The following is a 72,089-nucleotide window of genomic DNA, read 5'->3' as shown; positions in this document are numbered from 1 at the left end:
CATCCATTTTCCCAAGGAGTCCTGATCTTCTTTAGTGGAGAACGGTATTTATAAACCAAGATCAGGATGCTAGGTGTGCTCATTGCTCCTGGGCTTCTAGAACTTCTCAGCAGGCAGAACTAGGAATATATATACACACACGCATATGTATATGCTCACTTGGATCTGTATCTCTTTCTATACCCATCCATCTATTTATATATTAAAAACCATGAGTTCACAATTCCAATCCAACACTTCAGGATTTATTCTCACCTTCCCCATTTCTATTTTTGCATTTTTTTCAAGCAGTGAGAAATCTGGTTTCCGTAATTCTCAATATATTCACTTAGTTTTTATATGCCTGTGTATAACTAATTTTTTAACCACATGAGTCATCTCTTTTGCCTCAACACCTCTATGCATGGAGGTTCCCTCAGACCAATCAAGGCCATAGTCCAAGCATCAGTTTCTCTGACTATATGTTATTCTAACATGGTTAAAGTCTTCCTTTCCCATGGTACTCTGTCATATTAAAGGAAACAGTAAAATAAGTTATTCTTCTTCTGTTCAGTATGATACCTGACTGGCATTATGTTCCTATTCAGGGTCAGCTACAAAATTTGCAGCCCCGCTACTAAATGAAAATCTGGGGCCCCAGTAGGGGCAGGAAGTAAATCTTCCTTTCCTATTGGTAACCATCATAACCATGGCTGACTGGGTGACCCCGCCCCCAAGGGACTGCATCCTGTAAGTTGATACACACTTGGATCTGGATCAGGTGTGCAAGAGAAGCTTGCCCCCATCAAACATGCTATGACACTGCCTGCCCAGGGATGGGACAACCATCACCATGTGGCTCCTCTAGACACCACAGGGCATACACGTGACCCTGACCTTCCCCATGACCCCTGCCCAAGCTCTCGTGGGAGTGAAGGACAACAAGAAGAACGTAGACCTCTTCCTCCCAACATGGCCCTGTTGCTACCCTGGGTGGAAGATGGCAGGGGTCAGGGAGTGGAGGCAACCAGGGGAAGCAGGACGGGACCCAGGGTGTCAGAGGGTAGGAAGAGGCTGCTCAGAGCTTCCCCCATGGAGTCCGGGAGGCGGGGGAGGTGTGGCAGTGGCAGTTGTGTGTGGATCCAGGCTCCAAGTTCTGGTGCATTATGCACCGTCCCATTGGACTTTATCTCAAAAAGATATACTTAAAGAAAAAATTATTAAGAATTTCAAGACGGTGAACATAGAGCACTAAACCCCAAGCGCCGGGCCCTTTTTGAAATTCGAGCCCTGTGCCACTGTACTGGTCACACGTTCGTGAAGCTGGCCCGGTACCTGTCACAGAGTTGGGGATGAACACGCATCTCTGCCCTGGCCCCCGAACACAAGATGGTGGTGGCAACACAGTCCGTGGGAACTTTAAGAGGAAGTTCTTGGAAAGAGTAGAAAGTGAAGCCACGTGGTATGGAGTCAGGTCAGGGAGCGAAGGCACAGGCAGTGGAATGGATGGACAAGAGCTATCTCCCACCCTAGGACTCCCTGAGAGTGGACCTGAGGTCCTGCTGGCACACGGTGGGACTCCGTACACCATTTGTAGTATTTGTGTAAATGTGACTGCAATTGTATTCAAAGGATGTTCAAGCTGGAACTCTGGTGAATTTGCACCTCAGTCCTTTCCTCCAGTCTATTGGCTTATCAGCCATGGAGACCATCAGAGTTTCTTCTTTGTTTCTGATATCCTTGATATGTGCTTGTCACATAGAAGGGGCTCAACAAATGTCAGCTGAATGAATCAATGACTGAAGAATGGAAATAAGCACCCACACATGTTCAAACATCACATTCAAGGTAATTCAATCTAGTTAATACTCTACTTGGTTTAATTCCTAGTATTATGAATATACTGTGTTTCCTTTTTTTCCCTTGCTAAATTATGGGTCTCAGTAAAGAAGTAATTCCTTCTGAGAATCAAAAAAAAAAAAAAACAACAATGTGCAAGTCAAATTTTGGAACGTCCATTGTGGTTTGGAGTCTGCATGCGTGTACCAATGAAGTGAGTGCTACGTGAACAAAATAACCAGGCATCAAATCCAACAGTTACTTAGTATCACATCAAGTAATGGTTTGCATTAATTTATCCAGTGCTATAAATCTTTGTGGACAACTTGGTCAATAACTTTGAAGTAATAAGACAGGAGTGAACTGTGAATATGAGTGTGGGTCCTTGGAAGCTGCACATGGTCTCAGAAGTCTAAGTGACAGCAACACCCATGATACTCATTCTTATCTCTAACCCATTTCTTAATTCTCCCTGTTGGGAGAGATTAAGGTAGAGATGTTAAGACAGAATGTTGGGAGAAGAAATTTGCATTCCCTCCTTTTCCTTTGCACCTGCTGGGAATCTGCTTTTGAGATTAATGGCCAGTGACAAAGAGTGCACCTGTCAGGCTTTATCCTCTTCAGATAAAGCTGGTCCTAGGAAAGATTCTCAATTTGGTGATGTTTCCTATCAGTGATCTTAGTCTCCCCTTTCTCTCTTTATCTTGACTTGAGTATCTAGTGTTGTAATGGTTTTTCTACTGTACTTGATCAAAGAATGTTTGCAAGATGTGATGAATAAAGCAGTTAACTAGAGTTAAGAGACTTGAGTTTTCAAGGTCAAGTTCTGTATCTTACTGGTTACACAACCTTGAGAAAATCACATTATCTCTCTGAGTCTCCGCTTCTTCATCTGTAAAATTGCTATATTGATACCATCTTGTGAATTATATATGTTTATAATGTAATATTACGATCTGTTCATATATGAACCCTTTAGACATTTTATAAACATACATACTGAGGGATAAATTTGATGGGTTAGCTTTTCCATGTTCATATTAAATTTAATAGAGAATTATTATCTTTGCCCTTTGGCCAAATAAATAAAATTATCATGGTGGAGTTCAGCAAGTAAAGTGTGTTTATGTGGTTATACATATTGGATAAGAGGAGTTGGGAAAGTGGACATTGAAAAATGTATGTAGCAGCCTACCATTCTCATTTCTGTTTTGACCTTGGTTGATTAAGCAATTATATTCAGGTATGAGGAAAAGGATACTGAGCAATTGGGAGAGGAGTGAATGACAGGGGTGAGAATGTCAAAAATGGATCGAAGATGAACATTCCTGTCATCCCTACAGCTTGCCTGTATTGCTTATGTTTGGGGCTTAGCTGTTGTGGGTCTTAATATCAAAACTCATTCTTTGATACCTATATGAACATTAATACATTGATAATGACTCAAATACAGTAGTATCAGTATGTGATTTTGCCTTTGTTTAAAAGATGGTGTGATAGGTAAATAAATGTTTAAAACTTAGAAAAAAAGGAAAGATACCGTTATTTGATATTTATAATTAGGGCATAACAATCAAAAACATATGAGAAAATTTCATAATTTCTCAATTGAAGTTCCATAAAAATTGCCTGGGTTTTTTTCTCTTGACATAATAATTTACCAAATTGTGAAACACTTTTCTACTCTCATAAGGAAAATATTAAACTTTAGATTAAGCATTAAGTTATCATTAATTACCGGCCTTACCTAGTCCAGAGAAGTTGTCTGTTATCTATGAACCCCAAAAAACATTTAAATTGCTTTAAAGACATTTAAATTGCTTTAATAGCTAAAGAAAGAGATTGAAATTTTAATACTGGGAATGCATTTATTTGCTTCATATATTTGTCGACAGAAAAGATGGCACCCTTAAATGGGGTAGTTAAATGTAGTTTAACAAGGGAACTATTTGTGAAGTTCTGGGCTGGACTGAAAAAAAAGAAAAACAACAAGGGATGACACGCCTCAGGACTAGCAAATGCAGGAAATTCTTAGCATCCTAGACCTCAAGGGCAACACGAATTGGAACCCATGAAAAAACGTCACCGTTGCTTTCACTGTGGCTGTGATTATAGGAGAGGGATGCCAAGCAGGTGCTCTGGCCTTTGTAGTGTGACAAAACCACTGCCAATTTGCAGCCTGGCAAGGGTTAGCGGGGAGATAAATACTAGGACCTCACTCTCCTTCCACGTGCTAATACTTCCCATGGGCCAAATCCAACTGGAAGTCAGAAGGAGCCTGTGCAACTGATGGAGTTCAGCCTCCCAGGGCACAGAGCAGGATGGATAAAAACAGAGTGTGGAAATGAATGGGGAAATAGAAAATCTCTTGCATCTACAACATTCATTTTGTTAAAAATATTTCTCCTTACAGTAAATTTCAATCCTCTCCCAGATGCATATTTCCCTTTGTTCATCTCTAAGAAAAACATACTAAGTAATGGTTGAAGACACATAACTTCTGTTTCTCGTGCTGAATTTTTTCAACTACATTTCAGCCTTTCTTCCCTGTCTCTGTTTACAAATATTTTAATCTTTTCCTGTATAAGGCATAGATACGACTGGACTTGCTCCAATATCTGTAAAAGAAGTTCTCGCTTCTTGAAACAGTAATTATTAAGAAAAGTTTTCAGTGTCACAAACTTGATATTTCATGGCATACAACGCTAGCTGACCATGAATTTGTTTGGGAGTTTTGTATTTTTTTCCCAAAAGTCAGTATTCAGTAGCTTATACAAGTATTAGATTAAGGTACGGTGTTTTTTTATGGAAATGCTTGGTTTTCTCAGAATGATAGGTGGAAATATAAACACATGTACATTGAATACTGAATTTGTTTACAAGAGTTTAATAGATTACCTTTGAGGAGTTGTCATTGTTATTGTTGAACTATATCGTTGAAACAATCCTTGGATACATTGCTTCCATTTCAAGTGTTTATGTTAAGATGATATGAACAGAAAAACGTAACTATCCACTAGCAAATTTGCAGGTAGAAAATATCTTCATTGGATTTTCTAAAAGTTAGGCAATAGAAATGATTAATTACTTGAACTTGAAAAGAGAAAACATATTTATGGCATCCTTATTTCTTCCCTCTGACACTGTAGCTTATTGGATTGCTTTGTAATGAATGCATAGCAGTGCCAAAGAGGATACACATGTAACCTTTCCATCCACGTCTAAACTCATTTCCATTTTCTCCTTGGCCCTTGAGGAGTGAGTAACAGCAGTAATTATTTTTTCTTGCCATCTGAAAATGTGTTTCCATTTTCCTTTAAACTTTGATGTGGAAATCACTGCTTCTGTGCAACTGGGGACTCTAGCTAGAAATACCATTTGACAAAATGCTGAGCTGAAAATTAACCTGAAAATAGCAGATGAAGTCATTTTTATTAAGTCTAAGTTTGGTGAAGATGAAAAATGCAGTGATGGGTTTTGTGTATCCCACATAACTTCATTCGTCTTAAGCCCAAGATGGAGTCTGTTTTTCTGCTCTAAATGTGATGAACTCTTAAGTTTGAGGTACACTTCAATTCCTGAAAAATAATTTTAACGGCTCTTTCCTCTGTCTAAAAGGGCATAAAACAATCTCACTGTCGTCTTAAACCTAATAAAACTATTAGATATAAAGTGATAAACATAATTTTTATAAGATAAAGAATTAGTATAAGGCAGTTTGAAAAAAGCAAATGATATGGTTATGATAGAAAATTGCATATATTATATATTTTAGTGGGCTTTTAAAGTCATGGTTTAGGATATATTCTCCACTGAATCCACCACTAATTGATTAATCAATCATGAATTAACCATTAAATGTCTGTCTTGTGTAGAATACTGTACCTCCCTCACCCTGGAATAATATAACAGGTTGATAATTTGATGTATTTTACAATGTACAGAGAAAAATCTTCACTACTAAAAATGTAAGGTTTGATAAGAATAAAATGAGAATAAAAGATCACATGATGATAATCAGCAATTATCATGATTTTTTGTTAAAAAATATTATTACTTTAAAATTATTTAATAAATTCTGTGTATAATTTAAAGAATATTAATGTTAGAATCAAAGACATGTGGATTTAAATTCAGGCTTAAATATTTATCACCTGTGAGGCATTGGGTTATTCCAATTCTCTGGGTCTCTTTTCTTATCTGTAGCATGCTGTAAATAAAACTTACCTCATGTGGTTTTTGTGAGGATTAAGTGATATAATACCTCCAAGAGTGCCTGGAACTAAGTAGAAATGAAAAAAATTTTAGTTTTCTGCCTGCCTTTTTGTTTTCTTTAAATTCAGAAGCCATAGAAAACTATAAGAGCAAATTAGATAAAAAATAACTATTATAAAAGGGCATGTATTATGAAAATGTTAGAACAGCAAGAGGAATCTAATAAAATCATTTATGTTTGCTTGTTTATTTAATAAATACTTATTTAATATTTACTATGTGACAGGCACCAATCTAAGTACTTTATAAATATTTATTCATTTAACCCATATAACAACTCTATGAGGTAGGTACAATTATTATTTTCCATTTTTAAAATGAGGAAACTGAAACACAGAGAGGTTAAACAACTTGCCCAAGTTTGCACAGCTAAAAAGTGCCATATTAAAATAAAGAACCCAGGTATTTTGTTTCCAGAGTTCATGCTTTTAACTACTACATTGTGCTACGTACTTATGTGAGGAAGATGATAATAACAACAATAATTATGGCTAACATTAACATTTTACTTAACTTGCACTTTCTAAGCACCATATATTACAAGCGTATGAGATAGGCAATAATAATTATTCTGTCTTAAAGGTGAGCAATGTAGAAGCACAGAGATGTTAAGCAACTATTCTTTCTTAGAGTAGAAGGTTTAAGGAGTGTACTTTTACTCAAAACTTGTTTCAGTACCATAAACATTTTGTGTGTGTGTTGTTTTTTTTTTAACTTTTTATTTTATATTGGAGCATAGCCAATTAACAACGTTGTGATAGTTTCAGGTACACAGCAAAGTGACTCAGCCATACATATACATGTATCCATTCTCCCCCAAACTCCCCTCCCATCCAGGCTGCCACATAACATTGAGCAGAGTTTCCTATACAGTAGGTCCTTGTTGTTATGCATTTTAAATGCATAGCAGTGAGTACATGTCAGTTCCAAACTCCCTAACTATCCCTTCTTCTCACCCTTGCCCCCTGGTGACCATAAGTGCGTTCTCTAAGTCTGTGAGCTGTCTCTGTTTTGTAAATAAGTTCATTTGTATCATTTCTTTTTAGATTCCGCATATAAGCGATATCATACGCTATTTCTCTTTCTCTGTCTGACTTCACTCGGTATGACAACCTCTAGGTCCACCCATGTTGCTGCAAATGGCATTATTTCATTCTTTTTAATGGCTAATATTCCACTGTGTATATGTACCATATCTTCTTTATCCATTCCTCTGTTGATGGACATTTAGGTTGCTTCCATGTCTTGGCTATTGTAAACAGTGCTGCAATGAACATTGGGGTGCATGTATCCTTTCAGCCCATGTTTTTCTCCAGATATATGCCCAGTAGTGGGATTGCAGGGTCATATGGTAGTTCAATTTTCAGTTTTTTAAGCAACCTCCATACCGTTCCCCGTAGTGGCTGCACCAATTTACGTTCCCACCAACAGTGCAGGAAGGTTCCCTTCTCTCCACACCCTCTCCAGCATTTATTGTTTGTGGATTTTTTGATGATAGACATTTTGATTGGTGTGAGGTGATACCTTATTGTAGCTTTGATTTGCATTTCTCTAATAATTAGCGACGTTGAACATCTTTTCATGTGCCTGTTGGCCATCTGTATGTCTTCTTCGGAGAAATGTCTATTTAGATCTTCTGCCCATTTTTTGATTGGGTTGTTTGTTTTGCTTATATTAAGCCACATGTGCTGTCTGTAAATTTTGGAGACTAATCCCTTGTTGGTCACATCATTTGCAATTATTTTCTCCCAATCTGTGGGTTGTCTTTTTGTTTTGTTTATGGTTTCCTTTGCTGTGCAAAAGCTTTTGAGTTTAATTGTGCCATAAACATTTGATTAGATGAAAAAAATATTGCTTCTGTTCAAGTCTTAACCACATTTATGATATCCACTTGATGATCATTTTTCTGTAAAAAAAAACTAGTTGGTCCAGGATGCTTATACATTTTCAGCCTTCTGAAAACCTCTACTGGTCACCAGCAGAGACAACAGGACTCTATTTACACTTGACATGATACTGTTGCTGTAGCAACCTAATACCCAGAGAAGCCTCTGCCATTCTCTCTTTACAGTAACCCAGAGAGCTCCATTTTTACCCTTAGCAAGCATGTCCAGGACTGCACCACTGGTAGGTATATTTATATATACCTGTCAATTGAATTTGTCTAAAAACAAGTCCCATTCAACCCCTAAAATGCTCTTCAATCTGTTTCTTCTATTTTTCGCACAATCTGTTCATGCCCTAACCATTTATTTTATAAGTAGTCCCTCTGCCTTTAAATGTCTTCCCTTGCCCTCTAATTCATCTTTCTATTGCTACCAACATTATATTTTCAAAACATAGGTGGTGATTTTTTTTTAAGTTTCTTTCTGTTTTCAAATATCTACTATGGGATGGTGTCCAAATCTCTTGATATGGCAAATTAGAGATGCAGAGATGATGTGCCAGTAAATAAACAAAGATGTACAGTGTATTAATGTTGAACTATAACATGATTTTTTGACATTATAGAGATGACTAATTCCAAACAATCTAAAATGATGACCTTGAAAGAAATTGTTTATCTGGGGTAGAAAACAGTAAGTAACCATGAGTTTAACTGTAAATTATATTCATGGATTATTCCTACCTCAAGTGCTTACACGGCATGGTTAGTTTTATAAATGTTTATCTTGAAGTCAATATAGACTGTCCCACTTTGTGGCTAAATTTTTTGGTAGAATAACTATCAGCAAGTAATACAATGTAAATAATGAGTTGATCATAAGTAGATTTGTATTAGGAAAGTAAGTGATTGATGTTTTTCAAATATCGTTCTAGTTAGAAAGGGTAATTATGCAGTGGGGAGGAGTTTTCAAGTCTCTGGAAAAGTGCTTCTGCAACTTTATACAACCCACACTCCAACTCTGACTGTGAAATTGTTGCTCAGTTTGAATTGTCAATCCACAGAACAAGTCATTATGAAAAACTGAAAAAAAAGGAACCCGCACCCCATCATGTCCTTAGCAAAACCACATCGCATGCACTCAGGCTACAGGGCTCCAAATAGTCCAAGCTATTTCAGAACAACAGTGTCTATTTTTCATTTTGAATTACTGCAATTTCAGTAGCAGCTGTTGCACTGAAAATTATAATGGTCAACGTTTAATCCGTGCAATGTTCTCCTCCTTCATCCCTCAATCATTTGCTTCAGCTACCATAAAAATCTCAAACTTTAGTTAACAGTAACTTTAAAAGCCTCATTAGAATCTAGCCCGACCTACTGATCTCCCATGATTTCCCACGGCTTCCTAACATGCAGTCTGGGCTCTGTTTCAGCAGTTCCCTTAACACCAGCCTCCCTTTGCTTTTCCTTACTTCGCACATCTTGAAAACCATCTGTTTTTCCCCTACGCTGTACAAACACTGTCTTTTTTGACATCAAACGCTAGTCTCACCTCCTCAAGAAAGTTATCTTTGCTTATGCTAATTTAGTGTTATATGATTTCCCCATATCTAGACTTCTAAATTTCATCTTGAACAGTACTTCCTGGTCTTGTCTCCCTAACTTGATTGTAAATTTAGAGAAGCAAGAATCATCTCATATTTTTTCTAGCTCCTTTGCTGTATATGACTCCATACAAGTGTCTCTATAAAAGAAATATCTTGGAATATCATTGTGTGTTAATACAACATTCATTTCTCTTTCTTCTGAGTTTCTATAATACTTCACATAAACTTAGGTTTTTATTCTGAGGATCTAGACCTTGTATACTATAGTTATTTTTATACATCTCAGCCTTCCTAAGGAACTTAAGTTCATTCAGTCACGACAATAATTCTTTGAGCACCTACTCTATACTCCAGGCAGTGTGCTAGGCACTGGAGAAAACAAAATGAGCAAACACCTGCCATCAAAGAGCTAATACTCTAGTGACCTTCTGTGAGTGAAAGGCAATTACATGAAGTAGAATGGGGGATGCAGCAAACTTGTGGAAAGGGCTGGGGGACCTCAGAGGAGAGAACCACTGACCTTTTCAGTATGGGAAGGGCAAAATGATTGAGCTGGGTATTAAAACAAGAGCAAGACTTCACCAGTAGAAGAGTTAGTTAAGGGGAAGGATATTTAAGTAAGAACAATAACTAATGCAAACTCCCAGATGTAGGAAACAAGCATGGTGTGTTTAGGGAACAGCAAGCAGTTGGATGAGAAGGGAGGGTAGTGATGAAAGAGAAGGTTGAAATGGCAGATTGGAATCAGAATACTGTTCACGGATCAAGGATTGCTTGAGACTTGTGGAATTTGGCTATTACTGCCCAAGAAATTAAAAATCACATAAATCTAGAGTAACAACTCGGACCTGGTGATCAGAATCATCAAAGGTGGAGTGAAAAGTACTCTGTGCAATAATATCATAACAGTTTTCAAGAGGTTGATTGGGATTTCAATCACTCTCTTTCTCCTTCTTAGTATTTTTGGCCTTGAACAATTCCAATTTCCAATGCCCCTACCCCACTTTCTTCTTAAATGTCATCCTATATGTACACTTGTACTTACATCTATACCAATATAGACTATATCATGATGATACATATTTTTTGAGCACTTGATACATGCAAGGCACTCTACTTATCTGTTTTCATATATCATCCTAATAATCAGACCCACGATAAAAATCACTTGCTGAGCACCAAGAGGTTAATTACCTTGCTCAAGTTCACACAGCTACTAGATAGTAGAGCTAGGATTTGAAACAAATCAACCTGACTCCAGAAACCTTACTCTATCTAAATCACTGTCAGCACCCTGCCAAGTACAGAGAAGACTTTGTCACCACGCCAGGCTATGGATAAACTTTCCAGATTGTAACCACCAAGTGGTGTCTTCATTAGAGACTTACCTAAGCCTGGGAGGTGACCTGAAATAACACAGTGGGACGAAGGACAGAGAGCAAATATATACAAAAAAGTTGTTTCTCTCTCTAACTGCCTTTACACTCGGGCAAGCAGGTCCTGACAATATCTTTGTGCTAAGTGACAATCTGACTTGAAGCTGAGAGTAAATCAAGAGACTCCTCTCTCCAAATAGAAGACTCTGACATCAGACTGGGAATCTCCAAGTTAGGTGTAAGTAGGTGACCATAGAATTCAGCTTCAAGACTTTGAGCAATTTTTAACTGAAGGTTTGCCACTAAAATGCTTCTGGATTCAACTTGTATGTGGGTGCTTCATGTTTGAAGACCTTCTCGTATCACCATATCTTCTACTTATACCTAATTGTTCTCTGTGTTAATCAGAGGGGTGTCAGTTTATGGAATAGCCAGATATAGCAATTCCAGCAAGCTTAGTAGGTACAGCATACTAAGTATGTTCAGCTGAGGAAGTTTCTAATTTGACAAACTCAAAATTAAGGGAGAGAAAGAATTTTAAAATATGTAAACATAATCATCAGAAAGACACTATTTCTTATGGTTAATAATGCCACATTATTCTCAGGCCACTCTGCATTTATCAGTATTTTTTCTCTTCTTTCATAGAAAATAAGATGTTTAGCTGGGCAACTTGGCCATCAGAATGAAGACTACGTTTCCCAATCTGCCTTGCAGGAAGTAATGGCCATGTGACCAAGATCTGGCCGATGGGATGAGAATAGGAATATATTGCAGCTTTTCCTTTCATCTTATCCTGCCCATTTTACATAGCTGCTTGGAACTAGGATGGGATGCTGAAGTTCTATTTCATATTATGAATAGCAAGGTCATAGCCTAAGGTTCATGGTATAAAAAGCTGGAAGAAGCCTGGGTCCCTGAGAACTTTTTGGGCAATACCTTCACATCATTCCTGGATTGCCTGCATCCACATTTTTTTTAATGTGAGAAAAAACAAACTTCTATATTTTTTAGCACACTGTTATTTGTTTCTTTTATTTTACTTGAAGCACAACTTAATCCTAATTGAAACAGATTAAGGACTAACATCCAGAAAACAAAGAATTTTATCGTACCAAGAAAAATATATAAAATAATCTAACACTGCAATTATCAAAGACAAATAGATAAGCTAACAATGGATATACAGGATACCAAAATGTGTTCATTCAGTGATTAAAATCATTTTAATCTTTAATTTTTTATTGTGAACTTTGTCCGACATAAAGAACACATACACACACACGCAGTTTAAAGAATTCAAATAAAATGAGCACCTATAGGCCCATTACTGAAATGAATAAGTAAAGCAAGCACTGTCAGTATCTTTGAAGCCTTGTGTATGCTTCTCCATAATACATTATGCTCCTTCTCTCTATACCCCAGAGGTAACTTCTTCCCTGACTTGTGGTTATCACGGAATTGCATCACCTGCAATGTATTATTCTCCTCAAATAATGTTGGAAAAGATTCTTTAGATTTGTTTTTAGCCTGATGCAAATAAAATCATACCAGTTTTTTATTGTTAGTATTGAAAGAGAAAAGAAAACACATAATTGACTAATTCAGATTTGACATTTCCAATCAATGTTTTGGCATCATGAAGTCACCAAGAGTTTGCCCCAAGGTTGGATGAGTCTTAAGACTTTTCCAGTTTCAAAGTTCTTCAAATAATAGTTATTGATTAGTATGAACAACTCCTGATGTGTATTTTGTACAATAATAAGTGATTTTGATTTGAACCATTTAGATTTCATTTATAGATACCATGTAAAACATGAGAATATGCTCTAAAGACATGTCATTGCCATAGTTCACATGTCATTTTTTTCTTTTTTCAGAATTTAAAGCAAGGATATATAATTATAATTATGTTTATATTTAATTCATGAATATTGTTTTCTCCATCATTATGGAAATACTGGATTCACATATTTATTAATGGTTTTAGGAGACAAAAGACATGACAAAGTGAAATTTCTGCTATTTGGTCAGTCTGAATCCCCTAAGATAGGACATATTTTTTTTCTGATATTTGCCCCTATCTGTACCTTAACATTTGTGCCTAATCAAAGGAGTGTAACACTGGTTTTATAAATCAAATTATTACGAAGATTCTTTATGTACACAATACTATAAATAGTATTGTGTATGAATCTCTCATTTATGTCAAGTCATAATCATTTTGGTTTCAATAAAAAGGGAGTCACAACTGCTTAGGAAACAACTTGCTTTTAGTAAAACTGGCATATTTGCCATTAAATTAAGCACCTCTTTTGCAATTTATTTTATAATGTTAATAATTTCACTATTTTGATGATGGAGTATTTAGTTTTCATATTCAACATTTGGAACTGTTGTGTAAGCAGCTGACTCATCATGGGATTTAATCCGAGCACTCAGTGTGCTTGCAATCTCATGGAAGACTTAAGACAAGGAAGCAAATTAAATGAACATAAGACCTTAACAAATAGGCATTTGAATCAATAATAAATAGAATTTATTACTAAGAATATCAAGGAACCAGAGCATCTCATTCTATATGGATGCTGAATTAAAGTTTGTTCACCTTATGGTAATTACTAAAATACCTTCTCTTTTTTTTGAAACAAGATATATATATATATATATATATATATATATATATATATGTCATATATGTCTGAGGGGCAAGAAACACATATACAGTGTTTTGTACTTGGTCAACGTTGAAGGAAGAAACGTGATTATCATAGACTACGACATATCCATTGTTCATTGCAGTGATGTTGACCTGACATATTGTTAGAGAATCACTTGAATGGCTACAAGTTACGTGCCTATCAGTTTGTGTTATCATAACTAGTCCTTAGCCATAGACAACCACATGCCCTATTTCTGTCTAGATCACTGGTTTTCTAAAGATCTAAAAGCTGCCGCTAAGCAGTCTCTACATTCCCCACATTCTAATAAAATAGGTTAAACACAAAAATACCTGTGATGTAGGATAAAATCGAGAACTCTTGTATCCTGTGTTTCGGTTTGAACCCGGACTCTGTCAAGTATCACAAGCTGTGTGATCTTCCAATAATTGTTTAAGCCCTTTGTGCCTCTGTTTCTTCATGTCTTCAAGGTGGGGAAAAAGTCACGTCTAATAAGATTGTTGTGAGAATTAAATGAGATAACACAGGCTAAGTCCTTAGAGAAGATCTCAGCACATAACAAGCACTAAAAAAAACCCAGCATGGGCTTCCCTGGTGGCGCAGTGGTTGAGCGTCCGCCTGACAATGTGGGGGACACGGGTTCGTGCCCCGGTCCGGGAGGATCTCACATGCCACGGAGCTCCTGGGCCCGTGAGCCATGGCCGCTGAGCCTGTGCGTTCGGAGCCTGTGCTCTGCAGCGGGACAGGCCACAACAGTGAGAGGCCCGTGTACCGCAAACAAACAAACAAACAAACAAAAACCCAGCATTATTTTCATCCCAAGTTACACTTATAATTTATAGGTAAGCAAATGAGTCTAGAAATCTTTTACTTGAGATATCAAAGTAAATCGTGGGCGGATATGGGTAGATACAGTAAGTTCCCAGACTCTGTGGTCTTAATAATATGCTCACTTCTATTTTATTTCTGAGAATTAAATTCCTCACAATACTAGGAATTATGGCACTGGACATTTAAAAATTCAGCTTTATCTATATTTTGCTTCCTTAGTATCAGAAGTACTTCATACACATTTCAACCTTATCAGTTTTTCAGGGTGACAAGGCAGGGCTACCCTAGTCTTCCTTGTTTCCACAGGATTAGCCCCTCTTACAGACAGTACGTATTCAAAAAGTGTTAGTTGAATGAGTACAGTCAGGCCTCTGTATCCTCGGGTTCTGTATCCTGGGATTCAAACAATCTCAGATCAAAAATATTTGGAGAAAAAAAAATTTCAGAAAGTTCCCAAAAGCAAAATTTGAATTTGCTTAGTGCTGGCAACTATTTACATAGTATTTACAACTATTTATGTAGCATTTACATTGCATTAGGTATTATAAGTAATCTAGGGATGATTTAAAGTATACGGGATGTAGGTGGGTGATATGCAGATACTACGTCATTTATATAACGGACTTGAGCATCTTCATATTTTGTGGCAGCTGCGGAGATCCTGGAACTAATGCACCATGGATACCAAGGAATGATTGTAAATTCTTATTCATGGTCTATCTGCTTAGCAATGACAAGTGATGATCTGAAAGCATTTCTTGTTTCCTCATCCCAGTGCCCTTCAGGTGATTAGGTCTACCAGTATATATGCATTAACGGCTTTAATTTTTACATTACTCTCACCTATATAAAAATTCTGGATTTCTCCATGAAAATCATATAACTTCAGATTATTCTATAAAGTAAGTACAAAAAGAATGCCTTGTCATTAAGACAAGCAGCAGAATTTAATGACATCAGAGCACTGATTTGAAGACCACATTCATTATTCTAAGTGTCCAACAGAGTGTGCTGATGCTCTGTATGCAACAGTAACAATTTAGAGCAGTAGTAGTGTATCAGATTTATTTCAACTATTTGGTTTGCTTGAAATAGTTGAAGTAAAAAGTGAGACTATATTCTTTTTTTTTTTTTGCGGTATGTGGGCCTCTCACTGTTGTGGCCTCTCCCATTGTGGAGCACAGGCTCTGGACGCGCAGGCTCATCGGCCATGGCTCATGGGCCCAGCCGCTCCGCGGCACATGGGATCCTCCCGGACCAGGGCACGAACCCGTGTCCCCTGCATCAGCAGGCGGACTCTCAACCACTGCACCACCAGGGAAGCCCTCACATACTGTTTGAAGTAACCTTGTTAATCTTTCCAAAACCCAGTGTCTTTAATCACTTTCTAAAAATCAATAGGTAAATAAATGAAGAGAGAAAGCAAAAGGTAGAGAGGAAAGGAAGGAAAGAAAGAAAGAAAGACAGACAGACAGAAAGAAAGAAAGAAAGAAAGAAGGGAAAAAAAGGGCTGAAAGAAGGAAAGGAAGGAAGGGAAGAAGAGCACCTACATCTTCTGAGGCAGGCAAGCGACAGTGCCCACAGGACTAGCCATGGCTCTCATTGGGACCATCTGTTTGTCCCAGAACCCTTTGCTAGCTCTAGTGTGCAGGATGAATAGTTCTGTTTGAAACAACTACTTATTTAGCTCAGGGCTGAATTCAGAGAAGGTAATAGCTGAATGACACTTAGCATTGCCTTTGACAGAGAATGAAGGAATTAAAAAATAACTAAAAAACAGCAACATCAAAAAATAACAAAGCCTACTGACAGATCTCTAGCATTTGGAGTTTTGAAATTTCTATTTCACACTTAAAAGAACCAAAGTTATGTAGAGCTTTAAAGAAGTTAGTTATCTCTAAATTTGGTACGTTTTTAAATTACCTTGACTTAGAAATATTGTGTTCAGTTAGGTTTATTTCTGAAATCCCGTTTTCCTTCAATATACTGGGTTGGCCCAAAAGTGCATTTGGGAACCTGATCAACACAGTACATCAAAACATAAGGTCCTGGAGGACAAAAGTCTTCTTTATATGTTTGTCTCTATATTCCAACTGTCTAGGATAGGGCTTGATATGGCAGGTGCTTAAAAAATTAGTTAAATGAACTAATAAATGAAGGGAACTTCTCTTTCATCCTCAGTAAGCTGCTATTGCCTATATTTTGATTTTATGACAAGATCTAAAATCACTTGAATGAAGGTGTAAATGGCTGAACAGTAGTTTAAAATAATTCCCTTACTAAGGGTATATTATTTGCCTTGGTAATGTAGTATGTTATTTTGTTTCTAACGAAAATTATAAAATATGATAAAGATGCTAAACTTTTAGTTATAAGCCAACACTATATATGTGTATATGTATTACGTGAAAGCATAAATGTAGAATAGTTCCCAGATGTTAAAAACAGGTAGGGAGTGGGACAAGAAAAGGGAAAGAGAAATTTTGATATGGTAATATTTTTCTTCACTCCATAAAAAGACAATTAGAGTTAGATAAAAATATTTTTGCTAAGTTGTCATCTTAGAATACGTTCACAGAATACAAAAGCATGTTTCAGCCTATTTTATAGGTAAGCTTCTCATGACATTAAAATAAAAATTAAAGCATAACGCATTTGTATTCTGTCTCTGGCATTGTGATGTGTGCTATTAACTTCTTGGGAAAAGCTGCAGAGTGGATTGAGTTAGAGGGAGAGATCTGAGCTCCTCGTTCGACTAATGAGTCATCATCCTCTGGCATATGGAAGGTAGAGGGGACCATTTCTCCCATATCGATACGTATTTTCAAGGAGAATATAGAATGAATCAGTGTTCAGATGTTTGGGGCAAAAGGGAATCTACACTTTTGGCTTCTGTAAAAACATTTTTATAAAGTCAAAATATTCTGCATTTAATTTTTAAAGTTACAGCTGGCTTTTCATGTCACCACAAATCCCCAGTTCCTCTTTATCCTTTCCCCATCATATGTACACAGAGACACCCAGATACACGACAGTCACGGCAAACATATACTGTTTTTTTTATTTTTTTTGCAGTATGTGGGCCTCTCACTGCTGTGGCCCCTCCCGTTGCAGAGCACAGGCTCTGGACCGCAGGCTCAACGGCCATGGCCCATGGGCCCAGCCTCTCCGCGGCACGTGGGATCTTCCCAGACCGGGGCATGAACCCGTGTCCCCTGAATTGGCAGGCGGACTCCCAACCACTGCGCCACCAGGGAAGCCCTCATATACTCTTTGAAGTAACCTTGTTAATCTTTCCAAAACCCGGTGTCTTTAATCACTGTTTCTCCTTTGAGTTTTTGAGTGGCTTTTTATTGCTGCTGATGTTAAACCCTATTAACACTTAATAAGTAAAATGGCCTTTCAAATTTAAGTAATGTCTTTGATTTTTCAAATCATATAGAGAAAATGATGAATAAAGGGGAATTTGGTGAAATTTACTGTAAGTTTCAAAAATTCCTTTTAGAGGTACTCTTAGTACCTGATTGAAATTATTTGTTTAAAAATAGCTTACATAAGTAAATATTGAAATGAAAAAGTGTCAAGCAGCTATTTGACTAAAGTCATATTTCTATGACTTTCAAGTTCGTAAAAGTACATTTCAAGTCCAAATAAATAGCTTCATTTATGTGTTTGGCAGAAAACGCTCAAATTTTCTGATTTGGCTGAGAAATTACAGAAATTCCTCTTTTTGAGCCCATTGCACTCAGATAATATTGCCATTGTCTTTATTTTATTTGTATTTTTTTAAAAACCTGAAACCATTTCTTTTCCCCCTTGGCCACACTGCGTGACATGCAGAACTTCCCAGACCAGGGATCGAACCATGCCCCCTAGAGTGGAAGCGCAGAGTCCTAACCATTGGACCACCAGGGAAGTTCTGCCATTGTCTTTAGAATGGTACACTCACAGCACCCCAGCATTTCACCACTGGGTTACACAACATGACAGTGCCTCTCCTGGACACTCATTTTTTTTTTTTTTTTTTTTATTCTGGGCCTTTGCCTATTCCATGCATTTCTTCAATTTGTTTGTTGACTGTTAACTATTCCCCAGGAATAAGGTGTCATTTAAGATCTGGCCCAATTGTCTCTTTCGTGGTAAAGGTTTACCTGACCTGCTCGAAAGGATTAAAGGAGAAGGAAGAATGGGAACTAGATTTTCTGAGCCTGGATTGATGGTTGCTGGACAACCTGGAGGCGGTGTGCGTTGCGCTGTTCAGCTAGAAATATGTCCTTCCATTGTTTTCCCTCTCAGCCGTGTTTCTTGAGCATAGTATCTTTTTAAGGAAAAAGAGACACATAGCAAAGAGTAGTAGAAAAAAGTTAAGGAATTTAAAAACAGATTTGTGTGGGTTGTCATACGATGAAATGTATTGTGTGTCTGTAAATAAATTAGATATGTTAATGTCAGAAGTCTAACCCTTGTAAGTTTAAAGGTTTTTTAATGTATTTTCTATAGTATTTTATTTTTGTTAGCTCTGTGGTAAATGTCTTTAAAATAGCTCTGCCTATCTCAGTGAGCTGAGAGGAAAAAGAAGAAAATAGATAAAGAAAATGTGATGTGTGTGTGTGTGTGTATATATATATCTGTATACATGTGTATATAGATATATATCTATATATCACATTTTCTTTATCCATATATACATGTATAAATATATATATATGTAAAGGAATATTATTCACCATACAAAAGAAAGAAATCTTGCCATTTGCAAAAACATGGATGGACCTTGAGGGCACTATGCTAAATGAATTAAGTCAGAGAAAGACAAATACTGTATAATCTCACTTATATGTGGAATCTGAAAAGAAAAAATATATGTAAAGAACAGACTGATGGTTGCCAGATGCTGGGGGAAATGGGTACAGTAGTCAAAGAAGTACAAACTTCCAGTTATAAGATAAATAAGTTCCGGGGATGTAAGGTACACCATGGTGACCATAATTAACAATATTGTATTGTATATTTGAAAGTTGCTAAAAGGAGATCTTAAAAGTTCTCATCGCAAGAAAAAAATTCTGTAACTATGTGAGGTGATAGATGTTAATTAAACTTATTGTGCTAATCATTTATCAAATAATTATGCTGTACATCTTAAACTAATGCAGTTATATGTCAATATATTGTAATAAAAATTGAAAAATATTAAATAAATTTGGCATTTTTCACACTCCATCTCCCACTAAAAAAAAAAAGTGCTTTTTTTGTCCCAGTTTACTTGAAAGACAGAGGCTGTCACAATGACCTTTTCTGTGTTACAAACCAACTTAAAGCTTAATGGTGTAAAACAGCCATTTTGTAATGCTGATGGATTCTGTGGGTTGAGAAGTCAAACAAGGCACTGCGGGGATGGCTTGTCTCTGTTCTAGGATGTCTACGGCCTCAGCTGGGAAGACTTGAAGGCTGAGGCTGACTTCACTAGTGTCTAGAGGCTGAAATCCCTGTACGCTGAAATCCTTCACTCGCAGGTATAGTACCTGGGCTGAGATGAGCAAAACGCTGGGCTCAGCTGGGACATAGCCTGGGGCACCTCCACATCTACCCTCCATGTGCCTCGGGCTTCTTACAGCAGGGCTCTGTGTTCTGAGAGGTGGTGTCCCCAGAGACATCTGGAGAAGGTGTTCCAAGGGAAACAGGCAGGAAATACAGGCGTCTGGGTGTCACAGTGCTTTATTGGCTTCAGTCATGATTTCTTTCAGAGGAGTATCAAAGAATTTGAAGACAGTTTTAAAACTGCCTTGAAACAGAATTATTCTATCCCTATAAAAGGGAGGTGGAGGAGAGACTCAAGCTGAAAAGAGAGCCCAAGACAGAAAGGGCAAAAATAAGTGGAAAAAAGGAAGGAGTTACTTGTATAGTTGCTTGTTTCTGGCAAATGAGTCTCCATAGGAAGTGCTGATTGCTTAAACTTGGGTTAGTTTTGTGTTTTCTCTCCCTCTTTCAGTTGATTATTAAAACTGAACTCATTACCTTCTGCTTGTCTCCATTCCTACCGCTTCAAAATGAATTCTTCAAGAATTGGTTTCTATTAACCTTCACAACTTCACTCTGGTACCAGTGCCCACAATCATCTGACTCTCCTTTTTCCTGGTGCCCAAGGCCAGGTTTGTGAGCATGTGACCTGTGCAGTCATACAAGGCCCTCTGCTGAGAAGGGCCCGACAAACACAGGCTGTCCAAGGGTCAACTGTACTTTCTTCCTGCCTTTTGAACAGGGGCCTCCACAGTTTAGACACCATTCATTTGCACTGGGGCCCTGCAAATTTTGCATCTGACCTTGCTTGTGCCCCATGAATCTAATCAGTTTCCAAATTACAGTTCTGGAACACCTAGATCCCCAAATCTCTCCTTTGCTTTCCCTTTCCATTGTACTATCACTCCATCCCATTTTTATGATAGTTGCCTGAGTATTTCCCTGGATTCCAATCTTCTGCCTCTATTACTCACACTTTTTTCTAAACCATATCCTTAATCATCTTATTTCCCTGATCAAAGGTTGTATTACTTTCCCTTTGCCACTGAATCAGAATCCTTTGCATAATTTTCTAAGGTCCTCTATCATCTGACTTCATTTGGCCTTGGAACTCCTTTCTCTATTTCTCTTCAGGAAATCCATGGTCTAGTCAACCAAAGCAGTTGTTCTTTGAACTCACCAGTCTTTTCCCACTTCCAATTCCTGCCACTGAGCTTTGCACATTATATGTGCTCATAAGTCAAAGGAATAAATACATGGATGAATAAGTAATCAAAACCATGTTTTAGTAAGAAAATCCTGTGAAGATCTGGAGAAAGTCTTTTTCACTATGTTTAAATTTTCTCCAAAAGTTGTAAAAAACAGTAAACTTTAAATCAAGGGTTTACCAAGTATGGAATAGGCAGTCTTTTTAATGGGCAATTATCACAAAAATTAACAAGATCGTAGTTACTGGATTGAACTACATTTACTGAGTGATTGGGCTTACTTTCTTTATTATATATTTCAAGCCTGGTATCTTCTATTTTGCAGCCCCTAATATAGACTATGATAGCATACATTAAATATGCTAGTTAAATTGTTTATTGATGAAACCATAATCACTTCTCTCTAGTACTTTCATTTATTGCTTCTATATGGTAAATTCCAAAATCTATATTGTCAATCTTGGTCATCCTGCTGGATTATAGTCTGTGGTTTTCAACTGCCTTTTTAAAAAAACCTATAAGAGTAATAAAGGGAAAGTCCTATGACAATTTAAAGAAAGTTGATGTAATCATGAGTTATTTATGGAGAAATGATGTTTGGTCTGAGACCTAAAGGCTGGGTAAGAGTTTGACAAGGACAGATGAAACAGAAGAACATGAGCTAGCAACTACAATTTGTCATGGTCTTTTATATGGCCAGAGGTCCAGTCTTTTTAGATGGTTAAGTGTGTTAAAAGGAAATAAATGTTTGGAAAAGCAAATAGAAGCCATGCGTCATGGAAGAAATTGACCTCCAAGACCCAACTACGTGTTGTCTATGAGAAATTCACTTTAAATATAAAGACACAGTTTAAAAGTAAAGGGATAGACAAACTATATCATGTTAACATTAATCAAAAGAAAGCTAGAGTAGCTATACTAATTTCAGACAAAACAGAATTCAGAGTTAGTAAAATTATCAGAGATAAAGAAGGGCATTATAGGGCCTCCCTGGTGGTACAGTGGTTGAGAGTCCGCCTGCCGATGCAGGGGACACGGGTTCGTGCCCCGGTCCGGGAAGATCCCACATGCCGCGGAGCAGCTGGGCCCGTGAGCCATGGCCGCTGAGCCTGCGCGTCCGGAGCCTGTGCTCCGCAATGGGAGAGGCCACAACAGTGAGAGGCCCGCGTACCGCAAAAAAAAAAAAAAAAAGAAGGGCATTATATAATGATAAAAGAGTCAATTCTCCAAGAAGACATAAAAATCCTTAACATGTATACACCTAAGAACAAAGCATCAAAACACATGAGGCAAAAACTGATAGAACTGCAAAGAGAAATAGACAACCCTCCTGTTATAGTTGGAGACTTCAACATAATTCTTAGTATTTGATATTTGCAAAGAATTGGTAAGAATATAGTTGAAATAAACAGTACCACCAACTAACTGGATCTACTTAACATTTATAGAATACTTGATCCAGCAGCAGTAGAAAACACATTCTTTCAATCTGATGCGGAATATCCACCATGATGGTACTCATTCTATAACACTTTAACACACTTTAATAGGGAGAATAGAAATCATATGAAGTATGTTCTTAGACCACAATGAATTAAACTAGAAAATATTAACAGAAAGTAGCTGGAAAATCCTCCAATATTGGGAGACTAAAGAGCACACTTCTAAATAACACATTTGTCAATGCAAAAGTCTCAAGAGAAATTTTAAAAATATTTTGAACTAAATGAAAATAAATACATGACAATCAAATTTTGTGGGATGTAGCAAAAGCAGCCCTTTGAGGGAAATTTATATTATTAAAGGCATATATTAGAAAAGAGGAAAGGTCTAAAACCAATAATCTAAGTTTTTACCAAAGAAACTAAAGAAAAAAGAGTAATTTAATCCTAAAGCAAAAGGTTAAAAAAAATTAGAGCATAGATCAATGAAATTTAAGGCAGACAATCAATAAAGGAAATCAATGAAGTAAACAGGTGAAAATACCAATAAAATTGATAAACTGCTAGTCAGGCTAACCAAGACAAAAAGGGAGAAGACACAAATTACTAATATCAAAAACGAAAGAGGAGTCATCAACACTGATGCCTTGAACATTAAAAGGATAGTAAAGAATGTTATGAACAACTTTTTTTTTTTAAATGGACCAATTACTTGAAAACACAAACTACGAAAACTCACATACAGGAGAAATAGAGCATCTGAATAAATTTTATGAAAAGGAAAGCACCAACCCCAGATGCTTTCACTGGTGAATCCCCCATCAATTAAAAGAAGAAATAATAAGAATTTTGTACAATGTCTGCCAGAAAAGAAGACATTTCTTCCTAAGTCATTCAGTGAGGCTGATATTACCCTAATATGAAGATATTATGAAAGAAAACAACAGATCAACATATCTAGTGATCATACATGTAAAGAACCTCAACAAAATATTAGCATATAAAATGTGTCATGCAGAGTACATAAAAATCAATTATCAGTACCTGTGCCCTCAAATATATTTAATATCCTACAAATGTTTACAAGGTTCCTGAGTAAATGAAATGTAAACACTCTGGTTTTACTTACTAACCTCCAGTAGACATCTTGATGAGCAGCTGAAATGCTCTAAACCTAAAATCCCAAACAAGATACAGAAAAAGCTAAAGAAAAGAATAATATACACAAATTGGACAAATTCCCTCTATTAGCTGAGAATTGGTAATACTAATTATAAAATACGTATTTTCAGGTACACATACTAAACTTATCTGTCTCAAAGCAGCAGATTGAAATAAATAACCCCATCTGCTTCTTTGTGCTCCATCCATTTAATTGTTATAGCTATCCCCAAAGCAGAGCAGGTATTATCATGAGGCAGTTCCTATGTAAAAATGGTTAACAGTTTAACAATTGTTAAAATGAATTGTTGTCAGAAATGCAATAAAATATTGGGCAACAAGGACCTGCTTTTCAGATCACTGACTCTTTCAGGTGCCCTCTGCTTCACTCAAACTCCTTGGTGCAGCCGAATTCATAGCTCACATCTTTTCTTCTTTAATTGCTTAAAGTTGCATCTGAGACTATGATGCAAGGAGGTGTCATGCTGACCTTGTCAGCCCCACATAACTTAATGGAGCAAATTATCAGTTTCTTCCCTTGCTATCTAGTCTGTTTACTCGTGGATATATCAGGGAGGCAACGTCTGCTTTTAGGATGCTTGGATTTTAGATGATATATTTGCTTTCATTAGTGAAGCCAGTTGACTGGGAGCACCTCACAAGCACCTTGACCTGATCATATTAAGGCAGCTTTGAAACGAAGAATACATTTTTGAAAAATGTAAACTCAATAGTCCCATGGTTTTTATTAGATATTTTTGATTGCCTTGTGTCATTTTATAAGTATGCCTAAATGTGCTTTCATTTGTCAATGAAACACTAAAATGTGCATGTTCTTTTCTTTAATAAATGATAAAAGACACTGGAACCCACTCAAATAGTTCATGGAAAAAAATATCTTGATGGAAAGAATGAAAATCATGTCTACTTCAGACTAAATTTATTTGAATTTAATGAAAAATAATTAGTAGAAAGAATAGAAATCATAATAACTCTTTCAGATCAAATGTATTTGAATTTACACATGAGAAACAAGTTAAGCCAACCCTTTACAAGCATTAAAATTTGAGGTTTAATGATATTAGTATCTTTGGTTGTAATTGAATACATTTTTCTTTCTCTCTAAATTCTGGGCTAAAGTTTGTGAATGTACTAAGTGTCTTGGGAGGCCATCTGTCTATTTGGGTGGAGAATGGCTGGAACTCTCTATAGAGATTATGTCTTCACTGCATTCTGTGTAATCAGAGTTAAATTTTTCTTTCAGAGTCAAAAACCTCCCAAGTTTTTAATAGATATCTTAGAACTGTCCACAAGCCACTGGGAATGATAACCTTCCTGACATTCTTTAAGGGATCTCCACTGCCTTAAATGCCTTTTGGTTTTTTTCTGCACAGGGACATTATCTGCTGATCCTATACTTACATTTAATTCTTTTAAATTTTATTTTATTCTGTTTAGCCCAAGTTAATAGTCACTAATAATCATTTTCAGAGAAATTCATGTAGATTTATTTTACTTTATCACATTATATATTATATATTATAATTATATATTATATATTATAATTATATATTATATATATTATAATTATATATATATATTATAATTATATATTATATATTATTATATATTATAAAAGATGGCAACATATATCCTACTTGGAGAGAAAACAACACACATAGAGGTGAGCATTGGTCTGATTTTCCTTTGTGACAAAAACAAACAAACAAAAAGGCTCAGAGATAGCACACTTTTAGATTTGGATATTGTACCCAAGTGAATATAGACAGTAGGCAACTTTATTTACAAAACAATTAACAGGATAATCAAAACTAGACTAGTCTGTATGTGGTACAAAAGACACCATAAACATCGTTTGCATCTGTGAGTAAACAGCTGTTCAGCTGTAACAATGATAGAATATTTGCATATGGTCCTTCATTCTTGTGAGGTAATTTGCAGCTCGATTATGAATCAATGAAAACAATATATCCAGTCATTTGACAGAGGCAGTAATATGCTAAATTAATAGAATAAGAGACGTAACCAAAAGACTAAGGTTATGTGTATGGCTGTATCAAATCTAATATAAATTGAATCCAGGGGATAATAGTCATTTCACAGACACATGAATACATTCAAGCCATCAGGATTTACAAAAATAAAATGCTAATTCAGTTATTTCAGTCACACATCTGCATTTTTTTCTTACTGAATTGTATGTCTATATATATGCCACTATCAAGATTTACTAACATTTGAATTTTGTACTTTTGCTGCATAATTTTATGAAATAAATTAAACATTATTTAGAGGGAGTGGATGTCACTTTTGTCCTCTTAGTCCCAGTTCCTTTCTGTTATCCAAAAGTAACCCCATATCATGAATGTAATACCCTTTAACACATTCATATTGATACATACAGACATAGGCACTTCATTTTATCCATTCTCTGTGTAAACACAACTTGTTCTCACTTTTTTATTTCAAGAATTGTTGCAATGAATAGTTCCATAAATGTCTTCTCTTATGCATGGGCAGCCATTCTCAAATATACTAAACATTGACAAGTTGTTCCAAAGTGGTTGTACCTGATTACCTCCCATTTGCAATGTAAATATTAGATTTCCTTTTTCTCCATAACCTCACAAAAATGTTGAGTTGCCAAAGTTTTAAAAACAGGTTTTTTTTCTTTGCTTGTGAATCTGATTATTAAGCAATGGCATTTGACTATTTTTTAGATTTTTTTCTTCAATTACTACAGATGTAAAATCTTTTCATATACAATTAGCCATTGGGTTTCTTTTTTTTCTGAACTGCCTTTTCAAATTCTTTGATTATTTTTATATTACCTCTTTTTTTCCTTGGTTCTTAATCAATGCTTATCTATACTACTTGTTGTAGATATCTTTTCCCAGAATAGAACTTGTCTTTTTGCTTGATTTAGGCCTTTTTATTTTTGGCAAAAGAAGTGCATATATTTTGATATAGTCAAAATTACCTGTTTTTTTTTTTTTTTCTTTTTGTGACTTGTATTTTTGGGTTCTTGTCTAAGGAATCTTTCTCTACTCCTGTATTGTAAATACATCCTTTCTTTTATTCCAACAGTTTCACATTTGGGTCTTTGATTCAGTATGTTTTTTAGGTGTGAAGTAAGGTTCTACTTATATTTTTAAAGGAAAACCAGTCATCTTAGCAAAATAGATTTGATGGCTCAATCTCTGTAATGATTAAAATGTTCTGTTTTTCATATCTCAAGTCCATCACATACTGGCAGCTGTCTCTGGGACCTCTAGCACCTTTCCACTTTTTTTTTTTTTTTTTTTTTTGCGGTACGCGGGCCTCTCACTGCTGTGGCCTCTCCCATTGCGGAGCACAGGCTCCAGATGCGCAGGCTCAGCAGCCATGGCTCACGGGCCCAGCCGCTCTGTGGCATGTGGGATCTTCCCGGAGTGGGGCACGAACCCGTGTCCCCTGCATCGGCAGGCGGACTCTCAACCACTGTGCCACCAGGGAAGCCCTGGTGTCTCTTTTTATAAAGACATTAATTCCATTCTTGAGGGCTCCACCTTCATGACCTAATTGTCTTCCAAAGGCCCCACTTCCTAATACCATTACATTGGATGTTAGGTTTCAACATGAATTTTAGGGGGACACAAACATTTAGTCCATAGCACTCTTTTAATTTGTTTTTATAGTGAATTATATCAATTTCTTTTTCTGATAACAAGCCACCCTTATATTCCTAGGATAAATCTACTTGGTTATGATGCATATTTTTAATACACTGTTGCATTTTATTTTCTAGAATTTTGTTAATATATTTGAATTTAGGTTTATAAGTTAGATTTGGTTATAGTTTTCTTGTATTGTCTTTATTAAATTTTCATGTCAAGTTAATTTCATAATGCTCCATAAAATAAGCATATATGCTTCATGCTTCATAAAATGAATTAGGTTGATTCTTTATATTTTTAATACTTGAAAGCAGTTTCTAAAGAGTAGAAAATGTTTGTTCCTTCAAAGCTTTTACTTCTGAAATAGTCTGGACCAAAGGAAAAGTTGATGATTTTCACTGTACTAGAATGAAGAATTTCTACTCTTCAAAAGCCACAAATGAAGAGAATGAAATAAAAAGCCAAAGATTGAGAGAAGATATTTGAATCATATATAACTGATGACAACCGACATCCAAAAAATACATGAAATACCACTTCAAAATTGATACGAAAAGACAATGTAATACAAGCGTATGCACTTTGCAAAAGAAGAGACCCAAATAGCCATTAAACATATGGACAGTTGTTCAACCAACCTTATTAACAGTCAGGAAAATGCAAACTAACATTGCAATGACATAACCAATCAGGTTGAAAGTATTTAAATGTCTGGTAATACTAAACTTTGGGGAGAAACAGAACTTTTCAAACATTGTTTTATGGAGTGTAAATTGCCTCAACTATTTTGGCAAACAACCTTATGCATCCCGGTCCTAGGTATTAAATTGTGGATATCTGCACCAGGAATAATGTATAAGAATGTTCATTTATAAGAAGTAGCATTGTTCTTAGTATCCTCTAGACTGGAAAACCCCCTGACAACTATCAACAGAAGAACTCAAAAATAAATTTGAGCATATTCCTATAATAAAAATCTATTCAGCAATAAAATAAATGAACTATAGCTACTCACAACAAAATGGCTGAATCTTAAATATGCCATGTTGGGAGAAAGAAGCCAAACACAAAAAAATACATAAATTATAACTCCATTTAAATAAAGTTGAAAATGGTCTTAACTAAACTATTTTGTTTTGTCATTTATTATTACTGTGTATCAAACTACCCCAAAACTTTTTGGTGTAATAAAAAACACTACTATTAAGCTTCTTGATCCTCTGGGATTAGTAATATGACTTCTCTCTGTTCCCAAAGTACATCTGGGGTCTTATTTGGGAAGACTTCAAGACTGGGATGTCTCAAGTATCTTGAGGCTGGGCTCATCTGGAAGGTTCTTTCCCATGTTACCATCTGGGGGTGAGATGACTGGGAGAGTGGGGTTAGCTAGGACTGTTGATCAGAGCACCTCCATGTGATTTCTCTGTGTTGAGTGGTCTTCTGAGACTGAGTTTCTGAGAGGGGGTGTCTGGAGGGTGAGAAATTGAGGAGACTCAGGTGAAGCATGTATGGTCTTGAAAGCCATGCATTATCACTTCTGCCACACTTCATTGGTCAAAGTAGTCATAATCCTGCCCAGGTTTTAGAAGAAGGAATATAGAGAACTCTCAATATGGGAATGTCAAAGAATTTGGAGCAATGTTTTAAAATGGCAACAACTGTTTAGAACACACTTAAATTGCTTGTGTATATCTGGTAGTTCTGTATACCAAGGCTTTTTTCTTTATTTTTTTGTCTTTCTTGCATTTTGCTGGATTAGTAGAATCTCTTTGTTCCATTTGCTTTCCCTGTACCTTGGCTGGTTTTGAGTATGAAGTTACAGCTTCTCTTGCTATTAAGTATTAATAAAAAAAAATAAACTATATAAAGTTTTTAGTGTTTAAATCCTCCCCTCCAGAAGATAAGTAACTTAGCATGTTTTAACTTCCCCTTTATGATTTTACTTCTCAAATTACATATTATTGTCATACAGAAATTTAGTCCCAAGTTTTATAAAAATAAAAATAGTAATAGCATCTATAGTCCATAGTTCACTAGACTTAAACAGAGGTATATCTCACATATTTGTTTTTTCTAAACCATATCTTCTTGATGTTGAGCTCCATGTTTGTATATTTTGGAGATTAATCCTTTATCTGTTGTTTCATTTGCAAATATTTTCTCCCATTCTGAGGGTTGTCTTTTCATCTTGTTTATGGCTTCCTTTGCTGTGCAAAAGCTTTTAAGTTTAATTAGGTCCCACTTGTTTATTTTTGTTTTTATTTCCATTACTCTAGGAGGTGGGACAAAAAAGATCTTGCTGTGGTTTATGTCAAAGAGTGTTTTTCCTGTGTTTTCTTCTCAGAGTTTTATAGTGTCTGGTCTTACATTTAGGTCTTTAATCCATTTGGAGTTTATTTCTGTGTATAGTGTTAGGTAGTATTCTAATTTCTTTTTTTTACATATAGTTGTCCAGTTTCCCCAGTACCACTTATTGAAGAGGCTGTCTTTTCTCCATTGTATGCTCTTGCCTCCTTTGTCCATAAATTAGGTGACCATATGTGTGTGGGTTTATCTCTGGGCTTTCTATCCTGTACCATTGATCTGTATTTCTGTTTTTGTGCCAGTACCATACTGTCTTGATTACTGTAGATTTGTTGTATAGTTTGAAGTCAGGAAGCCTGAATCCTCCAGCTCCGTTTTTCTTTCTCAAAACAAACAATCCAATTAAAAAATGGGCAGGAGACCTAAATAGACATGTCACTAAAGAAGACATACAGATGGCCAAGAGACACATGAAAAGATGCTCAACATCACTAATTATTAGAGAAATGCAAATCAAAACTACAGTGAGGTATCACCTCACACTGGTCAGAATGGCCATTATCAAAAAATCTAGAAACAATCAGTGCTGGAAAGTGTGTGGTGAAAAGGGAACCCTCCTGCACCGTTTGTGGGAACGTAAATTGTTACAACCACTATGGAGAACAGTATGGATGTTCCTTAAAAAATTAAAACTAGAACTACCATATGACCCAGCAATCCCACTACTGGGCATATATCCTGAGAAAACCATAATTCAAAAAGAGTCATGTGGGCTTCCCTGGTGGTGCAGTGGTTGAGAGTCCACCTGCCGATGCAGGGGATGTCAGTTCGTGCCCCGGTCTGGGAGGATCCCGCGTGCCGCGGAGCCGCTGGGCCCGTGAGCCATGGCTGCTGGGCCTGCGCGTCCTGAGCCTGTGCTCCGCGGTGGGGGAGGCCACAGCGGTGAGAGGCCCGCGTACAGCAAAAAAAAAAAAAAAAAGAGTCATGTACCACAATGTTCACTGCAGCACTATTTACAATAGTCAGGACATGGAAACAACCTAAATGTCCATCGACAGATGAATGGATAAAGAAGATGTGGCACATATATACAATGGAATATTACTCAGCCATAAAAAGAAATGAAATTGAGTTATTTGTAGTGAGGTGGATGGACCTAGAGTCTGTCATACAGGGTGAGGTAAGCCGGAAAGAGAAAAACAAATACACTACGCTAACGCACATATATGGAATCTAAAAAAAAAAAAAAAAAGGCACTGATGAACCTAGATGCAGGGCAAGAATAAAGATGTAGACATAGAGAATGGACTTGAGGACATGGGGGCAGAGGAGGGGGAAGCTGGGGCAAAGTGAGAGTGGCATCGACATATATACAGTACCAAATGTAAAATAGTTAGCTGGTGGGAAGCAGCAGCATAGCACAGGGAGATCAGCTCGTTGCTTTGTGATGACCTAGAGGGGTGGGATAGGGAGGGTGGGAGGGAGGCTCAAGAGGGAGTGGCTATGGGGATATATATATGCATTTGGCTGATTCACTTTGTTGTATAACAGAAACTAACACAGTATTGTGAAGCAATTACACTCTAATAAAGATCTATTAAAAAATCAATAAACCGTATCTCCTACTCAGTTCATTTTCCTTTATTCTTAACCAATGATGAGCATATTCTTTGAAGATGCTTTCAGTGATGGTAGGGGCCATACTGATTTGAACTTCCCTTTGGACTTTTTTCTTTTTCTTTGACATTGATTCAAGTTTTAAAAATTTTACTTAAATGTATTTATAAAGAAAGTATTGTATCATATCAGTCTTTCTTGCCATAGATAGTGACTTTAAAACTCATATAGGGACTTCCCTGGTGGTACAGTGGTTAAGAATCTGCCTGCCAATTCAGGGGACATGGGTTTGAGCCCCGGTCCAGGAAGATCCCACATGCAGTGGAGCAATTAAGCCCACGAGCCACAACTACTGAGCCTGCGCTCTAAAGCCCGCGAGCCACAACTACTGAGTCCGTGTGCCACAACTACTGAAGCCCGCTCGCCTAGAGCCCGTGCTCCACAGCAAGAGAAGCCACTGCAATGAGAAGCCCATGCACCACAACGAAGAGTAGCCCCCACTCGCTGCAACTAGAGAAAGCTTGCGCGCAGCAACGAAGACCCAATGCAGCCAAAAAAAAAAAAAAAAAAAACCTAATACAGTGAAAGTAAAGTTTTTATTAAATTTTAGCTTGGTTCTATTAACTGATGAAACACTGAGATCTTTCTGTTTAAAAGGGATATTAGCAAGTGTTTAAGCCCCAAAATAACATTAAAAACAAGGCACAGAAGTATATGATATAACACTATTTAGATAAGAAAAATAATATATATTTGAATAATAGATAATGGAAAAATTATAAACAAAACTTGTAATAATGTTTGCCTCCAGTGAGGGAAGATGGACAGGGGGACAAGGTAGATTAAAACTTTTTATTGAAGTTTTGATTTATGAACAATATACAAATATGTCATGTCTCTTAGGAATTATAGTAAGTTAAAAATAGAAGAAAGAAACTAGCATCAAACTAAAATTGTCTGTTGACCTGATGAGTAAGGAATGGAAAAGAACTGAACACTTAGTAACTTTCTTGCCATGTGATTCAATGCTACTTAGTGCTCTTTGTGTACCACCTAAAATTATCTTGTAGTTAGTGATGGGCATCCCACATTTCAGAAAACACTGTAGTGAGAAAAATCTATTCAGAATTATCATTTTGCTCAAATAATTAATGCCTCTCTGTAAGTGGCTCACTTACTCACAGGAATATTCTCCATTGTCCGGATTTACCCCATTGATTGCAGTTATTCTGAAGACAGATGCATTCAAAACATTTAGAACCCCCTGGCAAGACAAATGCAAGAGAAGTGCTATGAATCTCCCCTAGACTTTTTTGATATAACTTTGTTCTTTTTCTCTTAGAACTTAGGAAGTATATAATAAATACTGAGCATCTTCTCAAGGTTTTTTTGGGTTGAATTCATGTCTAAAGATGAACCGGTTACAATCTAAGGACTGTTAATAAAATATCCTAATCATCTTCTTGAGATAAAATGTTCTCTTTTCTTTTATGTTAAATGGATCCAGCCATTTAATAAAAAAATTGATTAAAAGCACTGGCAGAATATTCCAGCTTGCATTCTTTTAAAAATAAATCTACTTAACTCATTCTTACAGTGTCTGTAATTACTCATATCTACTTTAGCAGCTCTTATTTAAAATATCCAATTTGCCTTCTCTTTCAGATTGACCTTCAGAGAGATTTTGCTACTGATGAACACATTGTATGGTGAGATGTGGTCTGAAATCAGTCTCTTGACATTTGCTTTAAATAGACAAGTAAATGCTAAAAGCTATATATATAAAAAAAGCATCATTTGGGTGAGATTCATAAATCCAAAGGAAGCCACTTTGTACAAAATATGCCATAGACCTAGCTAGGTCTGTTGGCATCTAGTTCATGTCTCAATTTTATGTCTGTTCTTGCATTTATTGTAAACTGTCCACAAATACAAAGAATATTAAAATCTTAGAGATGATCTCTTCTTGCCCTTTCGTGTATAGAGACTCACAATGTTGAAGTCATTTACTCAGAATTACACTGAGTCAGTGGCAGAAATGAGAAAATTTCTCTATTTCCCATTACCTTAAACTATTGGGACAACAGCCATGCCCTGGCAGAAAACACACATCCTTTTGGCATTCTTCCAAATTCAGTGTTGTCAAAGCAGTCCTTTCCAACATTTTTCACATTGTGGCACACAAAGAAAATGGTAATATTTGTAGAATACCCTGAAGTCTAGATAAGAGGCTATTTTTAGAGGCAACTAGCCTGGGGGGCTCAAAGGAGGTGGTCACTGTCCCACACACTTGTAACCGATTTACCAGAGCACACAGTTGCTTTCCACAGCTGTGTTCCCCCATTCAGCCTCCTGAGGATGAGTACCTTGAGATCAGTGCCCAAGGGGTTTGGAAGGGAGTCTTACCAACCAAAGGCTTACTGCCCAACACACATAGAAGCCAACACTATTGCACCAGCTTTTGAGAAAAGAAAAGGGCTTTATTGAGAAATCCACTGGCAAGGAGACAGGAGGCAAGTCTCAAATCTGCCCCCTGGATCTGGGGCTTGGGTCAATCTTTTATGAGTTAGGAAAAACAGGCTGGTATGCGGAAGTGCTGGCAGGGCAGGTTTCCATTGGAGGGCTTTAAACTATTTATTTCTTTTTTTAAACACTTTGCATTGGAGAGCCATGTATGGAATGGTGGATTTCAGCACCAGATCTTCCTGCACAAGAGACCCCTCCTTTCTGAAAAGGTTCCGGCTTTCAGGTTCCAGTAATGTTCTAGCTTTCTTGGCTCTGGGGAGGAAACACATGTTCCAAGTGTTATTTGAAGAGGGCGTTCCTCCTCTGTGTGTGCCCTGGTTACAAGACTTGCAGTTTTGGTTTTGCTGTATCTGCAAGGCAACTAGACATCCTGTTATCGACAGAGTGAGACCAGTTTGAGCTTGTCCTGTGGTTACAGGAGCAGAGGAAAAAAGAGGGCCTATTTAGTTAGACATACCAAGGAGTTCTTAGGTTGGTAAATATCAAGCCATAAACATTTTTCCTTTTGTCATCTGTTCCTCCTCACTTCCAAAAACTTCATCAGACAAAGAAGAATGGTAGGAATACTTAGGTGGTAATTTCGATGAATTGCTGGAGGCAAAGTGTGGGCTAGCATGAGAGTGAAACCCCCCCAGGAGCTGTTTTAGTGAGACCTCTCCACACTTTCATAAGCTTTCCCTTTAGGAATCCTACTAGGTTCTCATAGTGAAGCTCTCAGAAAGATACCCACATGTCTCTGCCAGGAAGAGGATTGAGAAACACTCTCAGAGACTTCATGAAAAAAGCTCACTCTTGGGAGAAAGGACGTTGCCAGGGCATGATTCTGAAACTTTACTCCAGGCAGGGGAAAGGAATCTCCCCAACTTTGCTCCCTTCTAGCTTTCTATTTCACTCCAGGAGGGGAAGAAATGACCAAACAACCAACTATATAAACAAACAAAGTATATTTAACAGAGCCAGAGCTTTAAGAAAACAGATAGAAAATTGTGTAGCCAAGGACAGAGCAGGGCTCAGTGGAGAGAAAGTCTACACCATGGGGGGAAGGACAGAAACACCACACCCTTGAGGTAGAGGCTCACTAATAGACTGAGAATAAAAGGAAGGTTATAGAATGCTTCTCCTTCCCACAACTTCCTACATCACTGATGGGAATCCAGTATAATAACAGTGGATTGCAGCTAAGAGATGAAAGCACAGATTCTCTCTGAGGAGCAATATATAAGGAAGCCCTAAAGCAAGAGGGAGACAAAAATTCTGACAACAGAGGACTTAGAATATCTATAGCTACAACTAACCTTAAACACAGCCTAACTCCTAGCCAGTTTACAGTAAATTCTCATACTAGATACCTACTTATCTCAGTTCCTATTATCCAGTACATGTCAGTTCTCAACAGAAAAAGCAAGAAAAAACATAGTCTGAAGAGACAAAGCAATCATGAGAACCAGACTCAAATACAATAGCTATTGGAATGATCAGACAGAATTAAATTAATAATGGCTGTGATTAAAATGTTAAGGGCATTAGTGAGAAAAGTAAACAACATGTTAGGACTGATGGCTAATGTATGCAGAGAGATGAAAATTATTTGATAGAATCAGAATGAAATGCTAGAAAAAAATGTAAAAGTAGCAAAAAAGAAGAATGCTTTCAATGGGCAAATAAGTACACATGACATGGTTGAGGAAAGAATCAGTGAACTTGAAGAATCTTCCCAAATAACATGCAAAGAGAAAAAAAGAATTTAAACAATTCCCCCCCAGATCCAAACATCCACTGATGGATGAATGGATAAAGAAAATTTGGTATATATACACACACTGGAATGTTATTCAGCCTTAAAAAAGAATGAAATTCTGCAAAATGCAACAACATGGATGAACTTTGAGGATATTATTGTAAGTGAAATATGCTAGTAAAAAAAAAGATAGATACTACTTGATTCCATTTATATAAGGTATTTAAAACAGTCAAGTTCATAGAATCAAAGAACAGAATTGTGATTGCCAGGGGCTGGAAGTAGGGGAAATGTGGAAGTTATTAATCAATGGGCATAAAGTTTTAGTTAAGCCAGATGAATATATTCTAGAGGTCTTCTTTACAAGGTTGTACCTATAGTCAACAATACTGTACTGTACACTTAAAAATTGGCTAAGAGGGCATATTTTGTGTTACGGGTTCTTACCACAATAAAAACAAACAAATGAAAAATGGTTAAGAATCACTTTTAAAAAAATAGAACTTTATAGCACAAAGAGTAAATCTTAACTTAAAAAAAAAGACATTTAGGAGGTCAGAAATCTCAGGATGGAATGCAGACATTGACAAAAGAAATAACTATGTTACAGATATATATGAAACAAGCTCTTTGAAGACTGTGAGAGGAAGAGATGCTTACTTAAGTAACCTTGGAAATGAATGGTGATTCCAAGACTAAAAGCAAGAGGAAAGGAACATAAACTCTGTACTCTAATTGGTAAAGTTGTTTCCCAAGGTAACCATTCTCAAACCACTATACATATATAGTGGAAGGGAACAATTAAGTGAATGGATAAAGGATGCTGAGAACTAGGTTTCTCACTGTTGAAATGGAAGGTTATAGACAAGCAAGGTGGAAGGCTAGAATAATCCATGTGGTACTGGGTTATAAATGGAGACATCAGTTTGAGTTAATGTTTAGCTTAATATAGATACAGAAGGATATATATGTAGAAATATTTATAAATATGTGCATAGACATGGGTTAGTATACCCACATACATTCCTTGCTCTTTCAGCTAAGAAGGTTTAGAAGTAATGCCTCTCCTAATAGCAGTTGCAGATCTCATTTTTTAATACCATTTTCCAATAAAAGGAACCAGAGTTACTTGGAGAAATGGCTGATTCTAAGGTTGGAGTAGGGAATACACAAGATGAGTATGGAGCATTTTATAGCAAAAGAAAATAAGAAAGTGCTCCAAAAACACTTGACGATGGGAATACGTCAAGGGGCACGGGAGCCATCTGAAAGAGCCCTTGTTGGCCAAAGCTGGAACAAATTGAGCAACAATTTGCTTATCCCCAGAATCTACCCCAGATTAATTAGGTCATCATCTATTGGAGCAAGACCCAGACCTTGGTAATTTTTTTATACACACAGCATTGAGAATCTCTATTCAGAAAGCCAGCAGGGTGTCATTCTGGTGAGCACTAGCCATAAAGCTAATCACTCAGATATTTTCTACCTCTTCCCTCTCTCCAGCTGCAAAGTTAGTTTTAATAGCATTGTCTCTATGTATTGGACATTAGAAGCCATCCATCAATATTTCTTATTACTGAATATCAGGATGTCTTTCCTAAAAAGCCAGTAAGAGAAACTATCTTTATAATTCTCATCTTAAAAATTACAATTATCTTTGTTTCTAAAAGGATACAGACAAGCCATCCCGTATATATTATATTCATAACATGAAAGTGTCTTCTAAAAACTGGTATACTCAGAAGTTAAAAGCTCTTACTACCACAGACTCATTAAACTTAAGCCATCCTTTAGGGAGAGAGCTGGCTTATTTCTTTGGGTTTCTTGTTTACAAACATAATGGAGATTCTGAAATACGGTTCTGGGCTGGAGCATGGAGACCCATGGATATGGCTGTTTTGATAAACGCTTTTACTTTAGTGGTGCTCCAGAGACTGAGATTTGAACCCATAACTTTTTTCTCTCTCACAGGTTCTCTCACAGGTGAAAGGAACTATTTTTCTCTGGTACAACCTGTCACTTCTGGACACAAGCCAGATTAAATTAAAGAGGGCAATTAAATGCAGGTTGAATCTTACATCCACTCTCCCCTTTTCCTTGGTCGAGCATAAAGCAAAAGGAATAATACTGTACACTGAATTTTCAGTGAGAAGGAAAGAAATGAACTTTTTTATAGCCTAATGTTCACTGCTCTTTTCTTCATCTACAATTACCTCAGTTTTGAGTTAAAATCAATGCTGTAGATGTCTAAATTCTATCAGGGTGCTAATCCTCTTTTCTATGAGATTCTCTAAAGAAAAAATGTCTCCTCTAAATAATAATTATAATTCTATATAGTATTAATGAAAGGTAACATTGGTTTAGCATCTCCTACATGTTGTGTACATACATCATCTCAGTTAATTCTCACTTCAACCCTCTGATATAATTATTATTCCACATCCTAGTCACTATCAGATATTGCCATCTTCAGTTTTCAAACTATATAAAAAATCTGACTCCTTTCTCATCATTATCACAGTAGTCCAAGCTCTCATCATTTATTTCCTGCACCACTGAACAAACCTCCTGATCTTTTCACTGCCTCTATTCTTGTAGCCCTTCAGTAAATTCTCCCCAGAGCAGCAAGGGTAATCCTTTAAAATTTTTAACTTAATCATGCTGCTGTCCTGCAAATCATCTCTGATTCTAATGACTTTCCGTCCCTTTAATATAAAATCTAAGGTCTGTACCTTGATATGGTAAACTAAATACCAGGATGGCTATCAAGACACAGGCTCCTCGGGCTTCCCTGGTGGCGCAGTGGTTGAGAGTCCGCCTGCCGATGCAGGGGACACGGGTTCGTGCCCCGGTCCGGGAAGATCCCACATGCCGCGGAGCGGCTGGGCCCGTGAGCCATGGCCGCTGAGCCTGCGCGTCCGGAGCCTGTGCTCCGCAACGGGAGAGGCCACAACAGTGAGAGGCCCGTGTACCGCAAAAAATAAAAAATAAAAATAAAAAGCATACAAGTATGATTTATTCCTTTACTCTCATTCCTTAATATATTGGCTGTTAGATTGTAAGAGTTTCCAATATAATGAAAGACAGTGGAACATTTTCTTCTATCGAACAAATTTTCTTTCTTCAGATGTTTGTTTTGCCACAAATATTGTACTCCTATACAAGCTGGATTTATGCTCAAAATCTTTTAAAACTAAAAGCATTCTGCAGCTTTCATCTATACAATATCAACTTCTCTCCTGCTGATTTTTTTCAAGTTACACTGATTTTCCCCCATTCATTGTCATTGTCAAACTCATCATATTTCAATCTGTTTTATTCTCCTGTTGCTAAGAAACAAATTTGGCTCATTATGTAGGGTCCCCAGGTGCCAGCTTTGCTAATCAGTTAGAAAAACATTTTCCTAGGGGATTATTTTCTGGATGATAACATTTACTCTTTATATTGGTCAACCAGTGGTGTGATAACAGTATTTTTGTTATTGCCATTAAACTACAGTACAGTGAGCTATAAATTTACCAGATGTTAGCTTTAGCAAAGAAAATAAATGACTTCACTTGCTCCATTAAGACCCAATCATTTGCACAGGATTTACGTTTTTAAAAACTTCTACCTAATGACTCTTTTGATAAATTCTTTCATGCAAGAATTTAATTTGATTCAACACAAAGAAATGAAATAAGCCCTGCATTTTCATTGGAGATATGAATGTGGTCCTAGGGATATTCACTTTCCTCTGCAAGTGTTTATTCTTTTCAGACTATACAAAGGTTCTTTAATGATACAGAATTAACAATGGACAAGCATCTTCCCTAGAGTCAGGGGTGTTATCCAGTCCATCCACGTTAGTGAGGTCAAGTGGTACTGGGGTATGGAATCTTTGGACTCTTCCTTATTCGATGTGTTATCAGCTAAGTCATTCAACCTCTAGGACTACTGGTTTTCCTACTCCCAAAATGTAAACAAAAATAATACCTTTGGACCTATCTGATTTACATGAAATATTATATTTGAAACCTCTCTGCAAGTAGATGCCCCATGAAAATATTAATGATATAGACATAATCATGACAGTATCACTTTGGTCAGAGAAGAAAATAATTCCAAGATTCTTCTGAGTTTTCCTTTCCAAGGAAAATAACAAAGTACATGTTTTGATGGAAAGTGAGCAGGTAGTGATTTACACTGTTGGAAAAATACCTCTGTGACTCTATTTGGCACTGGAGGATGCTGAGAAATTAGAATTGCATCTGCTAGGAGTTATCATGTGAGAGTTTTATTTGTGACATATGTTGTGGCCTCTATAGTTTCTGTAAAGGTTGATCATACGGCCTCAGTTCTATTACTGGAATTTTAAATTCTCCTGTGTCTAAAGAACCAAAAATTTCTAGTATTTCTGGCTTTACTAAGAATAATGGAACTGAGAACATTGCAGCTTATGAATCTAGGTATTACGAATCACAAAGGTATTAGATGACTTCATGTGCTTATGTTTACAAAGTACCGGAGGTTTGGGTATAAAAGGTAAATACTTTGAGCTCAATGCTTCATTGTCCTTCTCCACTTCCTGCTGCTGCTTCAGGGCATCACCATGCAAATAAACTAACTGCAGTTACATCTTTGTTTCAGGTTCTGATTGTGTTCAACTATTTTATCATCCCAAACTGCTACCTTTTCTTCTCTTAGCTGAATTCTAAATCATTTATCTATATGTGATTGTTCTTTTATTCAATAAGCATCTAACATCACCTGCCATGTACGATGAATTCTTATGTACACTAATATATTCTTTTAAATAAGCTATTTTCACAGAAAATTTCTATCTTTAATAAGGATTCATGAAATAATTGTTTAAAGCCAATTTCAGTTGATTAAGTAATTCTTATTTGGTCTTAGGGAGCCAGGGTCGCTAAAACCCAGACAAGCCATTGAACTTGTGAGAGCTGGCATGATCCATGAGGCTCTGAGACTACAAAGACTGATCTGGAAAAACGAAATGGGGCGTACAAGTCCAAGAGGCGAAGAAAGTGGTTTTTATTATAGACTCGCTCATTCCACTCACAGAGAAGTCAAAGTGTAGCACATATTTTTGCTTTTGTATTTATTGTCTTTTTCTCTCTCTCTTCCCTTTATCTCCCTAGGTAAGTGCTATATTAAAAAATGTTAGCAATAATCAAATTCTGGTTCTGATGGGTAATAAATGCCATTTTCTACCGACTTACTCACATATTGAATAGTTACCTTTCATCCCGCCAGCTAAGGGCTTAGGAAAATAATGTAGTCAACTGAATAATGCTCATTTTAGATAAAGACAGTAAAAGGAAATCCACCAATTCCTGGACTGGATGGATTTTATAGTGTACTTATATATTCTCTGATATTTCTGCACAGACCCATAAAATGTGATCCTTTCACACTACCCACAAAATACTAGATATTTTCCAATATTAACAAATGTAGTAAAAGGAAATAAAGAGACTGACTTGAAATCCAATAAGTTTTCTTTTTATAAGCTTGAAATATGATCAAATCTAATACTGACTTTTATTTATTAAACAGTTTCTTTATAAACAGTTTTCAAAAACAAATTTCTCCATATATTTCATATATTTAAAAAATCTGGACTATTTTTTAAAGCAGAATAGGTTTTATGTCATCCTGAATTTATTAAATGCTTTTTTTGATGTATCACCATGGTAACTGTGTTTTCTCATATGGAAACATTTCCTCTGAGCAAACAAATTATACCAAGTGCTTCCTTCCTAAGCAATGGAAAAATCCTCTCTATTGCCTTGTGAAATTCTGACAGAATTTAGAAACTAATACTATTTATCCATTTCCCATGTTTTAAGAGGGAGAAGATTTATGAGTGTGGAATAAAATTAACTGTTACTTTAAAAAATTATAACAGTTGGATAAACACCTTTCCATATATGACATATATTTATGTACATTTTAATTAAATACACCTTAAAATATTTAACTTCTTAAATAGCAAGCCAAAGTCAGAAATCATGTAATTTCTCAAGTTTTAAATAAATAGGTAGAGTAAGTTATTTGCTTTTACTTTTAATTTTAGCATTTTAGTATACTATAAACATTTTATTTAAGTTAATGTTATATGTGGAATAACCAACATACTGTTATACACAAACTATTTTTAAAAAATAGTTCTATATAAATAATTTTAACATGAAGTTATTGTTAAGAAGGGGGAAGGGAATGTATATATTTAAGCCCTTTAAATCTAGAACCTAGGAATATAATTTCATAGGTAATAGCTCTAATATGCAATACAAAGGAAAGATAAGATGTTGTGTTTCTTAGAAAATACTTAAGACTGTGCCTTAATTTTTTTCAAATACAAATTAACTTCCCTTTGCCAGCATTTATACATGATATTCATTCATTTATTCATCAAATCTTTATTGATTACTTCCTTTACACCAGGCACTATGCTACAAAAAAGAATAAAATGTAAAAGACATGAATAAATCTCACCTTAATGGATCTTTGATCCAAATGATACATTGGTAGGATAAATACCTTTAAATAAGAGGTAAGTGGCAGACTATTTGGTCATTTCAAAATTTAATTTGTAATCTGAAATGAGTTTTCAAAACACAGTATTCTCTCTCTTTTTCTCTGTCTCTGTTTCTATGCCTCTCTGTCTATTTCTCTCAGATCCATTTAAAAATTCCTATGGAAAAGTCTTTGGAGTCATGCTTGGCTTAGGTTAAAGTCCCAGATATGCCACTTATTACTTAAGTAAACTTAGGTAATAAATGAGTTTCCAAATTGCATCTTTCAGAGTGTGTTCTAAAAATGGCCATAACATCTCCCACTCTTTAAGTGCTTCCACAGTATCAGCTTGTTGCTCCCCATCAAGACATGGAGACTAATTCCTCTGCCATTGAAACCTGACCTGACCCAATGGCTCAATTTTATCCAAGAAAATATAGTGGAAGTGATGCAGTTCTGCTTGGTTGTCCTGAGATGGTAGCTGTGAAGAAATCTAGCTGTCATGTAAGAAATCCAATTACCCTGAAACTGCCATGGTGGAGAGACCATGTTTAGGCACTCTGGTTGACAGTCCCAACTGAACTCAGTCTTCCATCCACCTCCAGAAATGCAAGTGGAGTTGTATTGCACTCTCCAAACAAACCTATCCATCATCATTGGAGCACCAATAAGTGGCCTCAGTCAACAGTGCAAGGAGCCAAAAATCACCCAGCCTAGTCCTGTCCAAATTCTTGTTCCAGAGAACCAATGGGATATAATAAAATGGTTTTATTTTATGTTACTAAGTTTTGGGGATAATATATTGTACAGAATTTGTAATTGGAACACTATTACTATTGCTATTGTATGTTACTTATTGCAATATACCTAGAAACTAAATTTTCTAGGATGGAAAAACTTTAAAGCTAGTTAAAGTTTAGTTAATTCCTTTGAGGGATATTACTCATTCATTGGAAGAATAGCAGACTAACTCTAAAACCTAGACAACAATACTTCACATCTTTTATCACATAGACATTCCTGTGAAATAAATATTGTATATGTCTTATGTGGAGAATAAGTTTCACAGTTTCACTGGCTCAGTAAAATATTTCAAAATATTTGTCCAGTTCTTAACATATATATCTCTGGCTGAGAGTTTCTTATACAGAGACAAAAATTGTGATGTTTGTTTATTTTTCCTTAAAAATCTTTTCCCTTTGACAACTTAAAGTCATCCATTCTTCTCATAATGAGAGGAGGCACTACTGTCTTTCCTCACTATTCTGAGCCACACAGTTTCTAGAATAAAATGGGGAAACAAAAGGCCAATCTTAAAACATATTCCCTAGTTAGAGATGTCAGTAGTTGTTTCCTGTGCTCTGCAGGTTCCCCTGCAATCCCTGTGGGGCAAGATCACAGTAGGGGCTCCCATAAAGTGACCCACAATACTGGGGGGAGGCTGGGTGTGCCCCCTGGGCTCTCTTCTCCCACTGGAGGAACTGGAGGCTCAGGGGAGACCCCTCTGCTAGCTGCTGAGCTGGCTGGGGGAGGGGTAATGTGGTCAATGTGGAGCCAATTCTCTTACACTTCTGCCCCCAGAGTGTAGTCTGTCTTGGTCTCCGGGGTGCAGGGAGGTGCTTCAGCCTCGCCGCTGAGGGTTCTAGGACTCTTTCAGTGGTATCTTTCTCTTGAATAGTTGTTAGTCGTTCTTTTTGTGAGGGAGAGACTAGTCAAGAGCAACCCATGCCACCATCTTGGGGATGTTACTCTTGTTCCCTGGCCAAGGCGCTTCTTTCCAAAATACTTAGAGTGAATTTTCACTTTAGTAAATATTATTTGTAACTAAAAATATATATATCCAAATTGAAACTGAACTTGCAATAATCCCCTTTTAACCACTTACAATTTTTACATTTATTTTTAGTTTTTGTTTACATTCTTACAAGGAAAATCAGATGATTAAATAAAAAATTAGGAGGAGCTTCAAGATGGCAGAAGAGTAAGACGTGGAAATCACCTTCCTCCCCACAAATACATCAGAAATTCATCTACACGTGGAACAACTCCTACAGAACACCCACTGAACGCTGGCAGAAGACCTCAGACCTCCCAAAAGGCAAGAAACTCCCCACGTACCTGGGTAGGGCAAAAGAAAACAGAATAAACAGAGACAAAAGAATAGGGACGGAACCTGCACCAGTGGGAGGGAGCTGTGAAGAAGGAAAGGTTTCCACACACTAGGAAGCCCCTTCGCGGGCGGAGGCTGTGGGTGGCGGAGGGGGGAAAGCTTCGGAGCCACGGAGGAGAGCGCAGCAACAGGGGTGCAGAGGGCAAAGCGGAGAGATTCCAGCACAGAGGATCGGTGCCGACCAGCACTCACCACCCCAAGAGGCTTGTCTGCTCAACCGCCGGGGCGGGCGGGGGCTGGGAGCTGAGGCTCGGGCTTCGGTCGGAGCGCAGGGAGAGGACTGGGGCTGGTGGCGTGAACACAGCCTGAAGGGGCTAGTGCTGCACAGCTAGCCAGGAGGGAGTCCGGGAAAAAGTCTGGACCTGCCTAAGAGGCAAGAGACCATTGTTGCGGGGTGCGCAAGGAGAGGGGATTCTTCCCCTGTCTGTCTGCAGAAGGCAGAGCACCGCCTAAATGAGCTCCAGAGACGGGCGTGAGTCGAAGCTATCAGCTCGGAACCCAGAGATGGGCATGAAATGCTAACACTGCTGCTGCAGCCATCAAGAAAACTGTGTGCAAGCACAGGTCACTCTCCACATCCTCCGGGGAGCCTGTGCAACACGCCACTGCCAGGGTCCCATGATCCAAGGACAAGTTCCCTGGGAGAACACACGGCACACCTCTGGCTGAACACACACTGACCTCTGCCGCCACAGGCTCACCCAGCATTCCAATTATAACTACTGTACCCCTCCCTCCCCCAGCATGAGTGAGCCAGAGCCCCCTAATCAGCCGCTGCTTTAACCCCGTCCTGCCTGAGCCAAGAACAGGCGCCCTCGGGCGACCTACACGCAGAGGCGGGGCCAAATCCAAAGCTCAGCCCCGGGAGCTGTGCAAACAAAGAAGAGAAAGGGAAATCTCTCCCAGCAGCCTCAGGAGCAGCGGATTAAATCTCCACAATCAACTTGATGTACCCTGCATCTGTGGAATACCTGAATAGACAACGAATCATCCCAAATTGAGGCGGTGGACTTTGGGAGCAACGATATATATATATATATTTCCCCTTTTCTCTTTTTGTGAGTGTGTATGTATATGCTTCTGTGTGTGATTTTGTCTGTATAGCTTTGCTTTTACCATTTGTCCTAGGGTGCTGTCTGTCCTTTTTTTAGTTTTTTTTTTTTTTTTTTTTTTTTTTTTTTTTTTTTTTTAGCATAGTTTTTAGCACTTGTTATCATTGGTGGATTTGTTTTTTGGTTTGGTTGCTCTCTTCTTTCTTTCTTGTTTTCTTTTTTTATTACTTTTTAAAAATTATTTTTTAATCATTATTTTTTATTTTAATAACTTTATTTTATTTTATCTTCTTCTTTCTTTCTTTTTTTTCCCTCCCTTTTATTCTGAGCCATATGGAGGACAGGCTGTTGGTGCTTCAGCCAGGTGTCAGGGCTGTGCCACTGAGGTGACAGAGCCAAGTTCAGGACATGGGTCCACAAGAGACCTCCCAGCTCCACGTAATATCAAACGGTGAAAATCTCCCAGAGATCTCCATCTCATTGCCAAGACCCAGCTCCATTCAATGACCAGCAAGCTACAGTGTTAGATGCCCTATGCCAAACAATTAGCAAGACAGGAACACAACCCCATCCATCAGCACAGAGGCTGCCTAAAATCATAATAAGGCCACAGACACCCCAAAACACACCACCAGACGTGGACCTGCCCACCAGAAAGACAAGATACAGCATCATCCACCAGAACACATGCAGTAGTCCCCTCCACCAGGAAGCCTACACAACACACTGAACCAACCTTACCCACTGGGGACAGACACCAAAAAAACCAGGAATTACGAACCTGCAGCCTGCGAAAAGGAGACCCCAAATACAGTAAGTTAAGTAAAATGCGAAGACAGAGAAACACACAGCAGATGAAGGAGCAAGGCAAAAACCCACCAGACCTAACAAATGAAGAGGAAATAGTCAGTCTACCTGAAAAAGAATTCAGAGTAATGATAGTAAAGATGATCCAAAATCTTGGAAATAGAATGGAGAAAATACAAAAAATGTTTAACAAGGACCTAGAGGAACTAAAGAGCAAACAAACAGTGATGAACAACACAATAAATGAAATTAAAAATACTCTAGAGGGGATCAATAGCAGAATAACTGAGGCAGAAGAATGGATAAGTGACCTGAAAGATAAAATAGTGGAAATAACTACTGCAGAGCAGAATAAAGAAAAAGAAAAAGAGTTGAGGACAGTCTCAGAGACCTCTGGGACATTAAATGCACCAACATTCGAATTATAGGGGTCCCAGAAGAAGAAGAGAAAAAGAAAGGGACTGAGAAAATATTTGAAGAGATTATAGTTGAAAACTTCCCTAATATGGGAAAGGAAATAGTTAATCAAGTCCAAGAAGCACAGAGAGTCCCATACAGGATAAACCCAAGGAGAAACAAGCCAAGACACATATTAATCAAACTATCAAAAATTAAATACAAAGAAAAAATATTAAAAGCAGCAAGGGAAAAACAACAAGTAACACATAAGGGAATCCCCATAAGGTTAACAGCTGATCTTTCAGCAGAAACTCTGAAAGCCAGAAGGGAGTGGCAGGACATATTTAAAGTGATGAAGGAGAAAAACCTGCAACCAAGATTACTCTACCCAGCAAGGATCTCATTCAGATTTGACAGAGAAATCAAAACCTTTACAGACAAGCAAAAGCTAGGAGAATTCAGCACCACCAAACCAGCTTTACAACAAATGCTAAAGGAACTTTTCTAGGCAGGAAACAGAAGAGAAGGAAAAGACCTGCAATAATAAACCCAAAGCAATTAAGAAAATGGTAATAGGAGCATACATATCGATACTTACCTTAAATGTAAATGGATTCAATGCTCCAACCAAAAGACATAGATTGGCTGAATGGATACAAAAACAAGACCCATATATAACAAGACCCGTATATAACAACTATTCAAGAGCAAGATACCATTGCAACAAAAAGAATAAAATATCTAGGGATAAACCTATCTAAGGAGATGAGAGACCTGTATGCAGAAAATTATGACACTGATGAAAGAAATTAAAGATGATACAAATAGATGGAGAGATATACCATGTTCTTGGATTGGAAGAATCAACATTGTGAAAATGACTCTACTACCCAAAGCAATCTACAGATTCAGTGCAGTCCCTATGAAATTACAACTGGCAGTTTTCATAGAACTAGAACAAAAATTTTCAAAAATTATATGGAAACACAAAGACCCCGAATAGCCAAAGCAATCTTGAGAAAGAAAAACGGAGCTGGAGGAATCAGGCTCCCTGACTCAGACTATACTACAAAGCTACAGTAATCAAGACAGTATGGTACTGGCACAGAAACAGAAATATAGATCAATGGAACAGGATAGAAAGCCCAGAGATAAACCTACGCACATATGGTCACCTTATCTTTGATAAAGGAGGCAAGAATATACAGTGGAGAAAAGACAGCCTCTTCAATAAGTGGTGCTGGGAAAACTGGACAGCTACATGTAAAAGAATGAAATTAGAGCATTCCCTAACACCATACAGAAAAATAAACTCAAAATGGATTAAAGACATAAATGTAAGGCCAGACACCATCAAGCTCTTAGAGGAAAACATAGGCAGAACACTCTATGACATAAATCACAGCAAGATCCTTTTTGACCCATCTCCTAGAGAAATGGAAATAAAATAAAAAATAAAAAATGGGACTTAATGAAACTTAAAAGCTTTTGCACTGCAAAGGAAACCATAAACAAGACGAAAAGACAACCCTGAGAATGGGAGAAAATTTTGCAAATGAAGCAACTGACAAAGGATTTTAAGTTTTAAATTTTTAAATTTTAATCTTCAAAATTTACTAGCAGCTCATGAAGCTCAATATCCAAAAAACAAACAACCAAATCCAAAGATGGGCAGAAGACCTAAATAGACATTTCTCCAAAGAAGATATACAGATTGCCAACAAACACATGAAAGGATGCTCAACATCACTAATCATTAGAGAAATGCAAATCAAAACTACAATGAGGTATCACCTCACATCGGTCAGAATGGCCATCATCAAAAAATCTAGAAACAGTAAATGCTGGAGAGGGTGTGGAGAAAAGGGAAGCCTCTTGCACTGTTGGTGGGAATGTAAATTGTTAGAGCCACTATGGAAAACAGTATGGAGGTTCCTTAAAAAACTAAAAATAGAACTACCATACGACCCAGCAATCCCACTACTGGGCATATACCCTGAGAAAACCATAATTCGAAAAGAGTCATGTACCAAAATGTTCATTGCAGCTGTATTTACAATAACGAGGACATGGAAGCAGTCTAAGTGTCCATCAACAGATGAATGGATAAAGAAGATGTGGCACATATATACCACGGAATATTACTCAGCCATAAAAAGAAACAAAATTGAGTTATTTGTAGTGAGGTGGATGGACCTAGAGTCTGTCATACAGAGTGAAGTAAGTCAGAAAGAGAAAAACAATAAAGACGCAGACCTACTAGAGAATGGACTTGAGGATATGGGGAGGGGGAAGGTTAAGCTGGGACAAAGTGAGAGAGTGGCATGGACATATATACACTACCATATATAAAATAGCTAGCTAGTGGGAAGCAGCCGCATAACACAGGGAGGTCAGCTCGGTGTTTTGTGACCACATAGAGGGGTGGGATAGGGAGGGTGGGAGGGAGGGAGATGCAAGAGGGAAGAGATATGGGGACATATGTATATGTATAACTGATTTACTTTGTTATAAAGCAGAAACTAACACACCATTGTAAAGCAATTATACTCCAATAAAGATGTTAAAAAAAATCAGTGTAACTGTTAGAAAAAGTGTAAAATACAAATGAAAAGAAAATGTTAAAATTCTGATCTATTGTCTTGCAATTTTAGTAAATTCTTTACATCAATATAAATTTTAGGCAACTCAAATATTCCTGGGAGGATGCTCTAGATTGGGAATTAAGGCAAATCTTTTTTTTTTTTTCTCACATGGAAAGATTTTTATTTGAGAACATTGGATACTTCTGAAAATGTTCCTGCTAAATCCAAAAACACCTGACAGCCCAGCTCCAACACCCACAAACCCACCAACAGCCTTGTTCTACAGTCGAGATGGGTGTGTCCACAGCCGGCTCCCCTCCCACCGGCGCTCGCCTCCATCCGGGGGCACAACTGAAGTGGCTGCTCAGCTACTCTGGCCCCACACCAACTTCACAGGAGGGGAGAACAGGATCCCGCCTCCCAGCCCAGGGCCCTGGCGGGGGATGTTCACAGGAGCACAGGTGAGGTGACGTCACACACAAACACTGAGACCAAAGTCAGCGAGTGCCAGAGGAGTCCCCCTGGCTTCAGTGACAGCACAGCCAGACTGGGACAGGCTGGCCTCCACCGTGTGATCATCTCACCACCCCAGGACAGAACGGTGCCTCTGAAAGAAGCACCGCAGGAATCCTTAACTGCGATCACATTTCTCACACTTTAAACGGAACAGAATCTCTCTCCCCCAGAACATCAATGTGGACCTTCCTGGCTCGACAGGCTGTCGGGCGAAGGACAGCACACCTGTAAGGCAAATCTTAATCTCAAATTTTTTTTTTTTTTTTTTTGCGGTACGCGGGCCTCTTGCTGTTGTGGCCTCTCCCGTTGCGGAGCACAGACTCCGGACGCACAGTCTCAGCGGCCATGGCTCACGGGTACAGCCGCTCCGCGGCATGTGGGATCCTCCCGGACCGGGTCACGAACCTGTGTCCCCTGCATCGGCAGGCGGACTCTCAACCACTGCGCCACCAGGGAAGCCCTTAATCTCAAATTTTTAACATCACTATTCATTCATTTTGGTCACAGTTTTTGCTGACATACACAGGAATTATATTTCTGCTGCTCCAGAGTACTATTTAGTCCCTCCCCCCAAATCTACCCTCACTTTTGCCCCTTCTTCAAATTAGAAGTTATGACAGAGCTTCTGCATCAACGTTACACTGTTGTTTTTTTTCTAAAAGGGGGTTATAAATTAATCACTAACAATTTCCTTCCATTTTGTTTCATCCATAAAATGTCTACCAAATATTTGTTGAAATTGAAAGTAGTTGGAGGACAATTTTCCCACGTTTCATGAATGATGCATACATTTCCTCATTTTTGTTTTTTCTCTAGAAATTTTTATTTATTTTTGCTAGGGCTTAGAAGTCTCTCAATTAGAAATGTTTAGTAACTCCTCATTAAGGAGTTTTAAATGAAGATTATGACACTCAATAATGTTTTTCCATTAAACAATTTCATATTTGTGATTTTTCATTAAGCTAAATTAAAGAGTTCCAGTTTTTCATACAATAATATTAACAGTTGTTATGGGTCATAAAAACTTTAAGAAAGCATACATAAAGCATATATAAACAATGTTCTTACACAAATAACTGTGATTAAAAACAATATCCCCATTATGACTACATAGCTATCTCAGTTCTATTAACCAGGTAAAATGTTATCGTCTAGTGCTGCTTTGGAAGGACTAGTGGGCAGACTCTTTTCTTTTTCTTTTCTTTTTCAGAACTTCAAAGTAAATAGCACAAAGAATATACTGAGTAATTTAAAGAAGAAAAGATTTGCTTATGTAAACAGCATGAAGGCTCAGTATGAGAACCTAGTGAATAGCAGCTTGTCAGCATTTGAAGGCAGTGTTTAGTGTTGATTGGGTTATTTATAGATTCTAAAGTCCATTTATATGCTATGAAAAGTACAGGTGTGGGGAGGAAGAATTCCTAAGGTGCATTTAAGGACCAAGCAGAAGAAAATTATAAGCTTGTGATTCATCCATGTGGATGTAATTGGTGATGGGAAGGATGAGCTATAGATGAGAAAATAAACATCGTGTTGAGAAATGATCCTGCAGACAATGTGCCAACAGAATAGGAGGCTAAGTAGTGGCAGAGTTTCTGCTATTCCAAAGTCTGTAGGATCAGCCAAGTCGAAAGTGAGAGCACATCAAGTGAGAGCACAGCCAAGTCACAGAGTTCTTCACTGTGGCTTTCTATGGTCAAGGTTATTATTTTTTTTAAACTAAAGAATCCCTCTTCAAAAGACATTCTTCTTCTTTTTTTCTTTCTTTTTTTTCCCCCTTTGATTTGGGAATAAGAGACTAAAGAAAATCAGGGTTCAGGAATTGCTCTCTCACTGTAAGCCTTAGCACCTGGTTTGGAGCAAAGCACACTAACATTTACTGACTTCAGAGTCAACACTCATTAAAATGTCAAGAACTGAAGGGACAAAAGTAAATCCAGTTGAATAAAGTGGAAATAAACTGGCCTCTTAATGAATTATATAAAGGATCAAAATCAGATTAGAAATATGAGTTAAAAACTCACTGAGAAATAATCAATACTAGAATGATTTGTTTCTCTTGTGTGCTTGTGTTGGAATGACTAAGGCAGCCAAACTTTGGGTACAAAATCAGAAATTTATCTCTTTACCAGTTCTGTAATTCACTAAGGTGAAAGACTCCTCAAAGAATCCATTAGATATTGTCTAACTTAGTGACTTCTTTTTTGACAGGTTCTCCTCTAAATTTAAGCTAGAAAGATGAATGTTCCCTCTTTTAGATACCATAAGGCAATAGATTTTGTTATATTTCTTTCTGGTATTTGACTGAGTATCATTTGTAACATTTTTGCTTAATGATATAGTTAAGGTTTAAAATATTTTTAGAGAAAGATTTGCAATATGACTGAATTTCTTAATGTGACTGGTTAATTTTATGTATCAACTTAACTGAGCTAACGGCTGCTCAGAGAGCTGGTAAAATATTACTTCTGAGTGTGTCTGTGACGGTGCTTCTGGAAAAGATTTTCATTTGCATCCGTGACTGATCTTGAAGCCGAATCCGGACTCTGTACCCCGACACTGAATTAAACCTCGGAGACAGAGTTTTGGATGAAGTAGAAAAGAATAGCTTTATTGCTTTGCCTGGCAAACGGGGACAGTGGGCTAATGCCCTCAGAACTGTGTGTCCAGACCTGGAGTGGGTAGTGGGGAGTTTTACAGCCATGGTTCTTCGAAGAGGGTGTGATCAGCTCATGGGCCTTCTTCTGATTGGTTGGTGGTGAGGTAAGTAGGAGTCAGCATCATCAACCTTCTGGTTCCTACCGGTCTGGGGTCTACATGGTTGTGGGCAGCATACTTGTCCCACCTAGTGGGGTTTTCAGTATCTGAAAAACAGCTCAAAGATATTGTAATGTGTATCCCTTGAGGGGGAACCAGGATGCTGCCCCAAGGCTGCACTGTTGTTTCTTGACTGCTCCTCCCTTGTCTCTGCATCCCGTCCCTTCCCTAATTAGCATCTGTTTGAACCTGCCCCTTGGAACTCAGGGAAGGTGAAGGAGGCTGAATGAAGCCTATTTTCTGTAATCAAGAAATAGAGGACACAGAAAGGCTTTTGTGCCCAGGAGCCTCACAGGGTCCTGCTCAGTATCAATATGGGTGGGCATCATCCAATCTATTGAGGGCCCAAATTGAACAAAAAGACAGAGGAGGGGTTAATTCTCTCTCTTTCTGAGCTGGGACATTCATCCTCTCCCACCCTTGAAGGGCCATTGGACTTGGAGACTTAACACTTGCAGCCCTCCTGGTTAACAAGCTTGCAGATAGCATTTGTGGCACATCTCAGCCTCCAAAATTGTATGAGTCAATCCCCATAATAAATCTCCTCTGATATATATCTATATATACACTATTGGTCTGTTTCTCTGGAGAACCCTGACTAAAACACCTCACTTTTTGTAACTCCTTCTCACTCATCTTTGGAACTATGGATACTAATGGACACAATAACTGTTAATGTGAACTTCTGGGTTTTTAGATGAGAGAAAAACATTTCTTTAGAAATACTTTTTAACTGATCAGTAAGTGTAGGGAATATAAAACCAAGTTTTATGTGACTACTGTGATAAAACTAGTTTATATACCAAACCAGGAGACAGAGAAAATTGAAGACAGCGGAAAGAGGAGGAAGAGTATCTAAAGTGGCATCTGCTGGAGAGAAAGCAAATACTTCAGTTTCTAAGAATCCCAGATTCAGGAAAGAGGAAAGACCATATTATTACATGGTGGCTATGTTACTTCTCTGATTTTAGCATTTCTTGGAAGATTGTCTAAAAATTAAGTGGAAAGTAGATAGATCTAAAAGTTGTAGTCCTTTGGCCATCATATTTTGGGAATATATTTATAGTAGAATAGAATACAAACTTAAAAAAATAGAATTGTTCAATTTTGCAAATCAATAAGGACTAGAATGCTAAGTAAGGGATTGTTGGTGAGTATATTTTTTGATAAATTCAAAGAAAATCCTTATTTAAATTTCTTCTCATAGCGTTCATGATCTTGGCTTTGCCAGTGATAAGTACAAATAATTATTATTTCACTGCTTTGGGCCATCTATATAACCAAACCTAAAAAATGACATAGAAAATCATACTTACTGTCAAGATCGCTAAGAATGAATTGGTTCAAAAGCAGATAACTTTGTTTGAGCTCTAGGGCAACAAACAACTTAGGTAAGAAATAAATAACCTGCACGTGTATTTTAAGAGATATAAAAATTTGGGTAAATTCAAGAATACTATAATTTAAACCCTTACAATTCATCAGTTATTTTGGTCACACTAATTTATTTTTTAAAGTAAAATATACTAGCAAGCTTGATGACATGTATCTCTTCAGAATAAATTTTCATTCCCCACTTTTTTCTGAAATCGTGACTGAGGTTTTCACCAAAAGAATCTTTGTAAAATGCTTCTTAATTTGCAGCATATTATTATTTTAAAAATGCAACAGAATGTTTGGTTGCTACATGTCCAAAATAAAATCTTTTAAATCATTTTCATTTATTAAAATGACATTCTACCATTCTAGGAAGAGGGTATAGGCATACATTTCCCTATCTCTTCCATTTTGTACAATTAAAACCTTTGCATATTTTATATAAAATAAGCATGAGAATACTCTGAAGCACTGGTCCTCAGGCTTTTGGCACCAGGGTCTGCTTTCATGGAAGACAGTTTTTCCCCAGATGGGGGGAGTGGTGATGGTTCAGCGGTAATGCCAGCGATGGGGAGGAATGGGGAGTGGCAGTTGAAGCTGATAAATGGAATATTTATAAATGGAATGGAATATTTATAAATGGAATATTTCCTGCCCTATCAATAAACAAAGGATGTCACCGTCACCAATGATTGCAGCCCTCCAACGTGAGCTCGTGAGCCCTGAGGAAACTCAGGATGTGAAAATACAGGCCCCAGATAGCTGAGGTGCATATCAAAGGAATGATTTCAGTGAGCCCAGACTCTAACATCTTCCCATACATAGAAAAGCACTACATTCCTTAATGTGAGATATCTGGTTCTCTTGATTTAACAATAATCTTTTGACGATCCCAATTACCTGTCTATCCTGGCTGCTCGCCTCACCTCCTCGGAGCAGCTTCTCAGAGTTATCTGAAACACTGTCTCCGGGGCTGCAGTCCTCATCTTGCCCCAAATAAAACTTAACTTGCAACTCTCACATGGTGCGTATATTTTTTTTAAGTCAATAAAGTTTTGCTTGCTCGCCCCCTGCTCACCTCCTGCCGTGTGGCCCAGTTCCTGACAGGCCACGGACCGGTATTTGTCCACGACCTGGGGGTTGGGGACCCCCAATCTGAAGGACAGAGAGAAGAAGGTAGACCTGCCAGATGCACTCAAAATTACGGCAGATAAATAAATATGGAATTCTAGAAAATGTTCAGGTAATTCAAAAGTAAGCAAGAAAAAAGATAACAGAGAAATGAAGAAGAAAGGGGAAAAAAAAGAAAACAAAAAGCAAAATGGCAGATGTAAGCCTTGACACATCAATACTTATATTGAATTAAGTGATCAATATAAACCAATAAAAGACAGAGATTTCAGAGTGAACTAAAAACCATGACCCATGTACATGTTGACTAAAAGAAAGTAACTTTAACAGTATAGGCAGGTTGAAAGCAAAAGGATGGAAAAAAGTTATATCTTGCAAATTTTAATCAAAAGAGAGAAGGAATGACTATATTAATATCATGTAAATTAGACTTAGAGGAAAGAAAATTATGAGACAGAGAAAGATATTATATATGGTAGAAGAGTCAGTCCACCAAAAATATGTGGCAGTCCTAAATATGTATGTACCAAACAATAAACTGCAGAAAACAATGGAACTGAAAGGAGAAATAGACCAATCCATAATTATAGGTGGGGACTGAAATACCCCTCTCTCAGTAACTGATAGAACAATTCGACAGAAAATCTGTAAGGATACAGAGGAACTCAACAATATCATTGAACCACCAGGGTTTAACTGACATCTTATAAAATACACCATTCAACAGTGGAATATAATTTTTTCCAGATGCCCATGAATATAGGCAAAAATTTCTTAGTAAAATATTAGCAAATAGATTTAAATAATGTATAAAAAGAATTATACATTAAGACCAAGCAGAGTTTATTCCAGGGATGCAAAGCTGGCTCAATATTAGAAAATCAATCAGTATAATCCACCATGTTAACAGGCTAAATAATAGAAGTCATATAATCATATCAATCAATATAGAAGAAGCATCAGACAAAATTCTACACATTTTCTTGATAAAAATTCTCAGAAAAATAGGAATAGCAGAGAACTTCCTTAACTTGATAAAGAACATCTATGAATTCTTATAGACAGAACAGTGTTTAATGGGAAATATTGAATGCTTTCCCCCTAAATGTCCGGAGCAAGGCAAGGATATCTGTTCTTACTGTTCTTACTGTTCTTACTGAGTCAACATAGATCTCATGTTTAGGCAAAGAGTTCTTTGACTCAACACCAAAAGCATAGCTATAAAAAACCCATATGTCCTTTACTGTGTGAATAACTATACAGTAACAAACTGTGGTACTTTCATACTATGGAGTTCTACTTAGCAGCAAAAGGACTATTGTTTAACCCAATAACCTGGATAAATTTCCAGAGCATTATGCTGAATTAAAAAAAAAAAACCAATTCCAAAGGATTATGTACTGTATAATTCCATTGATATAACATTCTTGAAATCACAAAATTATGGAAGTGAAGAACAGATTTGTGGTTACCATGCAATAAGGAGGGGATGGAGACAGGAAGGAAATGGACATAAAAGGGTAACATGAGGGATCTTTGTGGTGATTGAAATGTTCTGTATCTTGACCGTATAGATGTCAATACCCTGGTTGTGATGTTGTATTACAGTTTTGCCAGATCTTTGAGGGATACTGGGAAAATCGTACATGGGGTTATTCTGTACTATTTTCCTACAATTGCATGTAAATCTGCAATTATTTTAAATTTAGTGAAAAAAATGACATACTACCTATCATACTACTATCAAATTGATCTGTGTCCTAAAGTTTTTCATATTATTATTATTATTTTATTCTACTTTTGCTAGAAAGACATGCATTGAGAAACATAAATAAGCTTTGTTTTTCACATACAAAGTTTTTTTTTATGGCAAAATTTTGAAAAACTGCTAAATACATTTTATAATACTAGAACCCCAAACTATACAATTGTGAAATATGTAGAATTGAAGTGATAAGATATCTTACATTTTTCTTCAAAAATTTCAACTAAAAATGCAAAGAATAAAAAAATAAGATTGTGGTAAAATCTTGAGAATTATCAAATCAGCCTTATGAGTGTATAGTTCATTATACAATTCTTTCTGCTTTGAGCACTTATGAGAATTTTCAAACAAAAAATGGTAAATAGTAAAATGTGGAGGATTTAGCTCACTTCAAATTCCTGGGAATTATGTAAGTTATGCATCTATGTATAAGTTATGATGCTGAATGTCAAAGTCATATTTGTGCTACACGTCTCAAAACATGCTTGGATGTTGTATGGGTATGATGGTCATAACAATGGTTGTTTATATTTTTGGAATTTAATGGATAAGGAGAGAAATGAAGAGCTCAAGATATATGCTTCTCTCTTTTACGTGTTCAGTTCCTTAAAATTTAAGAGTTTATAAATGAAAGTTTAAGTAGGTATATATTAAAACTCATGATGTTTTAATTACTATTATGTTTGATGGTATATTAATAACATTAAATTCATGTCTTAATTACTGGTATTGCCATGTAAGCAGCAAAGGATGTTTTAGAAATAGCACTGCCTGTTATTTCCACTTCTAAATATTCATTTCATTCCTGCGTTCCCCTGATTTCCTGCTGATTTACACAGCTGCCAGCCAAGGATTTTCAATGCCATATGAACGTTGAAATATGTTAAACTATTCAATCTGTTCTTTAATTTAATTAGATGAGATTCTAACTACAATAGAACGATGAGTTTAATTTTCTCCCTTCTGGCATCTAAAAGAGACTCTTGTCTTGGGACTCTGCAAACAGAGAACTCACTGGCATTCTGCTTTGTGATTACTATGTACTTCGGGGACAAGCTGGCCTATATGTGAAAGTGCACGTTTGATCAGCTGACTAGAATAAGATTTCTTATTAGTAGCAATTACGTGTTATCTGGGATTTGAGCTCTGGGTAACTATTCCAGCTCGTTGACCTTGCTTCCAAGCATTTCTTCCTGCACCTAATCTCAACACTTCAATAATCACATCACACCCAGAATTATAGTTTCAACCATCCCACTCTCAGACCACTAATCTTTGGCTTTCTAACTCATGGGCTAAGTCACCTTAACCCTACATTTAAACAATTTATCATCCATCAGGATCATCAATCTATTTATCCTCTTACTTTTCATTGTCTTTCACCCCTTCAGACAGAGGGTTTCTTTGCTGTCTAGGCAGTTCAGATTTCATGAACCATCACTAAACTTATCTCATTTCCCTCTCTCCAACCTGTTTGAATCACTTTGAAAGTCCTACATTAATTGAACGGAGCTCTCTGTATAGCTGCTGCTCTAATGCTGTACCCAATGTGGTTGAAGAAAATATACCCACACTGAATGGACTCACATTGAATTATGATCACAAATCTTAGCTCTTAGCCTTCTGTAGCAATTCGAAACTTCCCCAATTTAATCCCCAACTTGACAGAACATTATTTTATAAATTCTCTCTACTCAAACCTCCGACATTCCTTTCTCCTTCCTCTACTCTCAAGTTACAACCTTTCCCAATCAACAAAATTCAGAAATATTTTTTCATGTTAGGCACTGTCCTAAACCCCTAGAACACATAGGTGAACAAACGAGTCACATTCCTTCTTCATAGATCTTATGTCTAAGAAATATAACAAACAAGAAGCATGTTAAGTTTCACAGTAATGTAAAGGTATTGTCAGAGGGGGGAAATTTCCCCCTCAACTCCTCTTGAGTTCTTGTGGCTGGACTAGTAATAAAATGGACACAAGACAGATTAACAGGAGAAAAAGAAACAAATTTTAATTCATGCACATGGAGGTCTCATAGAAATGGGACCTAAGAAGTGGTCAAAGCAGGCAGCTTTTATATTTTTTAGACAAAGAAGCAATATGTGAGGAATTGACAGTACAAAAAAACTTAGGTTTTAGGTGCTCGATTAGTGAAGAATCTAACCATATTTCGGGTTTGAGTTAGTAAATTAACCAAGTAACAAGGTTTGTTTACATAGACTTCTCAGCCAAATTCCCTATCTCTGGTGATAACTGTGTCCTCCTATCTCCAGATTCAGGGAGTGTACTTTTTACAGGAGACATTGCTTTCAGGGAGCCAGAGAGGAGGGTCAGAGCGTCCGTCTTGCACTGGCCATTTCTTAAGTAACTTTAACTCAGAATAATCAGTATGCCATTTGAGTATATTTGGGGTGGCCTGCCCTGAACCCCAACAGTATTTATCTAGTCCCATGGTTTTAAATAGTAACTAATGGCACCTAAATTTATATCTGCAATTCAAATTTCTCCCTTAAGCTCCAAATTCATATATATATATGAATATATACATATGAAGTTATGTATATATATATATTTATATAACTTCATTCTCAACATTACCGCTTTGATATCCAAAAGATGTCTTAAATTTAACTTCTTCAAAACAGATATTTTGCTAATAAGATACTCGTAGCACAGTCAATATCACATAACTGTGCATATATTTAGAAAAAAAATGTGACGTGACTTTCCTGGCAGTCCAGTGGTTAAGCCTCCATGCTCCCAATACAGGGGGGTTCAGTCCCTGGTCGGGGAACTATCAATAAGATCCCACATGCTGCACAAGCAGCAAAAAAAAAAAAAAAAAAAAAAAAGAGAGAGAGAAAAAATAGCTAATCATCAATAAACAAGTATGAATTGACAGCCTTTGGTGTTGGTGCATCATACAAGTCTCCTCAGAGCCTCTTGACTTTGTGTATATGTAAGAACCTCAGATTCATAGCCTACTCCAGCCATCACCATGATGGATTCACTGTCTGTGAGCTTTTGAGATGTTGCCACTCCCAGAGCCCTTGGCTACTGCCATTTATTCTGACTTGGATGATCTTGCCACATTACAGGGTGTAGGATCTGGCTTCCTGAGGAGGCTGTGAAGGATTGGAGGATGAAAACTCAGAAGCACAGGGTAATCATTTCCTTTGGGGCCAACTTTGATAAATGACAAAAAGGGGTTCAAAGGGGACCAAGTAGATAAATTCCTTATCCTTTCTCCTTATAATGGTTTGTTTCCAGGCAGTCCTTGTGGAGATGCCCCACGTAACTGAGCTCTTAGCTAAGAGTTAAGAGCAGGTGCCCCTGCTGGTTGAATAGCTGTGTCTACAGCTCATTGTGAAGCAGTAACCAGCACAGGACCACAACGCCTTGCATTGTGTCCTATCCTTCCAAGCCCCATGTCTTTTGTTCCTCCCTCTATTCCTTGGAGTTGCACCTCCTTAATAAAAAAAAAAAAACACATTTTTGATATATTAAATGCTGTGTTCACTTCGTTAGCAAAAATATCACATAGTTAAAATTTGGAACTCAATAGTGTGTTAAAGATTAAACACCTCGCTTTACAAATGAGCAAACTGAGGCCCACAGAAACTGCATGATTTACTTAAAGTCAGTGAGTTTAGTTTCTGAAAACTGAGGGCTTTATTTCTTGTGCCTGTAGGAAAAAATAATTTCGCTAGAGCATGAACTTGTAAGACTCTTGAGATACATAAACAGTTTGGATAGTATAACTTTGTTATTCTACACAAGACTATCAGAAAGTATCTTTGACCATGGTAAAACCAATCCATCATCAGGTAAAAACATGATCATTATATGTTTAGATTTTGTGCATTGAGACCCAGATCTTGATCCAAATAAACTAGTTATTTCAAACCAAAAGCAAATTTTTCAGTACTTGTTCAGGTAACCATGTGTATATAGATATTAATTCATCTTTTGATATAAAAGATTGCTTTTGAAAATGTTGAATGCTCTGCTATTTCTTTTCTCCTAATCTGGAATTGTTGAAGGAAAAAGAATAAACACCAGAGTCTTCCTTATAGGCACAATTATGTATAACTTAATATCTGGGTTTTTCAAGGTCTATTTTAAAATATGTGTGGGTAACCAGCATTCTTACAATCTAAATTATTCAGCTTTACTTAAACTATATATATTTAAGTCAAATGGACAACAAAAGCCTATGTCAACATATAGAGATTTATTTACTAGTTGCCATACTCTATAGAAGGAATAAAATGCAGTCAATAGCATTGATTTCTAAATGAATGGGCTTACAAGGGCTGAGGCATGTAGAGCTTTTATTACGAATACAACTATGTTAGTGAGTTGCTTATCTAGACCCATTGAGTGTACCTCTACTACGTATTCCTTCTCCCTATTACCTCAAATCTCTGCTAAGCCAAATGCATAGAGATGAAAATATATTCTAGCCAAAATGGATCAGGGAGTGATTTTAAACAGGGGCACCACTTTGAGAGTAGTGACCTTTACAAAGTAGGCTAAAGATTTTAAATTTGAAGATGCTTTTAGAGAAAAGTTGAGATGCTTACAATCAAAGAAAGGTGATTAATACCAGTGTTATACCAAAGCTGTCCAAAGGTGGAATGGACAGCTTTATAAATCTGAGAGCTCTCTTTACTAGAAGTAAGTTGGATAATTAATCGATAATGACGTTGTAGAGGAGAGTTAAACATTGATCAATGGATTAGACTGATATTTTCTTCCAGTCTTGATTTTTACTTTCACCTAGAGATGCATTCTTTTACCTGGAGATGTATCATTATATGTCCAGTTATCATAATCAGCAGATATTATAGTAACCAACAGTAAGGACATCTAAGTGTTTATAATGCATTTTACCTACATTTCTTTTCACAGTGACTTATGGTCCATTAATTATTCTTGTTAATGTTTAGCACCAAAGTTTTTAAACACCTATAATTTTAAACAAAATTTGAATTCCAAAATTAAAATGCTGGAGTAAAGGCATCTCTAAATCATTTTCTTTATTTCCTTTTAGTTATTTTTCTTTTAAACATATTTATTTTATATTCTGAATTTGAGGCTTTTATTATCTGAAGTTCTTAAGAGTCCAAATTTGCTGTTGGTTGATTCTCCTGACTATGGCTCATGGAGTTTTGTTTGAGGATTTTTTTTAAATCAATTTATTTTATTTATTTAGTTTTGGCTGTGTTGGGTCTTCTTTGCTGTGCGCAGGCTTTCTCTAGTTGTGGAGAGCGGGGGTTACTCTTCATTGTGGTGCACGGGCTTCTCATTGCAGTGGCTTCTCTTGTTGTGGAGCAGGGGCTCTAGACACACGGCCTTCAGTCGTTGTGGCGCATGGGCTCAGTAGTTGTGGCTCGTGGGCTCTAGAGCACAGGCTCAGTAGTTGTGGTGCATGGGCCCAGCCGCTCCACGGCATGTGGGATCTTCCCGGACCGGGACACGAACCTGTGTCCCCTGCATCGGCAGGCGGACTCTCATCCACTGCGCCACCAGGGAAGTCCAAGAAGAATCTTTTCATCAAACATTACCGAGACAACTGGATTTCCACATGCAAAATAATGAAGTCCATCTCCTCCCTCACATCCTACAAGAAAATTTAACTCAAAATGAATTATAGACTTAAAAGTAACGTATAAAACTATAAAACTTATAAAAGAATATATAGGAGAAAATCTTTGTGACCTTGGGTTAGAAAAAGCCTTCTTAGAGATGACATCAGAAACATAAGCAACAAAGAAAATTAGATAATTTGGACTTTATTAAAAGTAAAAGCTTTTGTGCTTCAAATAATACCATCCAGAAAATAAAAGGACAACATACAGAATGGGAGAAAATATTTGCAAATCATCTGTCTAATTTGTTTCTGGACTTGTATCTAAAATATATAAAGAAATCCTATAACTCCATAATAAAGCAAATCACTCAACTAAAAAATGGGTGAAGGATCTGAATACACATCTCTCCAAAGAAGATATACAGCTGACCAATAAAAACATGAAAAGATGCTTAATGTTATTAATCATTAAGCAAACGCAGATCAAAATAATGAGATACTACTTGGTAAAGACTAGGATGGTTATAAACGAAAAGAGAGCCAATAACAAGTGTAGACAAGGATGTGGATAAGTTGGAATTCTGATACATTGCTGGTGGAAATATGAAATAGTGTAGCCACTTTGGAAAACAGTATGGCATTTCCTTAAAAGGTTAAATATAGAGTTATGATATAGCACAGCAATTCCACTCCTAGATAATACACCCAAGAGAATGGAAACAAAACACAAAAAATTTTACAGGAATGTTTACAGCAGCATTTTGCATAATAGCCAAAATACAAATACAACCCAAATGTTCATCAGTTGATGCACAGATCAACACAATGTGGAGTATCCATACAATGTTATTCAACAATAAAAATGAATGAAGTACTGTTACATGTAAGAACATTGATGAGCCTTGAATATATTATGCTAAATGAAAGAAGCCAATCATAAAAGACTACGTATTGTACAGTCTCATTTATGTGAAATGTTCAGATAGGCGAATATAAAGAGAGGTAGCAGATTAATCATTGTCTGGGGCTAGGGGTATTGAGGATAAATGGGGAATAACTGCTGATGTGTTTCAGGGTTTCTTTTGAGGGTAATTAAAATATTCTACAATTGATGTGAATGTACTAAAACCCAGTAAGTTGTACACTTGAAATGTGTAAATTGTATGGTATGTGAATTATATCACAATAAAGCTGTTAAAATTATTTTGGGAAGCTTATGTTAAATCTTTTATGCTTGTTTTATATAAAATTTAATAAAAAAGATTTTCTTAAGACAAAGGAGAAAATAGTATACATTTCTAAACTTAAAACTGCCAAGAATTTAAAATGTATGCTACAAACGTAAAATATGATCAGTACAGTCACTGTGGCAATATCTTCACCCTACATAGTTTAATTTTCAAATATTTATACATTCATTAAAATGCAAGAGAGTTGAATCAATATGTGGAAACACTTTAAACTCTTTAGAGAATTTCTATCTTATACATCTTCCACAATATTCATTCTCAAGTAACTGCTTCAGAAAATAATCTTTGAAAAGTGCTTCTGTTATGATAATTTCTAGTAGAAAGTAAATTTCCATTCCACTGAGTTTATGATGTTTATGTAATTAAAATACAACCGATTGCTCTGAGAAACGATTACATTTCTGAGGTTTGAGGAACAATAAGAAATGTAACATTATCAATGCACTCATGGTTTTAAATGAGTACCAAGTGAAAATACATTAATATTTTTAGCTGGAAATGTGTTAATTACTCACTGATGTTGTAGTGTCAAAAAGAAAAATTTGACTCTTAACCAAAAGGAATTCACAATTGGAAGATAATTTCAGCTGAAACTGAAACATTAAATAGAAATAAGTACACTGTGAAGTCAAATGACAGGCAGTCATTTACAGAGTCACTGCCAGATTCAGGACTTGATTCCTGGACCTGAATGGCTATTGCCGAAGGTTTCAGGATTGTCATTGAGTCCGATTCTCTCCAGCTCAGAATGTTTGCCCTCAGACTCAGAGAGAAGGAATGATGGAGGAAAACCATTGGAGGCTTTAGCTCTTCTCTGGGAATCTGGGTGTGTATTCAACATTTAAAGAAATGTTGATGAGCACTGTGTACCAGGCATTGTGCAGAATTCTGGCAGTAGAAAGCAGTCATGACTTCTAGGAGCTCTTAGACTATTTCAAAGAGAGATCAGAGCAGTATCGGGACCAAATCAGGTGGGTCCTTGTAAGCTCCCATTAGGATTTTCTCTGAAGGAAATGAGGAGCCATTGCAGGGTTGTCAGCAGAGAAGTAATATTATCTGTCTTTCACGTGCACAGAGACCGGGCTGCTCAACTGAGAACACACTGTAGAGAAGCAGGGATAGTGCAAGGGGGCTATTACAGTTATCGAAGTGAGAAATGGTGTGGCCTTGGCCAAAGAGTTAGCTAGAGAGTTGGCTTGCAGAGATATGGATTTCTATACCCTGTATCATGATACATCTACAGTCTGATCTATTTAGGTTCTGGATACAAAGAGAGATGGGAAGGTCACTGCCAAGCAGCGAAGAGGGTAGGGGAGTCATTCCATTCCTGCAGCTCAGTTTCAGAATACAGGGGCAGGAAGCCAACCGAGAGACAGCAAGCACAGGTGGCACAGCTAAAGTGTGCTGGGGTGCAAATAACAACTTCCAGACGTCCAGAGGCTCCAAGAAGAGGAGACAGGGTAATGAAGAAAGTGATGGGCCAAGAAATGGTAGGGACTCCTGACATCTAGTTTCCATGGGAACATTTAGTCTTCAATTCACCAGTCTGGGAAACAAGAGTGTTTGTGGGTCATAAAGACTAAGAGGGGTTGATGACACGTCTTAGGAATAATGCGTAACTACAAGCCCCCCTCCGCCCCCAGCTCTCTCCCAACAGGCACAGCGCTCTTTCCAGGAACCACAGGAAACCAGGTCGACAGAGACCACCATTCCAAGGAACTTGCTGTGTCACTGAGGTAAAGAATAACAGATTTATTATTTTTTTGCTTGCTAACTATTCCTTAGACTATTGCATTTTTAATGAAGAATCTCAAAACCTTACAGTTTGAAATCACATCTGCAGGTACTCAATAGTCCAGGAAATCAGGTTATATTGTCCAGTCATTTATACAGCCAGCACTTTTGAGCATATATAATGTGTGCCTGACATTGTGCTGTGGGTAGAGAATGAAAGGAAGGATCACAAAACTCAGACCCTGCTCTTGAGGAATGCAGAGTTAAACTATGAAGACACATTTAATGGCATATATTCAATGTGGAAAATAAGTCTCCCAGTCTATGTCTGGGCAAAATTCATCCTTGGTTTGGTATTTGATATATATAAGATTATAGTTTGCTGTAGGAGAGGAGGGTGGCCAAAAAAATCATTTGAAACCATTTTTGAAATAAAGTAATCATGGGAGGGAAATATCCATGCCTAAACGAAGGGATGGCAAATGTTTTCCCCCTGAACTTCGAAAAATACTTCATAAATGAAGGAAGGATTTGGAAAAAGAATCTAAAAAATTAAAAGAGGGAAAAGACTTAGGACAACTAACTTTTTGTTTTAAAGATCACCTAAATTTAGCTCTCTCAGCCACAGATTTTAGACATCACAGCTAGTATCTTGAACCAAAAGACAGAGAGGCCTGAACAACTATGCCCAATTATTCCAGGGACATTTGTCCTGCAAGTACATTGTTCACACCTGCCTCTGGAGAGTGTGGTAGGAAGAAAAATGGCCTCCCAAAGATATACACGTTCTCACCCATGGAACCAGTGAATATGTTATGCTACATAGCAAGAGCTAATAAACTTGCAGATGGAATTAAGGTTGCTAATCAGCTGACCTTAAAACAAAGTATCCTGATTACCCAGGTGGGCCTAATGTAATCACAAGTGTCTCTAAAAGATGGAAGAGGGAAGCAGAAGAATGTGTAAGAATAATGCAATGTGCTGGCCATGAAGGTGAACAGCTTCTAGAAGCTGCTTTACTCCAAGACCCTCCAAAAGGCAGGCGGCCCTGCTTACACCTTGATTTTAGCTCAGTGAGAGCCATTTTGGACTTCTCCAGAACTGTTAGAGAATAAACTTGCATTGTTTTAAGCCGCAAAACTGTGGTAATTTATTACAGCAGTGATAGGAAATTAACACAGATAGCACGTGAAACTGTTATATACCTCCACGTCCACTCCCTTCACCCCACCCTGAACGCATAGTTATTTCTGATCAAAACTTATCCCCAGCTTTGTATCTCCAGTATCCAGCATGGTGCCTGGTACACAGTAGACACTTGGAAAATATTTGTTGAATCAATAAATGAATGAGAGACTATTCCATCTTTACCTTTAGTTGTTCACTTCAAGTTTATGGTTTTCTACTATATACTTTTTTTATGACCTCATACTTTGGAATTGACAGTGATTCCATGGACAGACAAAACAGAGCAGCTAATATGGAGGCTTCATATTGGTAATCAGATATTTAAGTGGATATCCATTAGCAGTTCACTTCCCTGCTGCCTTGCTTTTCTTATTCTTACATTTGAGGACAAAGTTCAACTCTTGTAAATCACTCCAGTTGCCTTTTTTTTTTTTTTTTCCCTTTTTGCGGTACGCGGGCCTCTCACCATTGTGGCCTCTCCCGTTGTGGAGCACAGGCTCCGGACGCACAGGCTCAGCGGCCATGGCTCACAGGCCTAGCCGCTCTGCGGCATGTGGGATCTTCCCAGACCGGGGCACGAACCCGTGTCCCCTGCATTGGCAGGCGGACTCTCAACCACTGCACCACCAGGGAAGCCCCCACTCCAGCTGCCATTTTAAGAGACCCTAAAAGAATGAATGGTCCTGGAACATAAGCCTTGAGTATATCAGTCTGAAACAAAAGCCTGTGAAAACCTGCAGAAAGCCTGAGCAGAAAACCTGAGAGGCTCTAATTTGGAGTTATAAATCTCAACATTTTCTTTTTCCTTTCTCCACCAAACGGTTCAGCTCCAACTTCACGGTTTTCAGTTATTACTACTTATAATCATATATCTGCAGGGGCCCCTCCCTCCTACAGTCACATTGAAACACCTTGTCTCACAGGTAAATGGGGCTGTGAAAATTGATGTTGCATTCATTTTAGCTGCTTTTCACCTAGAATTATTCATACACTGAAAAAACTCACTCTGTTTACTAATCACTGACATGGAATTATTCATAATAAAAATAATTCTGAGTACTTTGAACATTTAACACCTTATTCAAAGCATTTCACACACTTAAGAAAAATATTTTTCATTAGAAAATAGAGAAAAACCTTACGAAAAGAATCTCATAATCCCACTACATTATTTTGTTACGTAAGGAACCACTTTTTAAGTTTGGTGCTCATCCTTTCTGACTTTCTTTCCATTTCAAGATTTTAGCCAATTATTTTCAAAGTGTGCCTCAAGGTTGGCATGTAATTTGAAATTACTATATTGAAAACACTTCAAGGATGGAAGTCACAACTGAAAGGGTAAATGCTAGATTAACGTTAAGAAAAACCAAAGTGGCCTTCGGCAGCTAGGAACTTGCCAGGTCCTGTCAGCCACGCTTTGGTATTATGAAGAGCCTGGCACCCCTTAGGTGGTCCCTGGTGTTCGCCTGTTAAATGTCAACAATTTTCAGAACACCAACATCAGAGGAGGCCACTCTGTGACCATGTTGGATCAAGACAAAAATAAGACCACTCTGTAATTATGTATGAACACTTAAGAAAAAAATTTTCCAAGGTACAAAAATTCCTCCATCTTCTCTGATATTACTAAATATAGCTTCTTTACTAGAATGAGTTTCTTCATTCTAGTCTACCCTCATTCAAGATAAGATTTAGTGAGATACCCAGTTAAAGAATTATCTCTGCTTTCTGACAATGCCTGATACAGACTGAAGCCTTGTTTCCTTAAATCCTCCGTAAAGCCACCTAACCAAAGCCCAGATCCTCCACTGAGTAAGTCCTTCTTAATACCCTGTTACTGTGATGTCTTGCATTTCACCTGTACTGTGTATTTTCTGTCATTGCTGTTAGCAGTCAACCCAATTCACTCGACTACATGTGTGTTTCTGGTGGCCTTTGGTCAGAGAGCACTGACATTTCAGAGAAGAATGTCAAATAGATCCTAAAACCTGTTGTTCAAATTTTGTATGCTATTTATAGACACTGAAATTTTCTGAGAATTTACAGTGTCTAGCTTAATTCTAGGTGGTGAGGATTCTGCAGTGAAAGTGAAAAAGTTCTAGTTCTTATGGTCTTTATACAGTATTGGGTTTGATGGTCATGTTTTAAAGAGGTTAAATGTTTCCTCAAAATATGGAGGAAAATCCATTTGTATGTAACAAGTTTTTCTTCTGGACACTTGTGTGTAATTTTCTCCGTGTAGCTCTGTTCTTAGGCTTTCTTAACAAAGAAATGTACATCAGGAAAAAAATTATCCTACAACATACACATGGTTGTATAGAGAAGTTATAAGCCAGATGTGCTTTAAAGAAAGTAACTGTATGTGTTCTGTATGACAATGCACTGATGTGCTTATTTTTATCTGTAGAACTGTGTCGCTGCTTTTGCTGTTCAAAAAGAGATTTTCCTACAAATTCTCTAAGGTTTTTATCATCTAAACATCTAAGTATCAAACATCGGTAAATATTGGTAATTTGGTCATCTTCAGTATCTGAACTCTTTTAGATATGGATTGATTTTTTTTTAAGATATTTACTGTTCTCCAATGTTGTAATTTTTATTGTCCTTCAAATTATATGAGACTTCTTAGGAGTATAAACTAGGCCTATTGCTTTACAGAGTGAATAGGGTTTAGCGCTTCCATGTTAGCAATTTGTTCACTGTTTTTATCATTGATAAATGAAAATCAGATTACCTAGAAGTACACTAGATGCTTTTCAATAGCATGGTGACAGTGCCATATTTCAATATATAATTTTATCTAAGGATAATATAGTGAAAAAAACATGGAACAATAATGTTACGTATCACTTCAGAAGAGTGCTCTTTAACCAAGATAGATTAGTGTAATTAATTAGTGTAATTAATAACCCAAAGATCCTTTTTCCCTGCCCCAATTATTTTGTTTATTCCCAAGCCATACCACCAGGTGATATTTGGGTCACTGGAGTCTCACTGGAATATAGTTGTCCTGAATTCACAGAGTGGGGCTGATAAAATGGATGCTCTGTTGAACTCCTTTTACCATGTAATCCATTAATTTTGTCCAATCTATCAACATTTTACCTTATGATTATACCAAATGTAAAGAAGTACACCTTGGTTAGGAAGGTGGAGTCTGTCAAACAGAAAACAAGCAGCTGGTGTGCAACACACGTTGATCTTTCACAAAATAGCTTTGGTCTGACTCAGAACAGGATAGGATTTTCAAACCATTTTCCTTTAAACATTCTATTTAGAATTCAGTGTACTTCTAGGTAACCTGTTCTTCATTTACCAACGATAAAAACAGTGAACAAATTAATTGCTAACATGAAAGCGTTATAATCTCTCATAATTATACTGATTTTAAAAGCCCATGTGGGTGGACTGTTATTAAGTATTGCAACAGTTTGTTCCTGAGTAGGTGGCAGTGCTGTGCCTGACGTATCAGGAAATAAGACTAGATCCAAACTAACGCAAGAAGCATTTTCTTTATCAAAATGTATGTAAATATTTAGGAAAATGAACTGCATTGTCAGACTTGTTCTTAGGCTAAAAATCAGAACTCCTCAGCCCATGCAGGAATAAAGCCTTTTATGATCTTGCGTTTGTCTGCCTCCACTGATTCTCAATTTTCACACGATGTTGTAGCTGTCTTCCCTGACCACTTTCCCAGGCTTCAGGATTATTAGTATTTTTCTTCTTAGCCAGGACAACTTCCTCCCCGGTTCTCCCCATCTTGAAAGAGGTTATCCTACTTATGTTCCCAGATTCTGGTCCAGTGTCATCTCTCCTAGGAAGCCTTCCTGAATCTCTTAGGTGCCCTGCTCTGTGTTCCCATAACACACTGTGGATATTACCATTTTAATAATCATCAAATCGTTTTGAGTACTTGCTTCCTTGCCTGCTTCCCCAGTTGGATTGTAAAAAACTTAAGTGCAAGAACATGATATCATTTATACTTATATTCCTGCCTTCTCAATAATTTAAATGAATGATTTAATTAGTGAATCTAAATGAATGAATGAATCTATATTAATAAATGATTTACTTCATTAATCTAAATAACCCAGCGACAAACCTTTTTAAAATAAAATAGCTGAATAGCACCTTCCTAAATTTAATGGATCTAAACACGTATATTGATATACTTGTTTTTTGTTTTTCTGTTGAAACTAGGATAGGAGCAGATTTCTACATCCATGTTCCTGGCTGCTTTATTCACCATAGACAAGAGGTAGAAACAACCCAAATCTCTATTAACAGATGACTGGACAAATTAAATGTGATCTATATATACAATGGAATATGATTCAGCCTTTAAAAAGAAGGGAATTCTGAATATACTACAATAGGGATAAACCTTGAAAACGTTATGCAAGTGAAATAAGCCAGACACAGAAGAACAAATACTGTATGATTCTGTTTCTATCTGGAGTAGTCAAATTCATAGAGACAGAAGGTAGCATAGTGGTTACCAGGGGCTGGGGAGAGGGATGACTGAGAAGTTAGTGTTTAATGGGGAGGGAGTGTCAATTTGGGATGATGAAAAAATTCTAAAGATGGATAGCAATGATGGTTGCACAACAATATGAATGTACTTAATGCCACTGAACTGTACTCTTAAAAATGATTAAAATGGGGGCTTCCCTGGTGGCGCAGTGGTTGAGAGCCCGCCTGCCGATGCAGGAGACACGGGTTCATGCCCCGGTCTGGGAAGATCCCACATGCCGCGGAGCGGCTGGGCCCGTGAGCCATGGCCGCTGAGCCTGCACGTCTGGAGCCTGTGCTCCACAACGGGAGAGGCCGCGACAGTGAGAGGCCCAAGTACCGCAAAAAAAAAAAAAAAAAAAAGATTAAAATGGTAAATTTTATATTTATGTATATTTTACTACAATTTTTAGAAAACAAATTGTATTATAATATGTTATACACACGGTCTTTAGGTGATAGAGATGTACATGCATTAGAACATTCTTGGCTGGGTGAAGTTAGAATGGAGCCTAGAAACATCACCCTCATGGAGGGCCTCCATTCATTCTAGGAAAACTTTCCTCTTTTGGCCACAGAAGGTGAGAGAGACTGAGAAAAAAGGCCTGGGTAACTCCTTAATTTACATGGAACTCAAGGACCTCATGACAAAAAAACCTTATTCTTAGCCTATAATTAAGATATAGACTTTTAAAATGGGAATAAGATGCTGAAAGACAGTGGAGCTCTTGGCCATAAAGAAGTCTGGCAGGACAGGTCAGACAGAAAACAGGAATCAATGTTGGCAGAAGCAATGCCTGTAGGTACGATGAAATTTATGCTGTACTTGGCGATCTCTGTTCCCTTCCCAAAGTATCTTTGTGGCCTGAGAAGCAGAGGGCTGTGGTATAAAGGGAAAAATGAAAATGTCACAAGAGGGTCAACCACTCTCTGGGAATCAACCTACATGAACTGGTCAGGGAAAGTGAGAGGAGCTCTCCTACCAAAAGGAGACAGAGATG

Source organism: Mesoplodon mirus, assembly GCF_964341445.2.
Source record: "Mesoplodon mirus genome assembly, chromosome: 17".
NCBI classification, from domain to species: Eukaryota; Metazoa; Chordata; class Mammalia; order Artiodactyla; family Ziphiidae; genus Mesoplodon; species Mesoplodon mirus.
The sequence above is the reverse complement of the archived record's forward strand: the minus strand, read 5'-3'. Positions refer to the sequence as shown.